The 68648-nt window shown below is 36.1% G+C and overlaps 4 protein-coding genes and 1 non-coding gene across 5 annotated transcripts; all 5 read left to right on the top strand.

Moving 5' to 3' along the window:
- Window positions 1-25022: 25022 nt before the first annotated feature.
- Window positions 25023-28367, top strand: LOC107638104 (mogroside I-E synthase-like). Its single transcript, XM_016341277.3, has 2 exons — window positions 25023-25748; window positions 27624-28367. The coding sequence occupies exons 1-2, from the start codon at window positions 25098-25100 to the stop codon at window positions 28365-28367; spliced, it is 1395 nt and encodes a 464-aa protein (XP_016196763.1). The 5' UTR covers window positions 25023-25097.
- An 8974-nt stretch (window positions 28368-37341) lies between these two features.
- On the top strand, window positions 37342-41952 carry LOC107635205 (mogroside I-E synthase). Its single transcript, XM_016338600.3, has 2 exons — window positions 37342-38057; window positions 41065-41952. The coding sequence occupies exons 1-2, from the start codon at window positions 37419-37421 to the stop codon at window positions 41809-41811; spliced, it is 1386 nt and encodes a 461-aa protein (XP_016194086.1). The 5' UTR covers window positions 37342-37418; the 3' UTR covers window positions 41812-41952.
- A 9611-nt stretch (window positions 41953-51563) lies between these two features.
- LOC148569441 (small nucleolar RNA R71) lies at window positions 51564-51667 on the top strand. The gene has a single exon (XR_015881544.1). It is a non-coding gene; the product is annotated as a small nucleolar RNA R71 (small nucleolar RNA).
- Window positions 51668-57992: 6325 nt separating this feature from the next.
- On the top strand, window positions 57993-59341 carry LOC148569440 (uncharacterized). Its single transcript, XM_088485044.1, has 4 exons — window positions 57993-58051; window positions 58373-58592; window positions 58754-59053; window positions 59147-59341. Exons 1-4 carry the CDS (start codon window positions 57993-57995, stop codon window positions 59339-59341), a joined length of 774 nt encoding a protein of 257 aa, XP_088341170.1.
- Window positions 59342-59374: 33 nt separating this feature from the next.
- On the top strand, window positions 59375-59875 carry LOC148569439 (uncharacterized). Its single transcript, XM_088485043.1, has one exon. It carries the CDS (start codon window positions 59375-59377, stop codon window positions 59873-59875), a length of 501 nt encoding a protein of 166 aa, XP_088341169.1.
- Window positions 59876-68648: the final 8773 nt, after the last annotated feature.

Genomic DNA, 68648 nt, shown 5'->3' with positions numbered 1-68648 from the left:
CCTAAATCTTAATATTAGGATAATCATCCACGCACACCTAGTGAATTAAACATCTGATATATCCATTGTTCATATTGATTAGTATTTTCATTGTTTACTTATACTTTTTTTTATGTAACGAAAATGTGGATAGAGGTATTTGTTTTATCGAAATTGTAACTTTTTGAGTTTTTGAAAATTAAATAATGAATTATTTATAATTTATTATATTTATTTTAATTTTATTTTTTAAAAATTATTTTTTTATTAAAAAGTAATTAAATTAAAGTTATGATACTTTGGGTTAAAAAATAATAAAAATTTATTAATTTAATTTAAATATTAAGACTTTAAATCTAATTATATGACCTAAAAAAATTATTTTATTATCTCTAATTTTAAATTAGAATATTTATTTAAAACAAATTAATAAATTGATAAATAAATAATATTTTAAAATAATTTTATTAGGTTAAATTTAGTTTTAAATTACTACTCTATCCCCTAATTTTATTAAAAATTATCAAACTACCCTTATTTCTTTTAACCCTAACCCTAATTTTTACAACACATTTTCTCACCTCACTCCCTCTAACCTAACCGCCACCTACCCCTCACTCACCTTCACCTCACTCACGCAGCACACACACGCAGAAAATGAAAAACAGAAGAGGGAGGAAGAAGAAGAATAAAGAAGGAGAGGAAAAGAAGGAGACAGCGTCAGTGGGTGTCACTGCCACCATCGTCGCCGTCGAGTCACAGAAGGAAGGAGAGAGCTCGCGAGAGAGAGGTGTCACCGTCAGGAATCAAAACTAGAGCGTGAGAGACACGAGAGAGAAGAGAAGAAGAACGAGATTGTCCCACCGTCACTATCACCGTTGGTCGAAGCCGCCGTCGAAGAACCTGAAGGGAGAGAAAAGCGATGGAAGAGGAGCCATTTGCCATTACCACTGCCACTGTCGCTAGGTCGTCGCGTCACCATCATCGAGCTACTGCGCCGCTGCTGCTGTCGTCGTCAGACTCGCCGTGAAAAAGAGTTGAGAGGGAGGAGAAACCCGAACTTGAAGGAGAAAGGACGCGACGGTGTTGAGACGTCGCCACTATGGTTGCCGGAGAAGGCCATTAGATTCACTGTCGAGCCGCTGCTAGAGGCTGCGTGTAACACCCCACCACACAGAGCCATACGCTTAAGTCGTAAAGTAGAGGTGGCGAGGTATTACGACCTCTAAAAGAAAAGACATATATAAATATAGTTGAAAGAATTTTATAACTAGGAGTCTTGAAGAAGAAGTTAAGCAAAAGCGAAAACAGAAAATTGTATCACACTCGCATGGATAATCGTAAAACGGATAGGTAAGATTAAAGAAGGCTAAAAATATAATATACAGATTGGAGTTCCAAAATATAGATATCAAGCTCCAGACTCGACCTGCGAAGTTAAGGCTAGCCAGAGTATGTAATTATATGTATTTATACAACCCAAAATATAACTCAAACTACAGAATAAACAACTGTTTCTCCAAGTCAACATCTAGGAGGGACAAACATAAAATATATACAGAGGAGAATCTTTATACATATATACATAGCGTAAATACAAAATACAACATCCCAAAAAAATCAAGCTTCGCTTACACAGGAAACTCCAGACGCTTAGCGAGGTGCATCTCGACTTGCATCTGAAAAACAACAGAAATATGTATGGAATGAGAATCAGGAGTTCTCCGCATGGTAAAGGTGCCCGCATAGTTAATATAAATGGTCCCGAAAAAGCTAGAGGCATTCCTAGAACTTCGACATTCAGATTTTAACTTAATGATCCAACTAAACCAGAAATTAAGTAAGTTATCTAAGGTATTCAAGTTCTAAATCTAACTTTAACCTAACACTTCACTTTCTGTCTTCCCCAATCCTCCGAATCATCAGTGGAACAACCCCTCTCACACCTCCGCCAAGAGGGGTCTCTCAGAAAACATACACATACAATTCAAGCAAGAAAAACACAGATAGAGGTGCAATTACAGCAAGTAGAACAAGTAGCAAATAAGTAGAGTTAAACAATTAGGCAGACCAAAACAATACACACTCAAACAAAACATACAAATACACATGATGTATACTTGTTCTATGGCTGATGAGTCTCATCTATCAGTTATACAGCCAACCCGACATGTCCTGGTAGCTAACCATTGGACAGTCCCTCTGTGCGCGTATCTCCAAACTCAAAAATAATATCCATAGAGTCAAACTCCAAGCTTAAATATAATATTCCATGTAGTCAAACTACAAACTCAATAATATAATATTTCATAGAGTCAAACTCCAAGTTCAATAATATTCCATAGAGTCAAACTCCAAGCTCAATAATATAATTCTCTGGAAAAATCTCAAGCTTAAATTTATATATATGCATCCCTACGGGGGAATTCGGGGAGTTAAAGTACCCGATTATATATTGCGACAGAGAGTCAAGAATTAGTCTCAATGTCATCATCATTCATAAAAAATTCAAACTCAAAACTTAATTCATTATTTTATAAATAAATCAAACTAAAAAATTAATCGTTTTCTTAATAACTCAAAATCAAATCATAAAATTCCTAAACCCAAATATTTCTAAATAACCACTTCAAACGAAGCCTCCAATTTTCATAAAAATTTCGGCAGCATCTTCTCTAAAAACTCAGACTTTTGTCACCCTTCAAGGGTTCCAACCACCAAACCAAACACCTCTCAGTCATTCAGATCATTCATAATATCAAATTATTTCAAAATCAAACCAATTCCAATATTAAATCTTTTTCAAAAAACCAACCAACTTCAATAGCAAACCGCTTACAAAATCAACTCTCACATCTCTCAACCAATCCATTCAATTCAATTTCATAAACTCACCATCAATCCTCAACATATCAACAATTGTCATTATTTTATACCCATCGAAGTCATAATCCAACACATACAAATTCATTCATCCTCTATACACACATCATAAACCATATTCACAATCCATCAATAATTCATTCAATTCATTCTTATCTTAAGGTCTTCTAGCCTAATTTTTCACGTGACATTAAACATTAACTACGAGAAAGCAAAATCATACCTTAGCCGATTCCTCCCTAAACTCGGAACTCCTCAAAAACCTCTCCTTTCACAAGCTCCAAGCTTTCAAACGTCAATCCTTCAAACTTAATCACCCAGGTTTCATTCCAAATCTCCAAATTGAACTCCAAATCAACCAAAACACAATCTAATTCACACATCACTATAATCATCATAGGGTTCACTAATTCAATGATTTACAAGAGTTCAACAGTTTTTTACCTTTCCCACGAAAAAACTGAAAAAAGAACAAATAGGTCCTTGACTTTTTGGCCCATGGACATTTAAATCCTTGAGGATTTAAAAATATATTTAAGTTTTTTACCTTATCAAAACTTGGACACATCGATCCCTCTATTCACTTGGGTCTGTCAGACCTAATGAAAAAAATCAAATGTGGCTTCCATTGTCCTAATTTGGCTGATATACGGATGTACACGTAGAAAAGTTTTTAAAATGAGACAAATTAAACGCAGAGATCAATATGTTCAGATTTTGAAAAAATCAAAAACTTAAATATATTTTCAAATATTTAGGGACTTAAATGTTCGCAGACAAAAAATCAAAAATTAATTTATCTTTTTTCTCTATAAGAATCAACAACACAATAATTAAATCTTCTTCGTAACTTTTCCAAATGTAAATCGATGCTTTGTTGTTTTCTCAACATATTTTCTGTAGCCATAGATTAGGCAAAGTTAAATTTTACCTTTAACAAGTCAGATCTGTAACAAAATTTATTAATCTAAATGTGTCTTGCAACTCAATATAGGTTATATATATATATATATATATATATATACTTATCGTTTTAGTCTTTAATTTTAAAATATTTTATTTTTATTTCAAACGTTTTATTTGATTTTATTTTAGTTTTTTAGTTAAAAATATATATATATTTTTTAAAAGTTCTATTATTATCTTTTTTTATTTTTTTATTTTCACTTTCAAATTACTATAACTACCATTATAATCATTACAATTATAATTTTTTTTCAATATTTAGTAAAAAATCATAATAGAGAAAATAATATTTTTGGAAAAAAAATTTAATTTTGACTAAAGGACTAAAATATGATGAAATAAGACATTTGGGATAAAAATAAAATGTATCAAACATTAATGATGAAACTAGGATTTAACCAAAACATTAAATACTAAATCATAGTTGTCAGAATCAAACCGGTGATCAAACCGATCAAGTTATTGGATCACTAGTTCAATCGATAAGTCATTAGTTAAACCAGTTGACTCGGTTCTACGTAAATAAAAAATATAAAATAGTCAAAAACTAAAAATTAAATTTAAAATACATATCTTTATTAGTATTTTAACAACAATCAAGTCTTAATATAGAACAATAATATAAATTCACAACAACAATATCAAAATAGCAACTTTTTTATAGAACCTATCTCTTATCCAACAATATAAATTTATAGCAACAATATAGCACAGCAACAAAACCAACCCTAAACACTAATAATCAGAAAATTTTCAATCCACTATTAAACCTGCATATATTACACTGTAAAACAAAAATTTGAATAATCTGCCAAGAATTAACGAATTATAATCAACAAAATATAATCAACTCAATCATTTAATCAATATCAGCTAATCAATTACTTAGTTAATCAAATTATAATCCAATCACTAAATAACAAAAAAATGAAAAAACATACTTAATGGCAAGAAGGTAGAACATGGGCAAAGAAGAGGGCGACCAAGCATGACGAAGCAGAGACTGGCGAAGGCAGGCAGCATGGATGGCGAGCCACGCCGAACGAGGATGCGAGGATGACGATGAGACACGTACAGGAGCAAGGAGATGCGATGACGCAGTGCAAGGGAACCATAGACGGAAGGGACAATGCAGTGAAGGAGATGCACAAGAGTCAGAGAGACGAGGCAAGAGAGCTAGCGACGTGGCAGCAACCGTGAGGTAGCAGTGGCCGGTGTTTTTTTTTTTTTGTGAGTGTGAGAAACAGAGGCTCTGCCTCTCTGAGTAAGATTAAGAAAGGGTAAGGCGGGGATGGGTTGGGGAGGCTTCGAGCAAGGGTTAGTGTTTCTTTAAAAAAAAAAAAGAGCTTTGAATCTAGGGGTGTTCACGGTGCGGTTTAGTTCGATTTTAAGGGAAAAAGTCATCTGATCCGAACGCTTAATTTATGTGCGGTGCGGTTTGGATTGGATAAAAATTTTTTGAAATCCGATCCGATCCGATTACAAGCGGTTTGGATCGGTTTAGATTTGCGGTTTTTTAAATAAAAAAATTAAATATATATAACAAGTCTCAACATCAAATTTTAAAAAATCAACAATGACATAGCAAGTTTTAACAATATCTTAAAAAACTAACGATAACATAACAATAGAAATAAAATTATAGGTAGGTTAAAATAAATAAATAAATAACATTTTCAACATAAAATATTTATTAAATAATAATAATACATGAATAATAGAAAAATGTATAACAAATTGAACATGTTATAAGTATAATTGTAAATATAATAATAAAATAATAATATTATAGCACATTGTGCGGTTTAGATTGGATTGGATCGGTTATGAAAAATAGATCCGAAATCCGATCCAATCCAGTGGTTTGCAAAAAATAGAATCCAATCAAATCCGAATTAGTACGGTTTTAATCTGTTTTCGGTTTGAATCGGATTGGATGAACGGTTTAATTTGGATCGGTTTGGATTTGAACACCCCTATTTGAATCGATCTACATTTCTTAAATTCGTCAATTCACGAATTTTTACTGAAATCGACCTGGCTGAGACCAAATCTTACTAATTCTTTTCCTTATACGGTCAGATACCTTAACCATACTAACTTCGTGATCGGTTTGTCGGCTTTTCGGCCCAACCAAGTAGGACAATTCAATTCTGACAACTATGACTAAAACAATACTTTACTCTAAAAATAAATAACCTAATAAAATGTGATTGAATATTCATAAAAGATATAAGTTCAAACCTTCACTATTTTTAGTAGTTAGTTGAAGAGCAGAAAACACAATTGCCCTGCTGTTAGGGTTATTTTTTTGCTCTGCTAGGATTTGCAGAGAAATCCTAATTTTGCAAGTTTGTTCGTAGAGTGCCTAAAGAAAATGATGGAAGCTTTGGCTGCTAATTAGGATCACAACAAGTTCATACATGATAATGAGGAGGATCAGGTTTTTCACTTTGAGGATGAAGATATTAAGAAAGGAATGAAAAAATGCACAAAGAGCCTGGCGGGCAGACTCATGGCAGACAGACAATTCAGTGCTGGAACTCTTGAAGCGGCGCTATATACTATATGGAGACAACCAAAGGGCTTTAAGGTGATGGACTATGGGGGGAATCTATTCCAATTTTTCTTTGAAAAGGAAATTGACCTGGTTCGAATAGAGAAGGGGGCACCATGGCTGTTTAAAAATTACATTTTAAACCTACAGAGTTGGTCCGTAGAGATTGAGATTAATGAGAAGGAATTTACTTTCGTTCCCATATGGGTACTGATAAACCACTATTTTATGGTTTATCTTGTGTTTAATTGAATGGTTTCATCAAGTCTTCACCCACTTATTCATACTAATTGCATGATTTTATAACTCCTTCCTAATATTGTTTTATGATTGAAAACTTGCTTCCTAAAGATCTTTAATTAGTATATTTTAATTCTCCTTTATACCATTCGATGCCGTGATCCGTGTGTTAAGTGTTCCAGGCTTCATAGGGCAGGAATGACTTAGAGAATGGAGAGGAAGCTTGCAAAAATAGAAGGACCACAAGAAATTAAGGAGAAAATCGCAGCGACGCGAGTGCGTGCCTGACGCGTACGCGTGGATTGGAGTTTGCACGAATGACACGAACGTGTGGACGACGCATACGCGTGACAAGGAAAATCGCTGAATGACGCGAACGCGTGGACGACGCGTACGCGTGACCTGCGCGATCTGCAAAATTAACAGAAAATATTGGGGGCGATTTCGGGCCGCGTTTTGACCCAGTTTTCGGCCCAGAAACACAGAATAGAGCCAGGGAACAAGCAAAGGCTCAACATACACGCATAGACGGAGATACACATTCATTCATATTAGGATTACTTTTAGTTTTAGATCTGAATCTAGAGAGAGAATTACTCTTCCTCTAGTTTCTCTTTACATTCCTAGTTATTGTTTCATGCTTTTGGATATTGAAGAGTCATTACCTCCGTTGAAAATATTATTCTAGTTTGTTTACTTTGTCCCTTACTCTTCCATATCCTTATTTACTTTATTTAGAATTACAATTGGATTATTTTCATGGATTGTTGATAAAGAGGATTACTTTTATTTTTTATTAATTTTCACTCTCTATTTTATTTGAATTAATTTATTATGTCTTCTTATATTTTTCTGAGTATTATATTCATGTCAATGGAGTAGATTTTTCAAACTTGACATGGGGGTTGATTAAAAGGAGACACTTGAGTTGGAAGGCTTAAGTGTTGGTTAAATTGGAAGTTGTTGGCTAGTTCTGTATTTACTAACGTTAGACCTTCCCCAAGGGAGAGGACTAGGATTTGCGAATAAGGATTAGCTCAATCACTTGACTTTCCTTTATTTAGTAAGGGTTAACTAAGTGAAAACAACAACCTTTTGATACTACACTTAAGAGATCCCAATAAGGATAGAACTTCCAATTAATCATTCCCCCAGTCAAGGCTTTTTATTAAAATATTAATAATCATTCTTAGTTTTATTGCTTTAATTTATAATTATTTAATTGCTCATTATTCAAACTCAAACTCTCTTGAAAATTCCTAATTAATAAGTTAGCACCCTTTCCTGCAACTCGTTGGGAGACGACCTGGGACTCATACTCCCAGTATTTTTATTTCTAAATTTCGTGACAACTTTTCTAAATTGACAAGGCGGATCTTAGCTGCTTAAGAACTATATCTCAACGCATTCTCTATATTGATTTCTTAATTAGCCGACTTCTGCCTGCACGTCAGTTTTTGGCGCCGTTGCCGGGGAGTTACAATTGTGTGCTGAATTATTAATTAGTGTACATATTTTATTTTATTTTCATATTTTATTTTTATTTTTACCATGAGCTATATGTTTCTTTCATTGAATGACGCGTTCACTGCCTGATTCGAGCTTAGCCGCGTTTGATCCTGAAATCGAAAGAACTCTTTCACGTATTAGGCGAGCTCGACGCAGGATAGCCTCTGAGGGTGGTGAAGTGATTGTTATCAATTCACCAGTCTCATCTGAGGGCGAATCTGAACCGCCATCTGAGAACGAAACAAGCTCCTTTACTACTGATTCAGTTGATTCTCGTGCAGATAGAATGGCAGCACCTAGGAGGATTACTCTCCAGGAGGCTGGAGCCCCAGATTTTACACTGCAGCCGTATCAAGTGCATCATCCAACTCTGGCTGCAGATTTTGAACTGAAAACTGCACTAATCAACTTGATGCCCAAGTTTCATGGCTTACCTGCTCAAGAGCCTATCAAGCACCTAAGGGATTTCTAGACAGCCTGTTCTACTGTTAGGCGTAATGGTGCAGATAAAATTTCTATTCTGTTAACCGCCTTCCCGTTTTCTCTTGAGGAAAAGGCGAGGGAGTGGTACTACTCCCAACCTGAAGCGATTGTTACCAACTGAGATACACTGAGGAGAGAATTTTTGGAAAAATACTTTCCAGCTGAAGTCACAGATAGACTGAGAAAAGAGATCTCCTGAATTGTTCAAGGAGAATCAGAGACTCTTTATGAGTACTGGGAGCGCTTTAAGAACCTTCTAGACGCATGCCCCCATCACATGATCGACAGACTGGTGTTAATCAGCTACTTCACACAAGACATGAAGTCTCAAGATAAAACTACACTAAATGGTGCTAGTAATGGTTCTATGAAAAAGTACAAGACCGCAGATGAAGCATGGCAACTGATCAGCGACTTAGCTGAGTCCACTAGGAATCACAGGCACAGGCATCGCCACTCAAAAGCTGTTGCAGAGGTTTCCTCTAGCATTGAAACTACTGCTCTTACACAGAGTATATGTGAAATGACCAACCTACTAAAGCAAATGCAGTTGAACCAACAACAACAAGCTCAGCCTCACCCACCACAACAAAGCCAACAGTTAGTCCCACAAAGAGTATGCAAAATCTGTGCTGATTATAGTCATTATACTGATGAATGTCTGCAGCTCCAACAAGAAGACAACATTGTGGCAGCTACTCATAACTTCTATGATCGCCCGAATCAAGGATACAATCAACAAGGTGACAATTACAACCAAGGTGGAAACTATAACCAAGGATGGCAGGACAACTCCAACCAGGGTTGGAGAGATAATTCCAACCATGGTGGAGGGACAACTATAACAGAGGAGGCAGAGATAACAATGGAAACCAGAGGTGGAATAACAACAACAGACAGCAGAATCAGAACCAGCCTTACAGAGCACCTCACCTAAGACAATCTCAAGGATCCCAGCATAACCAACAACAAGTTCCTCAGATCACCTATCCTAATTCCTCATCAAATGACGAGATACTTTGTTCTCTTGCACAAGGACAACAAGACATGCAAACACAGTTGAACTCTACTTTAAATGGTCTGAATGCCACTTTACAAGCTCTCGCCTCCAGGATAGATTCATTACCTAATTCCATTAACCAACCTTTAAGCTCTAGTGGAATTCTTTCTCAACCCCTACCTAATCCTAAAGGTGGCATCAATGCCATCACCTTGAGGTCCAGAACCACACTGCCAGAGAGGAACCATGAGGAGCCAAGCCTAATAGTACACGCCCCAGCTGAGGATGTGATAGAAGTAGAAGATGCTGAAATGGAAGATGCTGAAGAAGAAGATAAGGTACAAGACATAGTTGAAGAAGAAGCAGTTCAACCAAGAAACAGAGAACTAAAAGAAGCTGAAGCTGTACAAGACTCCATCCCTATCCCTTTTCCACACCTTGCAAAGAAATCCAGGAAGCAGGTGGAACTCGATCCCAAAATGGTAGAAATATTCAAAAAGGTTGAGGTAACTGTTCCCCTTTTTTATGTCATTCAACAGGTACCTCAGTACACAAAGTTTCTAAAGGATTTATGCATTCATAAAGATAAAATTAATGAGTTAGAAACTATTCCTTTAGGTAGTTCTATATCTGCTTTAATGGGAGGTATACCTGAAAAATGTAGTGATCCAGGTCCATGCATGGTTAACTGTACCATTGGAGGTGTAATATTTTCTGATTGCATGTGTGACTTAGGAGCGTGTGTTAGTATATGCCATTGTCTATATATGATACCTTGAGGCTCCCTCCCTTAAAAAGGTCGGCAGCTCGTTTTGTGTTAGCAGATAAAAGCATTATTACAGTAGTTGGAATTACTGAAGATGTATTGGTGAGCATTAAGGGGTTCACATTTTCTATTGACTTCTATATCCTGGAAATGCCCCCTAATGACTCAGGAAGGCCATCATCAATCCTGCTTGGAAGACCATTCCTGAAGACTTCAAAGTTCAAGTTGGATGCATTCTCAGGAACTTACTCCTTTTGAGATAGATGGCAGATCAGTGAGTTTCAGTTTAAATGAAGCTATGAAGCACCCTCTAGAAGATCATTCTATCTTCCAGTGAGACATCATTGATGAAACTGTAGCTAAAGTTCACCAAGAAGAAATAGAAGAGGAGCACATGGAGCAAGGTCCAAGTGTGGGGACACCCTCTGAACACAATGCGGACACTTTGCCATTATCACTAGCCCCGAATGATCCAGAGCCTAGCCATGAGCAGAAATTGAAATTAAAGCCCCTTCCTCCACACCTCAAGTATGCTTACCTTGAGGATAATCAGAAGTTCCCAGTTATCATTGCAAGGGAACTCACTTCTCAACAAGAAGAGCAACTGCTCAGTGTGCTGAGAAAACATAAGAAAGCAATTGGATGGAGCTTAGCGGATATAGTAGGCATCAGTCCTCAAGTTTGTGAGCACATAATATTCTTAGAAGAGGGAGCAAAGCATGTCCATCAGCCTCAAAGAAGATTGAATCCAACCATCTTAGAAGTTATCAAGAAAGAAGTAACCAGACTACTTGAAGCAGATATCATTTACCCTATCTCAGACAGTGAATGGGTCAGTCCAGTACAAGTGGTGCCCAAAAAATCTGGAGTCACAACAGTAAAGAATGAGCATGGAGAGCTCCTGACAACTAGAGTACAGAATTCATGGAGAGTTTGCATTGACTATAGGCGTCTCAACCAAGCCACTCGCAAGGATCACTACCCATTGTCATTCATTGATCAAATGCTTGATCGCCTGTCAGGTAAATCCCATTATTGCTTTTTAGATGGTTATATAGGCAACTTTCAAATTCATATAGCTCCTGAGGATCAGGAGAAGACTACTTTTACATGTCTCTTTGGAATGTATGCTTACAAAATGATGCCTTTTGGCTTGTGTAATGCACCGGCTACTTTTCAAAGATGCATGATGAGCATCTTTTCAGATTTTATTGAGAATTGTATGGAAGTTTTTATGGATGATTTTAGCGTATATGGTGATTCATTTAGCCTTTGCTTAGATAGTTTATCTAGAGTATTAGACAGGTGTATTAGTACAAACCTTGTATTGAATTTTGAAAAATGTCACTTTATGGTAAAACGAGGAATTGTACTAGGACATGTTGTGTCTAATACTGGTATTTCTATAGATCCAGCAAAGGTAAATGTCATTTCTAGTTTACCTTACCCCTCCTCTGTGAGGAAAGTCCGTTCGTTCCTTGGCCACGCAAGTTTTTACAAGAGATTCATTAAGGATTCAGTAAGGTAGCATTGCCTTTATCCAGATTGCTACAGAAAGATATTGAGTTCGAATTCAGTGAAGATTGCATGAAAGCATTTGATAAGCTGAAGATCACCCTGACTCAAGCTCCAATTGTGAGAGGACCAGACTGGAGCCAGCCATTTGAAATTATGTGTGATGCCTCCAACCATGCAGTAGGAGCGGCGCTGGCTCAGCGCGAAGGTAAAGACCCTTTTGTAATTGCTTATGCGTCTAAGACTTTAGACGCTGCTCAGTCTAATTACACTACTACTGAAAAAGAGCTTCTTGCTATTGTTTTTGCTCTGGATAAATTCCGAGCCTATTTACTTGGTACTAAGGTGGTAGTGTACTCAGACCATGCAGCTCTAAAATATTTATTAGCTAAAAAAAGAGTCTAAACCAAGATTGATACGTTGGATACTATTGCTGCAAGAATTTGATTTAGAAATTAAGGATAGGAGTGGTAACCAGAATTTAGTGGCAGATCACTTGAGTCGCCTTGAGCACATTAAGCATGACTCCACCCCTATCAATGATACTTTTCCATTTGATAGTTTGCAAGCAGTATCTGAAGTAGTTCCTTGGTATGCACCTGTAGCTAATTATCTAGTTAGCCATACTTTCCCTCCCAATTTTACTAAGCATCAAAGGGACAAGCTGAAAAGAGAGTCTAAATATTTTATATGGGATTATCCATATTTGTGGAGGTGTGGTGCTGATCAGGTAATTAGAAGATGTGTACCACAATCAGAATTTCAGTCCATTTTAGAGGCATGTCACTCTTCTGAGAGTGGAGGACATTTTGGCCCTCAAAGAACAACTAGAAAAATCTTAGACTGTGGATTCTGGTGGCCTACTCTTTTTAAAGATGCTGCTGAATTTTGTAAATCTTGTTCCCCATGCCAAAGGTTTGGTAATATATCCAAGAGGGATGAAATACCTCAACAGATTATGCTTTTCTGTAAAATTTTTGATGTTTAGGGCATTGACTTCATGGGACCCTTTCCAAACTCTAATGGTTATCTTTATATATTGTTAGCTGTAGATTATGTTTCTAAATGGGTGAAAGCAATTCCTACCCGTACTGATGATGCTAACACTGTTGTTTCCTTTGTTAGAAACCATATTATTTGTCGCTTTGGGTCACCACGAGCAATCGTGAGTGATCAAGGCACTCACTTTTGTAACAGGAGACTGACAGAATTACTGAAAAAGCATGGGATTGTTCATAAAGTAGCAACAGCTTATCATCCCCAAACCAATGGACAAGCAGAAGTGTCTAACAGGGAGATTAAACGCATTTCGGAGAAGATAGTAAAGCCTCATAGGAAAGACTGTAGTGCCAGGCTACAAGATGCACTCTGGGTATATAGAACAGCGTACAAGACACCCATTGGGATGAGCCCCTTCCGCTTAGTATACGGAAAGGCTTGCCACCTTCCAGTGGAGGTGGAACACAAGGCTTTTTGGGCTATAAGGGAGTGCAACATGAATTTTGAAGAAGCTAGTGCTGAAAGGAAGCTGCAACTAGTAGAATTGGAGAATCTTCGCCTAGAAGCATATGACAACTCCAAGCGTTACATGGAGAAGATGAAGGCTGTCGATGACAAGCACATAAAAAGGAGAGAATTCAGACCAAGAGAGTTAGTTCTTCTATATAACTCCAGGCTGAGGCTTATGCCAGGTAAACTGAGATCAAGATGGGAAGGTCCCTACAGAGTAGAAAAGGCAGAGCCATACAGAGTTTTTCACCTGTGTCATCCTTCTAGCTCTAAATTTATCAAGGTCAATGGATATCGCCTAAAGCTCTACCATAGAGAAAAGATTAAGGATCACAAAGAAGTAGAGGTTTTCCTCTTGGAAGACCCACCAACAGAAGCAGAATGAGCTTAAAGAACGTCCAACTTAAGGACGTAAAAGCAAAGTGTTAGGTGGGAGACAACCCAGCATGGTATGATTGTTCCATTTTAGTCTTAGTTTTATTTTACTTTATTCTATTTTTGTTTTTGTAAATGACTCTTCTCATAATCTCTGCATATAGCTGCATATAGCCTGCATTTGCATTTGCATTATGTATAAAAAAAAAACGCACGCGACGCGTTCGCGTCATAGGTGCATTCGGAAGAAAAGAGAATTGAACAGAAAGTCACGCGAGAGCGTGGCTGGAGGCGTGCCTTAAGCACAAATATGCCCACGCGTCCGCGTCATGTTGAAAAATAGCCTTCCCACGCATCCGCGTCACCCACGCGACCGCGTGGCCCTGCAAAATCGACGTAAAGAGGTGTATGGCAGAGAGTTATGATGGAGCTAGACTGAACTCGTGCTGGAAGCACAAGCCCTATCACGCGAACGCATGCCCCACGCGTCCGCGTCGTTTTCAAAATATGGCCATTCACGCGATCGCGTCACTCACGCGAACGCGTCACCCAGATTTTTGGCAAAATACATTTAAAACAGAGAGTTGCGCGTACGCGAGGCTGCATTTGCGCCAGTAGCATGAATCAGGCTCCCACGCGTCCGCATCACCTGACAAATATCACACACTACGCGATCGCGTGACCCACGCGTCCGCGTTACATGCGGCGCACAGCTTATCCAGATCAGCCAAATATCTTATCTTCTCTCCCCCAAATCCAAATCTTTTCTTTTCCTTCTTATTTCTTTCTTCTCACTTCTTATTTCTTTATTCTTTCTCACTTTTTACTTTCTCATTCCTTATTTTTCACATCCATTATCAAGGTTCTTTTCTTTCTTTCTTTCTTTACTTTTTACTTTTCCTTTATTATTTTTCTTTATGTTTTCTTTTTCATTATCTATATTTACCTTTTCTTTCTTTTCTCTTCTTTTTATTCCTTTAATTGGTGTTAGAAATTTATTTGGGTGATTGTTTTCTTTTATATGTTGCTTGTGAATTATTGTGGAATTGTTTGACAATTAATATTACTTCTTAAAGGGTTGCTTGCATGTTCAACTTAATACTTTCAATAACATATTCACCATGCATGCTATGTGTTTGTGAAAAAGCCCGTATGGCATTGTGCATTATTTTTATGTTACTACTACTCTAATGATTGTTTTTCACAAAACCCCTTTTATATTTTATTGATCAAATATAATTGTCAATACAAACAGGTTGTTAGTTTGAAAGGGTTGATAATCTAACTTGGATATTTAATGCTTGATCTATGCTACTCATGCATTTTCCAGCATACCAATAAATATCTTGCATTTACTTGTCATCACCTGCACTTGCTATAATTCCATTGATGAACTTCTCACATGTAGTCATGACCATGTGTTAACGACATCCTTCTTCACCGTGCATTGATTATCACCTATACTATCCACTCCCTTGCTCGAACCCTTAGCTTTACATATTACTTTCTTTTTCCTTTTCAGGATGGCCACCAAGAAAGGTAAAGAGAAAGCTACTCCCAAACCACCATCAAGGAAAGGAACAAAAAGGACACTAACGACAGAGCCATCTTCAACAGCGGTAAAGCCCTCAACAACACGAATCAAGAGGATCATCAAGGTCGATGAAAAAGAGAAAGCCTTCTCAGCAAAGGACACTACGCGGTTCACTAACCGCTACTGTGAGCAGATATTCCCATCCTGGCTGAGAGGAATTATAACAATGAGTACCTTCTTATCCTCCCGACCAATATTGCTGAATTTGTTGAGCCCCGCATTAAGCAAAGACGATGGGGATTCCTACGGAGACAGCCACAGCAAGTTAACCTTTCATGGGTAGTTGAATTCTACTCCAATTTTCACATGCCAACAATGCAATCTGTCTATGTCCGTCAGAAGCAAGTCCCTATAACAGAAGAGGCCATTCAACGAGCTTTAGATCTTTCCCCTACTCCAGAAGGATTGGACGCATTCCAAGAAGCCTCACTCAAGCGCCAGACATACCAATTTGACTGGGATGCCGTTCTCAGAGTTATAGCACAACATGGCAGCATATGGATCTACGAATACCATCGGTCCCGACCTAAGGGCATATTGGCTTCAGCACTCACCTTGGAGTCTCGAGTATGGGCACAGATTATGTCCCATTACGTCTTTCCGAGCACTCATGAATCCTCCTTCACTGCAGACATGGCTGTTTTACTCTGGTGTATCCTTACAGACCAGCACCTCAATTTACCAAGACACATTCGGCATGCTATGGGACACGTACAAATTGCGGACAACTTACCTTTTCCCGCCTTGGTTTCAGATCTAGTCTCAGCAGCCGGAGTCTCCTACAGAGCTGGAGACACCAATGCCATGATTCCATGAGATGATCAATACGTCCCTAACGGGAAGTATATCAAACCTCCTGCAGCCACTATCAACCGGAGCACAGAACCAGCAGAAGATATCCCTTCTTCTTCCACATCACAAGCACCTTCAACAAACCAACTGCTCCATCAGATACTTGAGAGGCTAGACCGGCTTGACCGGAAAGGAAAGAAAAGAGAGCGCCGTAACAAGCGCAGATTTACATACCTCAAGGAGCTACTTGTTGGTAACCACCCACCTAAAGAAGATCCAGACATCCCGGACTCCACTTCATTTACCAGCACAGGGAGCCATGATGGTCCCCATTGTGGAGATGCTGCTACCAGCCCCCCTTTGTTCCTGACAGATGGCACCGAGGACGGTGCAAAGCTTTAAGTGTGGGGAGGTCAGTTAGTATCTGACTTCCGGAGGTAATTTCTCTTCCTTAGCACCAATAAAATAGGATATTTATTTTATTTTTTTCTTCTTTTGTTAGGATAGGATAAATTGCATAGTAATAGGTTAATTGCATGCATGTTCTATTTGGTTGAAAAATTAATAAGTTTCTTTTTAAGACCCTATTTTTGAAAAATTTCACTAATTTAAATCAAAATTTTTGTGTTAAAATTGTTAGAAGTTGTATTTGGAACATAGTCTAAAAAGCTAAGAACACACAACCTGAGAGACTTGAGCTTAATGACATGGTTACATTATTTAACCATAAATATTATTCTTGTGTGTTTACTTCTCTATGATTGTAATCTTTATTTTGTTCCATCCTATATGTCCAATGTTTAATGTGTTATATGCATGCATATGATTGAGGTCATTAATTATTTTATCTCACTTATCCCAAAATAGCCTACCCTTCCTTTTACCTTTGTTAGCCACTTGAGTCTTTTAAATCCTATTTGTTCTATATTTTACCATATTACTAGCCTTAAGTGGAAAAACAATTAAATATCCCAATTGAATCTTTGGTTAGCTTAAGATAGAAATTGTGTGTCAATTGAGTATGGGAAGATTGTGGAAACATGGGTTAATAAGGGAATATGTCATGATAAAATAATGGAAATTTGAGTACCTACTCATGTGAAACTAGAAAAATTGAAAATCCATGTGCATTGATAATGTTATGTTTATTTTTATGCTTAAAAAAAAATCCAAAAATATTCAAGTAATTAAGTAATTAAATAAGGGGACAAAATTATCACAATGCTAAGTTAAGTTAATGAAAAGATCAATGCATATGTGATACAAGTTAAGAAAAAAGTTGATGCATGAGTATGTGATACAAAAGTGAAAAAACTTTGGGTAAGTTAAGGATGCTTTAAGAAGAAAATAAGAGTGTATATGTTAGGTAAGAGCTTAGGTTAATCAAGGATTCAATTTATAGCTCACTTAGCCATATACATACCCTCACCTTTACCTTGGCCCCATTACAACATTGAAAAGACCTCATGATGTTTACATTGGTATATTAAATACTTGTTGATTGGTTAGGTGAAGAACAAGGTTTAGAAAGCATTATTAGAGAAGAGTAGAGTGATTACCCTATACACTAGAGAGACTAGAGTGCATATACACCACCAGTGAGGGTTCAATGCTTAAATTCTATGTTCCCTGCTTTCATGAGTTGTCTTCTTACAAGTTTACTTGTCTTTACTGTATAGTTTGAATTAGTGAAGTTTGAGTTATTTTCATCTTGAAGAACTTATTTATTTTAACCAAGTAGACAGAATCATATAGTTGCATTCATATACATATATTGTATTGCATTGCATGAGTCTTACTTTTCCCTACTCATTTATTTTATCTCCTTAAGCTAAGCATGAGGACATGCTAATGTTTAAGTGTGGGGAGGTTGATAAACCACTATTTTATGGTTTATCTTGTGTTTAATTGAATGGTTTCATCAAGTCTTCACCCACTTATTCATACTAATTGCATGATTTTATAACTCCTTCCTAATATTGTTTTATGATTGAAAACTTGCTTTCTAAAGATCTTTAATTAGTATATTTTAATTCTCCTTTATACCATTCGATGCTGTGATCCGTGTGTTAAGTATTCCAGGTTTCATAGGGCAGAAATAGCTTAGAGAATGGAGAGGAAGCTTGCAAAAATGGAAGGAACACAAGAAACTAAGGAGAAAATTACAGTGACGCAAGCGCGTGCCTAACGCGTACGCGTGGATTGGAGTCTGCACGAATGACGCGAATGCGTGGACGACGCGTACGCGTGACAAGGAAAATAGCTGAATGACGCAAACGCGTGGACGACGCGTACGCGTGACCTGCGCGATCTGCAAAATTAACAGAAAATGCTGGGGGCGATTTTGGGCCGCATTTTGACCCAGTTTTTTGCCCAGAAACACAGAATAGAGCCAGGGAACAAGCAAAGGCTCAACACACATGCATAGACGGAGATACACATTCATTCATATTATGATTACTTTTAGTTTTAGATCTGAATCTAGAGAGAGAATTACTCTTCCTCTAGTTTCTCTTTACATTCCTAGTTATTGTTTCATACTTTTTGATATTGAAGAGTCATTACCTCCGTTGAAGATATTATTCTAGTTTGTTTACTTTGTCCCTTACTCTTCCATATCCTTATTTACTTTATTTAGAATTATAATTTGATTATTTTCATGCATTGTTGATAAAGAGGATTACTTTTATTTTTTATTAATTTTTAGTCTCTATTTTATTTGAATTAATTTATTATGTCTTCTTATATTTTTCTGAGTATTATATTCATGTCAATGGAGTAGATTTCCCAAACTTGACATGGGGTTGATTAAAAGGAGACACTTGAGTTGGAAGGCTTAAGTGTTGGTTAAATTAGAAGTTGTTGGCTAGTTCTGTATTTACTAACGCTAGACCTTTCCAAGGGAGAGGACTAGGATTTGCGAATTAGGATTAGCTCAATCACTTGACTTTCCTTTATTTAGTAAGGGTTAACTAAGTGAAAATAACAACCTTTTGATACTACACTTAAGAGATCCCAATAAAGATAGAACTTCCAATTAATCATTCCCCCAGTCAAGGCTTTTTATTAAAATATTAATAATCATTCTTAGTTTTATTGCTTTAATTTATAATTATTTAATTGCTCATTATTCAAACTCAAACTCTCTTGAAAATTCCTGATTAATAAGTTAGCACCCTTTCCTGCAACTCGTTGGGAGACAACCTGGGACTCATACTCCCAGTATTTTTATTTCTAAATTTTGTGACAACTTTTCTAAATTGACAAGGCGGATCTTAACTGGTTAAGAACTATACTCTCAACGCATTCTCTATATTGATTTCTTAATTTGCCGACTTCTGCCTGCACGTCAAGTACAGATGTGGGGACTACCTGAGCAATGCAAGACGGCACATTTAGGGAGAAAGGTGGGAGAGGCGATGGAAAAGGTCATAGATGCTAATGTGTTCACAACAAGGGGGAAAGAAGAAACAGTTCTCAAAATTCAAATACTACTGGACATAACTAAGCGTTTGAGAAGGGTTTTAAAAATTCCATGCAAAAATAACAAAGTCATAAAGACTCAGATCAAGTATGAGAGAATCAGAAACTTCTGCCACTATTGCGGCTATGTAGGGCATGAAATCAGAGCTTGCAGCCAATATGTGGAGGACTCGGTGAAGGGAAGTCAACAAGAAGAACAATGGGGACCTTGGCTGCAAGCTAAACAACTTGGGAGGAGAACAGGGAACCAAAAGGAATATCTGCACCTGAATTAGAGGAACAAGGCTGGAGAAGGGAGAGAGAGATTGAACAAATCAACACTAGTGTGTTTAATCAAAGGTTTTGCCAACCTATCTATCCAGGATAATAATTCATAGGTGCGGGAGGAGGAAGATGAAGTATAGAGCAAAAAGAATAGATAATAGTACAGTGGAGGAAAATCGAGGTGCATTGGAGGATCAACATATTTTAGGAGACAAGGAGAAGGTGGATGAAAATGGAGCTGAACAAATACATAAAAACTGTTCGGATGATGTATTTTCTATTGGAGTAGGGGAGAAATCTAGAGGTAATAATAGGGTAGGAAGAAGAATATGAAATATCTAGCAAGGAGAAAATATTCTTTCAAATCAATCTCGGGGTTTAAGCAACAATCTGAAGACACTGGTAAAAGATCAAAAAATAAAAAACCATGCTCGGAAGAACAACATTTAGCTGAAAAGGAGGAGGGTGCCGCCCATAATTTGGTACCCCAAATGATATGAAGATGGGAATATGGAACTGTCGGAGTTTGGGGAAACCCCTGACAGTTTACAGTATCAAAGGGATTTTTAAATCTCATTCTCCTGAGGTTTTGTTCTTATGCGATACAAAGAACAATTCATCAACTGTGGAGCGTGTGTTGCAGAGAGTCAGATATAATTCTATGTTCTTAGTGGACCCAATTGGGTTGGCAGGTGGTCTGGTGGTAGTGTGAAAAGACAATATTCATGTTTAGATTCTCAGACATGATAACTTTTTATTCATTTCATAGCTGATGATCAACAAGCAGGGAAAAAATGGGAGGTTATAGGAGTGCACTTGAGTACGAAAGAGGTGAGAAGGATTGAGCAATATAATCGAGTGTTACAACTTATGGAGATTAGTGGAGATAAGTTAGTTGTCATAGGAGATTTCAATGCAATCAAGGCAAATCACGAAAAAAAGGGCGGCAGAGCAAAATTAAGTACTTCCATACAAAATTTCAATGAATGATGGAGGTTTAATTAATTGATTTGGGTTACCTTGTTAAGGAGAGGCTGGATAGAGCCTTAGCAACTAGTGCTTGGAGAGATGATTGGCCGAATATTGTGGTCATGCACTTGGAGGACACATGATCTAATCATAGACCGATTTTATTTAGTACAGAGAAAGAAGGGAGGAGGTTTAAGAAAAGATTCAGATTTTAAGAAAGATGGTGTGAAATGGGATATGTTACTGCCATTGTGAAGGAGACTTGGAAAGAAAGAGTGGAGGGTTCACTAATGTTTTAGCTTGCAACAAAACTGAAAAAATGCAAACATAAACTTGTGGATTGGCAAAAGTCTTCCTGCTCTAACTCTAAGGTCAGAATTCTTAATGTCAAAGAGAATTTGGCTAAAAATATTGGAAAAGGAGAGCATGCCAATGGCATCGTAATCTAAAATCTAGAGGCTGAATTGGAGGAAGTTCTGGACCAAGAGGAGAGATATTGGCGAGAAAAATCTAGAGTTAATTGGCTGAATTGGGGTGACCGAAACACAAAGTTCGTTTACTACAAGTTCCAAGCGAAGAATAGAAGAAACAAAATATAGTATTTAGAGGACGAAGAAGGAAATACAGCAACAGAGATAGAAAAAATAGCAGAAACAGCCCAGAAGTATTTTGAGACTCTTTTTACCTCAAGCAACCCGAAGGACCCAGCCAAAGAGATTCAGGATATTCCAAAGAAAATAGATGCAGTAACTAACCGGAGGCTAGTCCGACGAGTGACAGAAAAAGAGATCAAAGCGGCAATTTTTTCTATCAACCTCTTCTCTGCACTTGGGGATGATGGATTCACTATTAAGTTCTATCAGGCTTATTGGAATACGATTAAAGAGGACGTCATCAAAACAGTTAGAAGTTTTTTCTCTGGAGATAAATTACTTAAGGCTTTTAATTATACAAATATTTTCTTAATTCCTAAAATTTCAAATGCTAGGAATATGAAGCAGATTAGACCTATAAGCCTTAATAGTGTGTTTTATAAAATTATATCCAAGATCTTGGTGCATAGGTTGCAGTTTGTTACGAATAGATTGATCAGTGATACACAAAGTGCTTTTGTTAAAGGAAGACTAATTAGTGACAACGTATTAATTGCAGTGAATTCATGCATTTCTAAAGAACAAGAAATATGGAGTCATGATTTCGCTTTGAAGATCGATATGAGTAAAGCATATGATAGGGTGGAATGGTCTTTCATATGGTCTATAATGAGAAAGTTGGGATTTTGTAATAAATGGGTAGACTTGATTAAGGAGTGTGTGATGATAGTTTCTTATTCTGTTTTTGTGGATAGTCAACCTCATGGTTTCTTTAAACTATGTAGAGGGGTGCGGCAAGGCGACTTTTTTGTGCAGAGGAACTTTTCCATCCGCTCCACAGAGGAGAACAGAGATAGAAAATTTTTAGATTGAGATTTAATCACCGATACCCCAAAATCAATCATTTATTTTTTGCAGATGACTCAATACTGTTTAGTAAGGCTACGAAAGAGGATTGTCGGGGACTAATTCAGATTTTATAGAGTTATAAGGAGATTAGTGGTCAGAAGGTCAACTTGGATAAATCATCAGTGTTCTTTAGCAGAAATACACCAGTGCATACGCGAGATTCCCTAGCTAACATACTCAAAGTTCCTCATATTGGCAATCAAGACAAATATTTAGGACTCCCGTCAGTCATCCAAAGGTCTAAGAGGACAACATTTAATTACATAAAGGATAAGGTTACGCAAAAGCTTCAACACTGGAAAAGGGATTTACTTTCATCAAGTGGCAGGGAGGTGTTAATAAAAGTCGTCACAACTGCTATACAACTTTATACCTTAAACTGTTTCAAGCTGCCAAAAATGCTACTCGAAGAAATTCAGAGGACAATTCTGCAATTCTGGTGGGGACAAAAGGGAAGCAAAAGGAGGATGCAGTGGATAAGTTAGAGAATTACTTGTAGGCCGAAAGAACAAGGGAGATTGAACTTCAAGGATCTAAAAGCCTTCAACCTTGCTATGTTAGCTAAGCAAGGGTGGAGACTACTGATTAGACCTAATTCCCTGATTTCTAAAGTTTATAAAAGTAAATACTACATATTTTCTAGTTTTCTACAGGCTGAGATAGGTACTAACCCCTCATGGGGTTGGAAGAGCGTGTTGGAGGGTTGAAAAATTCTGGAAAAAAGACTTTCTCCAGAGAATAGGACGAGGCAGCATGATAAGTATTGCACTGAATTCATGGGTCAAAGAGTTTACTACCATAACACCTATACAATAGGTTGCAAAACTAATGTTATCAAATAGACAATAGAATCAAACAAAAATAAAAGAACATTTCAATCCAGCAATAGAAGAGGAAATTATTAACACAGAAATTGTAGAAGGAGAAGACTACATTATCTGGTTGAAGGAGAAGAAGGAAAGCTATTCAATCTCATCTGGTTATAAACTTGCATTTCAGGTTTAGCATCCTCTAGAGGAATTTCTTTCTGTACAGTGCCAAAAAAAATTCATATGATCAGGAATATGGAGTCTTAAAAGCCAACCCAAGGTAAAGAATTTTCTTATGGAAGCTAATGCATAATGAATTACCAATCAAGTTAAAGCTCCACACTCGAATCTCCCAAGTTAACCCTATCTGTCCACGGTGTAATTCACCAGAGGAATCAACATCACATTGTTTGTGGGTTTGTCTAGATTCAGCAGAAGCTTGGAGGTTATTGGGTATTCATCACCCAGCAATTATCAATGAGCCTTGGTGGTGGTGGAAAGAATTGCAAAATCAGAATAAAGGACGAAGACAATTGAAGGAGATAAAGAAACTTGTAGCTAACCTGGCATGGCAGATTTGGAAATCCAGAAATGAACAAGTTTTTTAAAGTAAGAGGAAGCTGCCTGTGAAAGTTGTTCACACTACCCGAAAGCTCATGGAGGAGTGCACGGCCGTTGCCTTTCCACTTCTTCTTAAAGATGACCTTACCAATTTCTTTTATTACTTCAATTGCATAATTGTTTAATTGGTTGGTGAAATTTTTTCATGTGGGTCGTTATTATGTGTGATGTCCGATTTTAGACCAATTTTATTCAAAGAATAAAAGTAATTATCTTAGAAAAAAAAATCAAATCCTCACTATTTTCGACTCTTACTTTTCACTTTTCCAATGAAAATCTAGTAACAAAAATAGTCTTGATGGCGAGGGGAGGCAGCATGGATGGCGAGCCACGCCGTACGAGAAAGTGACGACGATGATGAGACACGTACAAGAGCAAGGAGATGCGACGACGCAGTGCAAGCGAACCATGGATGAAGGCGACAATGCAGTGAAGGAGATGCACAAGAGCCAGAGAGACGGGAAAAGGAGCCGGCGACATGGCAACAACCGTGTGGTGGCGGTTGCCAGTGGTTTTTTTTTTTTTTTTTGTGAGTGTGAGAGAGTTAGAGGCTCTGCCTCTCTAAGTGAGATATTGAAAGGGAAAAGTGAGGATGGGTTGGCGAGGCTTCGAGCAAAGGTTAAGGTTTCTTTTTTAAAAAAATGCTTCGAATCGGTCTGGATTTCTTAAATCCTTCAGTTTACGAATTTTTACTAAAATCGACCAGGCCGAATCGAATCTTACTGATTCTTTTCCTTATACAGTCAGATTTCTTAACCAGACCAACCTCTTGACCGATTTGTCAGTTTTTCGGCCTGATCAAGTAGGTTAATTCAATTCTAACAACTATGACTAAAACAATATTTTACTCTAAAAAAAATAACCTAATAAAAAGTGATTAAATATTCATAAAAGATATAAGTTCAAATCCTTACAATTTTCGATCCCTACTTCTCACTTTTTCAATGGAAATCTAGTGATGAATGCATTTATATATAACAAAATAATAATTTATATAATATACATTTACATATTTTTAATATTGACAAATAATAATTTTGATTTTTTTTTTCAAAAATAGCCTTGATGATGATAACTAAACATGAGGGAAAATATTTAAAACAACAGAATTGATTATTACTTCTAATGAAAAAATATTTTTTCTTATTGCCAAATCTTTTTTCCTCTTGTATATATATAACTCCTTTAGCTGAGTGTTAACCTAACAAACACACTAGTCTCCCAACACCCACATACATTGCAAGAAAATAACCCTTCACCTTCACAATATTGTACATACATATGGAGACCAAAGCCATAGCTACAAGACCACATTGTTTGGTGTTATCATTCCCAGGTCAAGGCCACATAAACCCCATGATTCAGTTCTCAAAGCTCTTGGTACATGAAGGGGTGAAAATAACACTAGCCACCACATGTTTTTACTCCAAGACCTTACAAAATGTGCCACCTTACATATCACTTGAATCAATCTCTGATGGGTTTCACAATGGTGGGTTCGGTGAAGCTGGAACCTTTAAGGCCTATTTGGGCCGGTTTTGGCAAGTGGGCCCACCAACCCTTGTTGATCTTATAGAAAAGCTTGCTAAATTAGGAAACCCAATAGATTGCATTATCTATGATTCAGTGGCACCATGGGCATTAGATGTTGCCAAAAGATTTGGCATAGTAGGTGCTTCTTACTTCACTCAAAATATGGCTGTGAATAGCATATATTATCATGTTCAATTGGGAAAGATTAAGGTTCCTCTGATTGAGAGTGAAATTTCACTTCCTTCTATGCCTAAACTTCAACTTTGTGATATGCCTTCTTTCTTCCACAATTGTGATGATGAAGATTTGGCTTTGCTTGGCTTGGTAGTGGGTCAATTCTCCAACGTTGACAAAGCTGATTGGGTCCTATGCAATTCATTTTATGAGCTGGACAAAGAGGTAAGCAATTATAATTATAAAGACTAATGTATTAATGATCAGAAATCTAATTATTTATGTTATTTTTTTTATTAATTTAAATTTTGAGAGAAATAGTATTATGATATGGTATTAGAATTTTATGTTTGAAAAAATTAGAATTTGATCCTTAATGAACTCTATAAATAAAAAAAATAGCATACGACAAAAAGAGAAAAAAATTACGCAAAAATTAAACAAAGTAAAAAAGAAACTCTTGTTTGAGGAATAATATTAAAGATATAACTATTCATATTGCTTCTTTCTATCAATTTAAGTTTTTGGAAAAAATAATATCATAATATTAACAAAGAATATTTTAAAATATGAGATTAATTAAAATGATATAATTTTTTACTTTAAGTTATATTTTTGAATTCATGTTTTAGGAATAGCAAATGAATATTTTTTTTCTTATGAATTATATATAATGACAAATAAAAAAAATTATGCATCAAATTTCTCTCATATTTCATTTATATATAGTAGATATATACATACAAAGTGTTTATATGTAGTGAGAATAAAAAAAATGTGGCGCACATTTTTTTCTTAATTTATTTTAGTCCTCAATTTTTCTAATTTATTTTTGTTATTACTAAAAGTTGAACCAAGATTTCTTATTAGAAGAATAATATATCTATCATCTTAATTAATTGACGTCGCGCGCAATTTGTTTCCATATTACACACATTGAATATAATAGAAAGGTCACTAACTCACTATTGTAATTTAAGAAATGAAGAGAAATCATTCTTGATGTGAAGTAGCTAATCAGTTTTGAGTTTATTTAATATTAACTAACTATCATATATTGAAAAGGAAGAGAACATAGATACACTTTACAGGGGAAAATATATTGTCATTAAATTCTCCAACTAATCAATATATAGTAATACTACAGAAATACCAATACAAAATTACTTTATTTAACTTAATATTTATATTTGTGCGTATAATATTTATAATAGATTTAGTTAATATATATGATGCACAACACTGACCCAAATACGGACACAATATGATATAGAACTCGCTGATACATGAATTTCAAATTCTTATAGGATATAGGGATCGGACATATATATATATAAAATATCTGAAGTATTTTTTAGAAAAATAATAATGATTAATATTAAAATATAAATTAATTTTTTAATTATTTTAATTATATAAAATACTTAAAATATTTTTTATTTTAATAAATAATAATTTTTAAATTTATTTCAACAATACATATTAAAAAATAAGACTGAACATGCTGACATGTGATGGTAATTAGGTGTGTTCAAGCGTGTCTAGTGAAGATTTTTTTATTTTTTGTTAAAACACGGTTGAACACGACAGACATGTGTGTTGCACGAGTATTGATGAGTGTCGTATTTGAAATGTGTCCAAACATGTAAACACGACAATTCAGTGAAACGCTCATATTTCATAGGTGTCAATACTTTATAGGTTATTATGTGTCTTATTTATATCGGCACAAATTAAAATTATTATTAATAAAAAATTTTAAATATTTTGTTTGAATAAATGCACCATAATTATATTAAAAATTAAACTTTGCATAATTTTCTATAATAAAATATATATAATTATATATTATTATATTTAATATTATTCAATTATATCAACAAATAATTAAAGAATATAAAATAAAATGAATAATAATTAAAAAATATAAAATAAAATTATTTTAAATTAATTTTTTATTTTCTTTCAAACATTATTATAAAAATATATTCATTTTACTCTTGCTTTTTGGATAAAGTTTCTCATTCAACATGCATAATGTTATCATGGTTCATAAATCATATTTCTCAAAGGCCTGCTATTACTTATATATGACTTTAGGTGACAGATTGGACTACCAAGATTTGGCCAAAATTTAGAACCATCGGACCAAATATTCCCTCTGTATTTTTGGACAAACGAATTAAGGATGATGAAGATTATGGAGCTGCAGCATTCAAGAGTGAAGAAGAATGCATGGAATGGCTAGACAATAAACCAAATGGATCGGTTGTTTATGTCTCATTTGGGAGCTTGGTTCCTCTTGATGAGGAACAAATGAGAGAAATAGCATATGGTCTAAGAGATAGTAATCATTATTTTTTGTGGGTGGTTAGAACCTCTGAAGAGATTAAACTTCCAAAAGATTTTGCAAAGAAATCAGAGAAGGGTTTGGTAGTAACATGGTGCTCCCAATTGAAAGTATTAGCTCATGAATCTGTGGCATGTTTTGTAACACATTGTGGTTGGAACTCTACATTGGAAACTTTGAGTTTAGGAGTTCCAACTATTGTAGTGCCTCAATGGTCTGATCAAATCACAAATGCAAAGTATATGGTTGATGTTTGGAAAGTGGGAATTAGAGTTCCAATTAATGAGAAAAAGATTGTGAAGAGTGAAGCATTGAGGGATTGCATAAAAGAAATGATGGAGTGTGAGAAAGGAAAAGACATGAAGAATAATGCCATGCAATGGAAATCTTTGGTTCTGAAAGCTGTTAGCGATGGAGGTGGAAGTTCTTATGAAAACATCATGGAATTTGTGAATAGCTTGTTTACATGCTCTCAATTACAAGTTATTTCTTAGTCATATCAACAATAATTCGTTCCTACAATAATTTGTAATACTATTATATATACAGTTTATGATGGGAGTTTTTTTTCTGATTATTAATAATATTTGAGCATTATTAATATATATTTAAATTTTCATCTCAGCAATGTCCTATTATGCCCATGTTATTTCACCAATTGACGGAAAAAAAAACAGTTAAGGTTTAATTTACTTAGTAATTATCTTTTGTATAGATTTTTTTAATATTAATTTTATGCTATTTTTTTTATCAACAAAAATCAAAGTTTATATTTATAGGTCATAAAAATTTTAATATTATATTATAAAATTATCAAAAACTTAATTAAAACGATAAAAGAAGACACGTAATAAATTATATATTTTATATTTGGTAATTTATATATTTATAAAAATATTATTCATATACTAAAATTAACGAATTTGGTTCGTATATAGCTAGAACGACCTTCACAAATTGCAAATACTAATTTGTTAAGAATTAACCGAATTGAAGCTATAGCATCATCATTAGCTGAAATCGAAATATCCGCGAGATCGGGGTCACAATTTGTATCGATTAAACAAATCGTTGGAATTCCCAAAGTGATACATTCTCTAAGAGCGGTATACTCTTCTTGCTGATCAACGATTATGACAATATCGGGTAAGCCTGTCATATATTTAATGCCACCCAAATAGGTTTTCAAGTGCGATAACTGTCTCTTCAAAATAGCAGTATCTTTTTTTGGCAAACTATGGATTCTGCCCGTTTTTTGTTCTGTTCTCAAGGACCTGAACTTATGAAGTCTCGTTTTTGTTCTAAATTTTGAATTTTTACTTCAGAGAAAAAAGTATAATCTCTCTCACCGTTGAATGGTTTCTCTCTCATATTTTCTCTTGAGTCCACCTATAAAATAAATGGTGAGAGATTACACTTTATCCTCTAAAGTGAAATTCAAATTTTAGAGAATTCAAATCCAAAATTAACTATTAAAATTAGTTATTAATATATGTTTATGTATAATATAGTTTAATTTATTTTTAATTTATATTTATATATTTTTTTAAAACAAAATAGCTCAACACACAAAGTGGAGAGAACAAGTAAAGAAAAAACTAGACAACAAGAATCATAAACACATAGTCCTTATTAAGCAAAGACATATCCCTTGTTATCTTCGACATTGCCATCAACAATAAAAGGGGTTATCACATCTCCGCTCCTGGTAGCTACAAGTTGACAAATTAATGATCTCCTCTACCCCTGTTCTTTTATTCTGAAATATCCTCCTATTTCTTTTGATCTAGACGTTCCAAACTACCGCAAAGAAACATATGAACCATTTTTTGCGGTCCTTCTTGCTACATGTTGCTCTTGTCCAGCTTTGAAAATGTTCCTTCAAAGTACCGGGAATGGGCCACTGCTTGTCTAGATAAGTTAGCCATGTGCACCACACCTGCCAAGTAAATTCACATCTAAGAAATAAGTGATGAATATATTTCACATCCTTATTACATAGTACACACAAATTATCCTCATGGTTAATTATTCCAAGCCGACATAATCTTTCTTTTGTATTCACCCGGCCTAACAAGACGAACCACACAAACAGCTCCACTCTCGGCGGGACAAAGCCTTTCCAGTTATCCTTGGTGAAACTATAACTTGTTACGTCTTCCGAAAGTGTTTCCTCCTGCAACACCTGCACAAATGAGTTAGTAAAAAATACTCCTTGTCTGTCAAACTTCCACACAACCCTATCCTCTTTGTCAGCTGCTAGATTGACCAGCCTCAAAGTGTCATGTAATTCAGTCACAAGTTCCAACTCCCATTGGAATAACTCACGCCTCCATTGGAGGTTCCAAACCCAGTCCAACCCATCCCAAAACCCACAATCCCCTATGACAGATCCTTTCTGCATTGAAACCGAGAAGAGCCTTGGAAACCTATCCTTCAAAGGACCACAATATAGCCAGACATCCTCTCATAACCGAGTTATTCTACCATCACCAACTTCCATAGTCAATCCAGTTATCATCTTATCTCTTACATGTTGCTCCTTAATCTATAGTTGACAAATATCCTTCCATGGACCCCCTCTAGTAGGCAATGTCTGAGTAGAAAGCAGCTCATTAGGATTGAGATTGTTGCAGGAGCATACCACCTTCTTCCACAATGGACAATCTTCCTTAGAAAACCTCCACCACCACTTAAACAACAGTGCTGTATTCCGGACCATCGCATCTCCTACTCCTAAGGCACCTAGACTTTTTGGAGCCTGAACCACTTCCCATCTAACCAACGATACACCATTCCTACCATCCTCCTTACTCCACAAGAATTTTCTCTGTAATGAGATCAATTTTTCCGCAACAGCCTTCGGCATCTTATATAAACTTAAGTAGTATATCGGCAGGCTATTTAAAACAGCTTTAATAAGTACCAACTTACCCGCTTTGTTGAGCACCTTTGATTTCCATAAGCTGAGCTTCTCCTCCACTTTGTCTATTATTGGTTTCCAAGTCTTGACCAACCTTGGGTTAGCTCCTAGAGGGATTCCAAGATATCTGACTAGAAGGGTAGCTGCCTTACACCCCAGCAAGCTGCAGATAGTTTGCACCCATTGTTGACCGCAGTTGATTGGGATCAAACTGGATTTGTCAAAATTGATACTTAGCCTCGACATCAACTCAAAGCAACGCAAGAGCCTTTTGTAGTTCTTAATAGTCTCCTCCTCTGGCGGACAAAACAAGATAGTGTCATCTGCAAATTGAAGGTGCGACAATTCTATATTGTCTCTCCCAACCAATAAAGGGAATATACGGCCGTTCCTAACTGCCTCCCCGACCATTCTATGTAGAACGTCCACTACAAGTACAAACAAAAAGGGTGATAGTAGGTCACCTTGTCTCAATCCTCTTTCCATCTTAAACGGCTTTGTTGGTGAACCATTTATCAGGACTGACATAGAGGCTGTGCCAACACACTCCATAACCCACTCCCTCCATCTTCGCCCAAATCCCATCTTTTGTAAGACGATGTCCACAAAACTCCACTTGACTCTATCATATGCCTTTTGAAAATCTAGCTTGATTATTGCCGCCTCCTTTTTCCTTGTTTTAAACCAATGCACAGTTTCACATGCAATAAGTGCCCCATCATGTATTTTACGACCCTTGATAAATGCACTCTGAGTCTCTCCAACCAGTCCCGGCATCACTAGTCGCACCCTCCTAACTAACACCTTCGAGATCACCTTATATACACATCCGACCATACTGATTGGGCGAAGGTCTTTGATTTCCTTGGCCCCAACGAACTTGGGAGCTAACGCTACCCATGTAATGTTAGAGTCTTTAGGTAACCTGCCTGTCTGAAAGAAACTCGTCACAGCTGCTGTAAACTCAATCCCAATCTCATCCCATCACTTCTTGATAAAGTTCATGTTGTATCCATCACTTCCCGGTGCTTTAGATGATTCACAATCCCACACAGCCTCTCTAATCTCTTCAGTTGACGGTAATACTTCTAGAGCCACAGATTCCTCTTCTAATATCATATTCACCAGTCCATCTTTGAAACCCACCACAGGAGATTCCTCTTGATGGTACAATCGCTTATAAAAATCTATAATAGCAATTTTTATCCTAGCTAGGTTTCTAACCAATCTTCCATTAATCACCAGAGCATCAATTCTGTTATTCCTCCTCCTTGAAGAAGCTATGTGATGAAAGTATCTGGTGTTTTTGTCCATATCCTTTGCATGTTGAGATCGTGACATCTGTTTCCAGTGCAACTCTTTTCTAACGTACCATCTCTCACAGCAAGTCACCAAAGCCTTCCTTCTTGCCTCCACTGTTTCATCATATGCTCCACTACTTACCATGTCGTCTATCTTCTTAATCTCTTCCTCAAACTTCATGATTTTCTTATCCATGTCACCAAAGTTGTCTTTGTGCCATCTTCACAGGGGAACTGTTAATGCCTTTAATTTTTCTGTGAATTCTATCTTCCCTAATCCCCTACATTCCTCCTTAACCATTCTTAGAAACCCTTCGTGTGTAAACCATGAGTCTAGGCTTCTAAACGGTCTTGGGCCGCTTCTCATCTTTGTATCCTCGACTATCATCGGACAATGATTTGACAAGCCCCTTGGTCCTCCTCTTAGTCGAATCTCTGGGAATTCTTCAATCCATTCTAAACTCACCATCACTTTATCAATCTAACTACATGAACATCCTCTAAACCATGTAAACTTACGGTCATTAAGCGGTAAGTCCACCAAATGCATATCTTGTATCCAACTCTTGAAGTCTTCCGCAGATCCTATTAAACTTCCATAACCTTTTCTTTCATCAACATGTACAATTTCATTAAAATCTCCCATGAAGCAACACGGAACCTGACACAACCCAGCAATATAACTCAGCTCCTCCCACACAACAAGTTTTTCATCTCTGGTATGAGCACCGTAAACCAATAGGAATGCACAATTAAAATTATTCTTTAATAAAACTCCCTCAACACACAACCATCTATCTCCTTTGTAGCAATTATTTATTTTAAAAATAAGTTCATCCCATAGTAGCAATAATCCACCCGAAGCACCATCAGACCCAACATGTTCCCATCCAACACTACTGCATCCCCATAGCTGTGCCACATCGAACCTTGTCACTACTTGCCTTTTAGTCTCAATCAATCATAACATATTCAATCTATATTTTATCTTTAAGTCCTTTATCATTCTCAACTTTCCATCCCCCCTCAACCCCCTAACATTCCAAGAACAAAATATCATTTTAATACATTATTACACACCTTTTTTTTATTCTTAGGCCTACATCGTCTTGCTTTCGTTTTCTGTTTTGCCAATCTTCTCTTCTGTGCATTTTCTTCATTCTGAGCTTGTAGGATTGCCATAATATCATCTTCCTCGTTGTATAACATAGCACCGGATTCAATTGCTAGTTCCCAGGTCCTCTTGTTCTCTATCATTTGCTCCTTCACCTTCAAACTCTGATTGTCGCTTGTACTACTATCAATTCCATCACCTTCTCCTTCCGTTAGAGTCTCCCCTGTATCGTTTCCACCGTGCACCAAACTCCCTCTGCGTACTGTCAAATCCCTATGTTTATTTACAACATGACGTTCATGATCCACACGCTCCTTAGAATAAGTCCTATTTTCAGCTTCACTGTCAGATTTCGTTTCACCCTCATTACCTTTGTACCCACCGTCATCTCCTTCGTCACTTGCCTTCCCATTACCTTCGAAAGAACAGACAGCACCATCATTCTCCCCAAAGCCCCCTGTTGCCGAGCACGCTGCATTTGCAGTCCCTGCTTCTGCTGCGCTCATCTCCATCCCTCCTGTCATACCTTCTACTCTTCTCCACTCAGCTGCTACACCGGTTCCCTCCTCACCATTCACGTCGGCCTCCTCTGCGTGAATCACCGTTCTTGAGTTTGGTGGACAGGTTTCAACATCGGTTGCCATGTCCACAGTCCCAAGGTGCGCAGCTCGTCTCACTCCATCTCGGCATGGCCTTGTGCGACAGCGCAACACAAAGCTGTCATTTCCATAGCCTCCATCTTCGTCTCGTCGTGAGTGTGCTGCGCCAGGTCTCGCTGTTGCTGCGCTGGGGTTAGCTAGGTCGCGCAACCGAATTGTTGTACCAGGATGGAGGAGCTTCCCTTCGACCCGACCCGGATGAGGTTGGATCAGCCCACACGCTGATTTGGTCCCAGCGTCTCTAATGGTGTGGCCCGTTGAATGTGTTAGGCCCAATTGCAATACCAAGGCTTTGTTTGAATAATCTGTATAGTTAGCCGAATTTTCTAATAAATCAGACTTGGTCTTTTTTTTTCCTTGTAGCTTCCCCGTCCAGCCCACAGAATTTGCTTCCAAAAATCTCCAATATGGTCCGCTCAGAATCTTCTTTATCACTCATAAAACCTTTGCCCACCGAATCAGCCTTTTCTATAATAGCTTGTTGATGTGAATCATACATTACCATTTTCATGTGATTAAATTTTAAATTGTCATTACTCCATTCATTCAAAATTTTTTCTGAAATTACCAACCTGCCCTTGTCTTCTTTCCCCTCCCTCGTCACTGTCATTACCGTCTCTGATGTCCGGTCCCTACATTCCGGCACATCAATTATTTCTACACGGTCCTTTATTGCACCTCTCGTTCGTTGTTTGTCGCTTGTGTCGCCGGCAACCGTGTATTCCAATTTACAATCCAAGTCATACGTCTCACTTTCCACCTCTTTTACCAACACATCAAAACCGCTGAGGCCTATTGTAATATGTATCCATTCTTTGATCTCGTCCATAACACATGTATCGATTTGCACACGTCCTACGCTGAAAGAATTACATGATTCTGTCAATTTATCGCATCCAACTACTTCACCCCATTAACTTCCAATCATCTTAAAAGTGTCTGTTGACCAGACATGCAATGGGACTCCAAAGCATTCTAGCCACACTCTTCTAGTTTCACTTCGCTCTGCCTCCTCCCATCTCCATACTCTATGAAAGAGTTGTAGAAGACTATTCATTTTAAAGGTGTAGGTTTCTTCAGCGCTCAACACACAATCAAAGGTCAGAAGAGCTTTATACGCACCCAGCTCTCGTACTTGAACGACTTGAGGGAAGTTCTCCGCAATCTTATCCTTCAAGTAGTTAAAATCAATAGCCTTCGTAGTCCCTCCCACTATGCTTCTCTGCAACCTGTCTAAATTCTCTTTTGCTACGGCTACCTCTATTGTTTTTTGTCCACCCGTTTCCATGTGGATCCTGTTCCTTCTTCTCCTTACTGGACTTTGTTGTATTCAGAGGTTCGGCAATATGAGCCTCTTCATTTTGCGGCCGCTGAGTTGTGTTAATTTGAATATTGTTTTCTCTCTGTGGTCTCTTCATCTCAGGCACGCCCGACATCCTATCCTGTACTTCGCTTCCCCCACAAACACAACCTTACCTTGCAACTTTATTCGATTCATTTTCTTTATTGCCTTCAAAGCCCCTTCCTTTGTAGTATATCGTATGAACGCAAAAATGTATATATTATCACCTTTTTGTTTACGTGATAAATATATGTCATTTATGCGCCCCGTCCAATTGAACAGCTGAAATAGTTCTCTCTTCGAGATATCTCCTGGAAGGTTGTCTACAAAAATGGAGAAAGACTCATACTCTAGGCGTCGATACTCTTCTGGATTCCAAATTCTCATATCTTTGTCATATTTCCTATCTCTACCCCTCTCTGTGTTTTTCACCCACATCTCTCTCACTTTTTCATCTCTTTCTCTCTATCTTATCTATTATATTTATATTTTAACATATATTTTATACTTATAATCAATTTTAGTAGCTGATTTTAATGTACACATGACATAATTGATATACCTATAGAAAGTAAACAAAAAATTCTATGCGGACATGAGTGTGTACTCACACACACACCTTAAAATCTCTTGGATGAGTTGAAAAGTCTTGTGAAAAAAAACAAAATTAAATAACAGTAATCAATAGTATACTGAAAAAGATGATGGCTACCGGGCATGTCACAAAATATTGATTGAAGAAAAAGAAGAAAACTTTAACTTCGCCTCTGCGTCTGTCAATAATTGAAAGACAATAATTTACTTGGGTGGCAAAAGCCATTCACAATCATATGCTGTTTATAACTTTATATATATTTCATTGATATATAGGCTTCTGTTTTTTTTTTCGGTGACTATATAGGCTTCTGTTTTAATTTCTCCTGTGCCTGTCTAATTTTGTGGGTAGTTTCTTTGATTTTATATACTCTTTTTAATTGTGTAAACAATAAAAAATACACTTAAAATTAGAAAAATAGCATATAGGACATATTATATATTCACTTCTCTTGAAATTGAAATTAGTGGGTGATACTGAATTCATATTATAATTTGATAGTCATGTTTATAACGTTGATCTCGGTAGAAAAACGTAAATGTTATATTTATGAAAAAAGTCATTAGCATATTGTATCAACATAGATAATATTAGAAAGAAAATCATTTAAAAATATATTATTTCTTTTAATATTTATAATTTAATTTATGAAATATTTAGAATTATATATTTATTATATTTAATATTATCTAATTATTTCAGCAAAAAAATAAATAATATAAAATAAAATAATTTTTGACTGATTTTTTATTATTATCTTTAAAATATTTTTGTTATAACGACGACGAGGAGGACGGCGACCTAAAAGTAAATATATTCCTTAATTTTACAATTATAAACAAAGAGTCGTCGTCGTCTTGACGACGACGACGACGACCAAAAAGTAAATATATTCCTTAATCTTACAATTATAAATAAAGTATCGCGAATAGTGTAGTCAATAAAGTTTTTTGAAAGAAAAAATATAGGTAGACAATGAAAATACTAAATAATGTGAACAATAAATATGTCAGATATTTAATTCAATAGGTATGTAGGTGATTATATTTATTATTTTTAATTAGATGGTTATTTCTTTTAATTTGATTTACTCATGCACAATTAACAATAGTTGGATGTTCAATTCATTAGATGTGCAGATATCCTAATGTTAAGATTTAGAATGTAATTTGGAAGTGGAGTGTTTTTTTACTTTATTGGATCAATTCTAAAATCTATTGTTTACAAAAGTCCTTGTCTACCTAGCAAAACGCAGTTAGAAATTAATTAACCTAGTATATATATATATATATATATATATATATATATATATATATATATATATATATATATATATATATGGAAAAGTCTCGGAGCAGCAATTTTTTAAGAAATTGGCCAGCATTTAACCATTAAAAGAAAATTAAATGATTCCACACCATTATATTTAATCTCACACCATTAAAAATACTATTAATGACCAATTAATAGTTATAAAACACAAAAGTTACTGCCCTAACACTCTTCTATATATAAAATAACTCCTTCAAGTCTCAACTCAACACAAAATCACCTCTAAACCGATATTGCAAGAGAAAAGGTTTCATTTCAAATACACATTACTGAAAAAGCATGGGTATCAAACCGCATTGTTTGGTGTTATCATTCCCAGGTCAAGGCCACATAAACCCCATGATTCAGTTCTCAAAGCTCTTGGTACATGAAGGAGTGAAAGTAACACTAGCCACCACATGTTTTTACTCCAAGACCTTACAAAATGTGCCACCTTACATATCACTTGAATCAATCTCTGATGGGTTTCACAATGGTGGGTTCGGTGAAGCTGGAACCTTTAAGGCCTATTTGGGCCGGTTTTGGCAAGTGGGCCCACCCTCCCTTGTTGATCTTATAGAAAAGCTTGCTAAGTTAGGAAACCCAATAGATTGCATTATCTATGATTCAGCGTTGCCGTGGGCATTAGATGTTGCCAAAAGATTTGGCATAGTAGGTGCTTCTTACTTGACTCAAAATACCGCTGTGAATAGCATATATTATCATGTTCAATTGGGAAAGATTAAGGTTCCTCTGATTGAGAGTGAAATTTCACTTCCTTCTATGCCTAAACTTCAACTTTGTGACATGCCTTCTTTCTTCAACAATTGTGATGATGATGAAGATTTGGCTGTGCTTGACTTGGCAACGGGTCAATTCTCCAACGTTGACAAAGCTGATTGGGTCCTATGCAATTCATTTTATGAGCTGGACAAGGAGGTAAGCAATTATAATTACCAAGACTAATGTATTAATGCTCAGACATATAACTATTTATGATATCTATTTCTATTAATTTAGATTTTTGAAAAAAGTGATATCATGATATGATATGAAAATTTTATGTTCAAAAGGTCAAAGTTTGATTCTTGATAAACTCCACAAGTAAAAAAAAAAAGTATAAGATAAAAGGAAAAAAAAAGATTTATATAAAAATTAAAACTCAAAAAGAGACTCTTGTTTGAAAGAGAATGTTAAAGATATAACTATTCATATTGTTTCTTTTTATCGATTTAAACTTCTGAAAAAAATGTTATCATGACATTAATAAAAAGTATTTTAAAAATGTGAGATTAGTTAAAATGATATATTTTTTATTTTAAGTTAAATTTTTTACTTCATGTTTTAGAAATACAAATGATTTTTTTTTCCTTATGAATTATATATAATGACAAATAAAAAAAAGTTATGCATCAAATTTCTCTCATATTTTATTTATATATGGTAGATACATACATAAAGTGTTTTTTGTATATATACTATATTTAACGAGAATAAAAAAAATTATGGTGCACATTTTTTTCTTAATTTATTTTTGTCCTCAATTTTTTTAATTTCTTTTTGTTATTACTAAAAGTTGAACCAAAATTTCTTATTAGAAGAATGATATATTTATCATCTTATATTATTAATGTCGCAATTTGTTTCCACATTACACACATTGAATATAATAGAAATTAAAGGTCACTATTGCAATTTAATAAATGGAAAAACTACCATTTGTATCATGAATTTTGCGAACGCTGACAAAAGTACCCATCAAACAAGAAATCTAACGTTGTACCCATGAAAGATGGGTTCCGTGTGACAATAGTATCCAAACCGTGATTTTTCGTTGACTTTTTAATAAAATTCCTAAATTATCCCTTCTATCTTCTTCTCCAAATTTCAAATTTCACAACCCTCATCTTTCGTCTTTTTCTGCTGCTGCCAGCCACAAAAAATTAAAAAGATTAAAAATTGTTAAATTAAAAAGATTAAGAACTGTGGATTATTAATTATCTGAGGTTATTGTTCAAATATTATGAATTTGTAGATTTGGTGTAGAAAAATAAAAAGAAGTTTGAAATTAACAAAAAAAACATACATTTTGGTTTCTTGGTGTCACTATGGGAACAAGAGGCGCAGAACCAAGAGCCTTTGGGAACAGAAGGAAGGATAGGTCGGAGATAGAAGATGTGATAGCCTTGGTCGCATTTGTTGCAAAGGAGAAGCTTCTCTGGGAACTCACTGGAGGAGCAGCACTTGCTGATGATGTTGTCGTCGAAGGTTGGCTTGGGAGTGTGGGTCCTTTTTCACCCTGCATTCCCCTGGCCATGTCTTCGATCATACTCGGCATGTTCAGAAGCTCATCCTCATCAATGTACCCCGCCACCATCATCCCTCCTTGTTCTCGAGTACTCAAAGTGAAACAAGATCCTTCAACAATAACATTACTACCACCACAGCCTTCTAGAGGGTTCTACGGTGGCCTCGAAAGCCTAGCCTAAGCAGCGGCGGTGGCTGCAATGTGAATATCAGTCTACCAAATGGCATGAAGATACTCTAACAGCATCCCCTTTTTCTACAGATCGACGGCGCTGAGCAGTGTTTGGAGTCACCATTGGAAAGAGAACGTGGCCATCGACCTCTTGTTGGCTCTGGTTGCTGAATTCTACTACTTATTGATTTGGAATAAGAAGAACAACAATATTCAGGTTAAAGAAGTTGAAGAGTTTGACAAGGGTGTACTTTCTTAGTGTTGTCGTTGCATCCGAAGAAGAAAGAAATAATAAGGGTAATGATGTTAAAGTTGATTTGGATTTAGATTTGGAGAATAAATTAAAATTGGAATAAAGAGAGATGGAGGTTGAGGATAAAGGTTGGAGGAAGACATCAGGTGCTTGGGTCTTGAGGAAATGGTGACTGGCGGTGGCAGAGGAAGACGAAGGATGAGAGTTGTGAAATTTGGAATTTGGGGAAGAAGATAAAAGGGATAATTTGGAAATTTTATTAAAAAGTCAACGAAAAATCACGGTTTGGGTACTATTGACACACGGAACCTATTTTTCATGGGTACAATGTTAGTTTTCTTGTTTGATGGGTACTTTTGTCAGCGTTCGCAAAATTTATGGGTACAAATGGTAGTTTTTCCTTTATTAAATGAAGAGAAATCATTCTTGTTGTAAAGTAGCTAATCAGTTTTGAGTTTATTTAATTTAACTATTAATTAACTATCATATATTGAAAAGGAAGAGAACATAGATACACTTTACAGGGGTATCTTGTCATTAAATTTCCCAACTAATTAATATATGGTAATGCTACGGAAATAACAATCCAAAGTTACCTTTTTAACTTATTAATATTTATATTCATACATTAATATTATTTATAATGAGTTTAGTTAATAATGTGTCCTGTACATAAAGACATAAGTTAAAATTATTATTAATAGAAAATTTTAAATATTTTATTTTAATAGATGCACAACAATTACATTAGAAATCAAACTTTGTACAATTTTTTATAATAAATTTATATATGATTATATATTTATTACATTTAATATTATTTAATTATTTTAACGAGTAATTAAAAATATAAAATAAATTAATGATAATTAAAAAATATAAAATAAAATAATTTTAAACTGCTTTAAATTAATTTTCTATTGTATTTCAAACATTATTGTTAATATATATTCATTTTACTCTTGCTTTTTTGATAAAGTTTCTCATTCAACATGCATAATGTTATCATGGTTCATAAATCATTTCATTTTATTAATATTAAGGTTATTAAAAGCCTTCTATTTTACTCTCTAAGGAATCATTATATAAATTTTAGTTTTTTTACATTAATAATAGCATAAATTATATTTTTTCAGTATTTTATTTTTCTTCTTTTATTTTCTTCAAATCCCAAATTCAATATGTAATAGTTGCTTCCAAAAATTTGTTTCTAGGTGGCTGATTGGACAATGAAAATTTGGCCAAAATTTAGAACCATTGGACCAAATATCCCCTCTGTATTTTTGGACAAACGAATTAAGGATGATGAAGATTATGGAGGTGCAGCATTCAAGAGTGAAGAAGAATGCATGGAATGGCTAGACAATAAACCAAATGGATCGGTTATTTATGTATCATTTGGGAGCTTGGTTCCTCTTGATGAAGAACAAATGAGAGAAATAGCATATGGTCTAAGAGATAGTAATCATTATTTTTTGTGGGTGGTTAGAACCTCTGAAGAGATTAAACTTCCAAAAGATTTTGCAAAGAAATCAGAGAAGGGTTTGGTAGTAACATGGTGCTCCCAATTGAAAGTACTAGCTCATCAATCTGTGGCATGTTTTGTAACACATTGTGGTTGGAACTCTACATTGGAAACTTTGAGTTTAGGAGTTCCAACTATTGTAGTGCCACAATGGTCTGATCAAATCACAAATGCAAAGTATATGGTTGATGTTTGGAAAGTGGGAATTAGAGTTCCAAATGATGAGAAAAAGAAGATTGTGAAGAGTGAAGCATTGAGGGATTGCATAAAGGAAATGATGGAGTGTGAGAAAGGAAAAGAGATGAAGAATAATGCCATGCAATGGAAATCTTTGGCTCTGAAAGCAGTTAGTGATGAAGGTGGAAGTTCTTACAAAAACATGATAGAATTTGTGAATAGCTTGTTTACATGCTCTCAATCACAAGTTATTACTTAGTCATATCAACAATAATTTGTTCCTAACGTTCAGATTATTTGTGTGTTAATCTACTTTATCTATTGTAATAATACTACTACATATAGTTTATGTTGGGACCTTATTTTTGTTGATGCTTAATAATATTGTGAGCTTTATTAAGATTAGCTTTCTCATATTTTCACCAATTGACAATTGTAGTGGCCGCCTATGTAGAGAGGTTCAAAACTGCCACTAAATTTCCGTCATTATTATATCGGTTCATTTTGCTGTAGTGGTAACAAGAGTGCATGATTTAATTAAAGATGAATGTTAGAGGACAGCAGTTTATTGTATTTGGTCAACAATTAATATTTAAAAGTATGAGTTAAAAATATATTATTAGATTATTAGATTAAAGAACTTAGATTAATGACTAAAAATGATGATTAAAAAAATAAATTTTATTAATTTTTAAAATTTTTTTAATTAAATTAATAAATAAAGATTTATTATTAAAATTAAATCTAGGGAAAAAATTAATTAGTTAAAATTAACAACTTATTTCTTTCGCAATCAATACGTACTAAAAGTAATAAAAAATTTCTACTATGAAGACATGAGTAGTGGGTTGTTACAGTCACACACACCTTAATAGCTCTTGGATGAGTTGAAAAATCTTGTGAAAAAAAAAAACAACAGTAAATTAATTAATAGCAATCAATAATATATTGAAAAAGATGTTTGTTTGTTTAAAGAAAAAGATGGTTATACCGGCCATTCACATAACAGAGCTAAAGAATTATTGATTAAAGAAAAAGAACAAAACAAAACTTTACCTTCGCCTCTACATATATTAATAATTGAAAGACAATTTACTTGCGTGGCAAAAGCCATTCAGAATCATATGCTGTTTATAACTTTATATTTAACTTCTCCTGTGCCTATTAAGGCTGCACACAAATCGGATCAGATTTGATATATTCTAAAATTTTATTCGATTCGTATTATATTTATTGGATTAGATCGGATACAATATTCGTACTTTTTCAGGCCAGATTCGATCTAATCCGCAAATATGCGGATTGAATATCGGGTATATTCGCATAATTAAAAAAATTATTTTAAGATTTTATTTGACTATTTTTACAAAAAAATATTCCTAAAATTTATTTCTCATTTGTTTGAGCCTATTTACTCCCAAAATATTATCAATAAAAGTTCTCTTGAATAACCAAAAAAAAAAAATAATAACACAAGATTTGAGTTTAATTATTCTAAGTTGAAGTACAACATAAAAAATTAAAAATAAGATATCATAAAATTCATAAAACAACACAGTAAAATTCATATCACATTAGGGTTTACTTTCTTAAACTATGCTATTTATATTAGACGTGCGGATATGCAGATTTGCAGATCGAATCCGCGGATATCACTGCCAAATCCGCAATCCGATCCTACCATAGTGCGGATCGGATAATATCCGCAAAATTCGGATCAGATGCGGATAATTACCACGGATATACGGATATTATCCAATCCATGTGCAGCCCTAGTGCCTATCTAATTTTGTGGGTAGTTTGTTGGAATTTATATACTTTTTTAATAGTGAATTCTACCTAACTCCCTCTAATATAACATGTAATAAGTTACCCTTCATGATATGTCACATTTTAATTAGTCATTATCTTAACCATAGTTGGATTATTTTGTAATTTATTATTTGAGATGGGTAATGGTATAATTTCTTAAAATATTAAAACTTTACTCCCGTTAATTAAAGCACATTTTCACTCCTCTATTCTTTCTTCATCATGTAACTTCGGTTCTTCCAAGTATCGCCGTCGCGGTGGTGACAAGAAGCAGAGCCGACGTCGTCGTTGCGATCTACTGCCCTCTCACAATCTCTTTCTTTAGTGCATCATCCCTTAACGACGTCGTTGAATTCCCATGGCCCGTAATTTCTCCGTTCTTCCCCGTATAGCCAGCGCCGACGTCATCGCTATCTCCTGTACTCTCACTCGATCCCTCTTTCTGCCGTGGATCACTCCTTGCCAACATAATTAATAGTTAGTTTATTTATTAATTTTTTTATTAAAAAATATACCTTTATTTAATTCCATGGTGGAATATATATTGATACGTAAAATATAATATAATAAAATAAATCTATTCAGAATACTTAGAAGTATAATTAAAATCATGAACATATAAATATAATAATAAATTTGTACTCTAAACAAGTAAACATATTTTTTATCATACATAAATTATTTAAAAAATAAATATATTATTAAAATTAATAATACAAATTTAAAATGATAAAATCTAACTTTCTTACCGTATTTTTTTTATAGTTTTTTATTCTTTTAATTTTCAATTTATTAGTAATTTATTATTTTATTAATGATTAAACAAATTATTTTTATGAGAAATTATTTTTTGTATTATCTTAAAGAAGAGACTAATATAACAGTTTAAAAAATAATATAAAAATAAAATTTTAAATAAAAAATATTTAATATTAAAAATTTTAAATACAAAAATAAATTGTATAAATATTTAAGAGATAAATATGTAATACATGCCTAAAATAAATAAAACAAATAAAATGAGAGTGCTGATGAGAAATAAAGAATTATTTTTGTCTGTTTTATTTATTTTAGACATGTATTTCATATTTATATCTTAAATATCTATCCAATTTACTTTTATATTTAAAAATTTTAATATTAACTATTTTTTATTTAAATTTTTATTTTTACATTATTTTTTAAACTGTTATATTGGTCTCTTCTTTAAAATAATACAAAAAATATTTTATTATAAAAATAATTTGTTTAATCATTAATTAAATAATAAAGTACTAATAAATTAAAAATTAAAAGAATAAAAATACTATAAAAAAATACTTGTAAGAAAGTTGTATTTTATCATTTTAAACTTGTGTTATTAATTTTAATAATTTATTTATTTTTTTAAATAATTTATGTATGATAAAAAAGATATGTTTACTTGTTTAGAGTACAAATTTTATTATTATATTTGTATATTCCTGAGTTTAATTATACTTTTTTTTTACCAAAGATAGAAGACTCGAACCCGTGGTGCACGAAATTGTGATCTCAGGCAACGGCGCCAAAAACTCTGTACGCACGTCTTAATGAATTGTTTTTCATTCACAACTTCGATACAACTAACCAACAAGTGCACTGGGACGTCCAAGTAATAAACCTTACGTGAGTAAGGGTCGATCCCACGGAGATTGTTGGTATGAAGCAAGCTATGGTCACCTTGTAAATCTCAGTCAGGTGGATATAAAACAGTTATGGAGTTTTCGAACATAAATAATAAATAGATAGAAAATAAGGATAGAAACACTCATGTAATTCATTGGTGAGAATTTCAGATAAGCGTATAGAGATGCTTTCGTTCCTCTGAATCTCTGCTTTCCCGCTGTCTTCATCCAATCAGTCTTACTCCTTTCCATGGCTGGCTTTATTTAAGGACATCACCGTTGTCAATGGCTACTTTTAATCCTCTCTGGAAAATGGTCCGATGCGCTGTCACTGCATGGCTAATCGTCTGGAGGCATCACCCTTGTCAATGGCTGCATCCTATCCTCTTGTGAAAATGGTCCAAATGCTCTATCACAGCACGGCTAATTATCTGAGGTTCTCGATCGTACTGGAATAGGATTCACCCTCCTTTTGCGTCTGTCACTACGCCCAGCACTCGCGAGTTTGAAGTCCGTCATAGTCATTCAATCCCAGAGTCCTACTCGGAATACCACAGACAAGGTTTAGACTTTCCAGACTCTCATGAATGCCGCCATCAATCTAGCATATACCACGAAGATTCTGATTAAGAGATCCAAGAGATACTCATTCAATCTAAAGTAGAACGGAAGTGGTTGTCAGGCACGCATTCATAGGGAATGATGATGATTGTCACGTTCATCACATTCAGGTTGAAGTGCGAATGAATATCTTAGAAGCGGAATAAGTTGAATTGAATAGAAAAATAGTAGTACTTTGCATTAATCTTTGAGGAACAGCAGAGTTCCACACCTTAATCTATGGAGTGTTGAAACTCTACCGTTGAAATTACATAAGTGAAAGGTCCAGGCATGGCCGAATGGCCAGCCCCCATACGTGATCAATATGATCCTAAGATGAACAAAAAATCATAAGATGTCTAATACAATAGTAAAAAGTCTTATTTATACTAAACTAGTTACTAGGGTTTACAGAAGTAAGTAATTGATGCATAAATCCACTTCCGGGGCCCACTTGGTGTGTGCTTGGGCTGAGCTTGAATGTTACACGTGTAGAGGTCATTCTTGGAGTTGAACGCCAGTTTGTAACGTATTTCTGGCGTTCAACTCTGGCTTGTGATGTGTTTCTGGCGTTTAACTCCAGACAGCAGCATAGAACTGGCGTTCAACGCCCTTTTATGTCATCTAAACTCGGCTAAAGTATGGACGATTATACATTTCTGGAAAGCCTTGGATGTCTACTTTCCAACGCAATTGGAAGCTCACCATTTTGAGTTCTGTAGCTCCGGAAAATCCACTTTTAGTGCAGGGAGGTCAGAATCCAACAGCATCAGCAGTCCTTCTTCAACCTCTGAATCTGATTTTTGCTCAAGTCCCTCAATTTCAGCCAGAAAATACCTGAAATCACAGAAAAACACACAAACTCATAGTAAAGTCCAGAAATGTGAATTTAACATAAAAACTAATGAAAACATCCCTAAAAGTAACTAGATTATACTAAAAACATACTAAAAACAATGCCAAAAAAGCGTATAAATTATCCGCTCATCACAACACCAAACTTAAATTGTTGCTTGTCCCCAAGCAACTGAAAATCAAATAGGATAAAAATAAGAGAATATACTATAAATTCCAAACTATCAATGAAATATAGCTCCAATCAGATGAGCGGGACTTGTAGCTTTTTGCCTCTTGAATAGTTTTGGCATCTCACTTTATCCATTGAGGTTCAGAATGATTGGCATCTATAGGAACTCAGAGTTCAGATAGTGTTATTGATTCTCCTAGTTTAGTATGATGATTCTTGAACACAGCTATTTTATGAGTCTTGGCCGTGGCCCTAAGCACTTTGTTTTCCAGTATTACCACCGGATACATAAATGCCACAGACACATAATTGGGTGAACCTTTTCAGATTGTGACTTAGCTTTGCTAAAGTCCCCAATTAGAGGTGTCCAGGGTTCTTAAGCACACTCTTCTTTTGCTTTGGACCTTGACTTTAACCGCTCAGTCTCAAGTTTTCACTTGACACCTTCACGCCACAAGCACATGGTTAGGGACAACTTGGTTTAGCCGCTTAGGCCAGGATTTTATTCCTTTAGCCCCTCCTATCCACTGATGCTCAAAGCCTTAGGATCCTTTTTATTACCCTTGCCTTTTGGTTTTAAGGGTTACTGGCTTTTTGCTCTTGCCTCTTGGTTTTAAGAGCTTTTAGCTTTTTCTGCTTGCTTTTGCTCTCTCTTTTTTTTTTTTTTGCAAGCTTTGTTCTTTGCTGCTTTTTCTTGCTTCAAGAATCATTTTTATGATTTTTCAGATTATCAAATAACATGTCTCCTTGTCATCATTCTTTCAAGAGCCAACATATTTAACATTCTTAAACAACAACTTCAAAAGACATATGCACTGTTCAAGCATTCATTCAGAAAACAAGAAGCATTGTCACCACATCAATATAATTAAACTAAGTTCAAGGATAAATTTGAAACTCATGTACTTCTTGTTCTTTTGAATTAAAACAGTTTTCATTTAAGAGAGGTGTGGATTCATAGGACATTCATAACTTTAAGACATAGTTACTAACTACTAATGATCATGTAATGAAGACACAAACATGGATAAGCACTTAACATAGAGAAAACGAAAAACAGAGAATGTAAGAACAAGGAATGAGTCCACCTTAGTGATGGTGGCGTTTTCTTTTTGAGGAACCAATGATGTCCTTGAGCTCTTCTATGTCTCTTCCTTGTCTTTGTTGCTCCTCCCTCATTGCTTTTTGATCTTCTCTAATTTTGTGAAGGATGATGGAGTGCTCTTGATGTTCCACCCTTAATTGTCCCATGTTGGAACTTAATTCTCCTAGGGAGGTGTTGATTTGCTCCCAATAGTTTTGTGGAGGAAAATGCATTTGAGGCATCTCCAGAATCTCATGGTGATGAGCTTCATGCGTCTCTTGAGATCCATGAATGGGCTCTCTTGCTTGCTCCATCCTTTTCTTAGTGATGGGCTTCTCTTCCTCAATGGGAATGTCTCCTTCTATGGAAGCTCCAGCTGAGTAACATAGATGGCAAATAAGATGAGGAAAAGCTAGCCTTGCCCCAGGAGAGGGCTTTTCGGCTATTTTGTAGAGTTCAAGGGAGATGACTTCATGAACTTCTACTTCTTCTCCAATCATGATGCTATGGATCATGATGGCCCGATCCACAGTAACTTCAGATCGGTTGCTAGTGGGGATGATGGAGCGTTGGATGAACTCCAACCATCCTCTAGCCACAGGCTTGAGGTCCAGTCTTCTTAATTGAACCGGCTTGCCTTTGGAGTTAATCTTCTATTGAGCTCCTTCCACACATATGTCCATGAGGACTTGGTCCAACCTTTGATTAAAGTTGACCCTTCTAGTGTAGGGGCATGCATCTCCTTGCATCATAGGCAAGTTGAACGCCAACCTCACATTTTCCGGACTAAAATCTAAGTATTTCTCTCGAACCATAGTGATATAATTCTTTGGGTTCGGGTTCTTACTTTGATCATGGTTCCTTGTGATCCATGCATTGGCATAGAACTCTTGAACCATTAGGATGCCGACTTGTTGGATGGGGTTTGTTAGAACTTCCCAACCTCTTCTTTGGATTTCATGTTGGATCTCCGGATACTCATTTCTCTTGAGTTTGAAAGGGACCTCAGGGATCACCTTTTTCTTGGCCACAACATCATAGAAGTGGTCTTGATGAGCTTTGGAGATGAATCTTTCCATCTCCCATGACTCGGAGGTGGAAGCTTTTATCTTCTCTTTCCATTTTCTAGAGGATTATCCGGTCTTGGGTGCCATCAATGGTAATGGAAAAACAAAAAGCTTATGCTTTTACCACACCAAACTTAGAATATTGCTCGCCCTCGAGCAAGAGAAAAAAGAATAGATGATGAAGAAGAAGAAATGGAGGAGAGGGAGAGAGAGATGTGTTTCGGCCAAGAAGGGGAAGAGAGGGGTGTGTTATGTGAAAATGAGGAAGAATGGAGGGCTATATATAGGGAAGGGAGGGGGGGTAAGGTTCGGCCATAAGGGTGGGTTTTGGGTGGGAAAGTGATTTTGAATTTTGAAGGTAGGTGGAGTTTATGAGGTAGGTTTATGGGGAAGAGTGGATGGATGTAAGTGGTGAAGTGGTGATAGGGAAGAGAGATTGAGGTGATTAGTGAAGAGTTTTGGGGAAGAGTGTTTATGGGATTGTGTGAAAGAGGGGTGAGAAGAAGTGAGTGGAGGTAGGTGGGGATCCTGTGGGGTCCACAGATCCTGAGGTGATCCTGTGGGGTCTGCAGATCCTGAGGTGTTCAAGGATTTACAACCTTGCACCAAATTAGGCATGCAAAATGCCCTTGCACACAACTCTGGGCGTTCAGCACCAGATTGGTGCTTGTTCTGGGCGTTGAACGCCCATTTGTTGCTCATTTCTGGCGTTGAACGCCAGAACCATGCTTGTTCTGGGTGTTCAGCGCCAGCTCTTCTCCAGGGTGCAATTTTGGCGTTCAAACGCCCAGATGCTGCCTATTTTGGGCGTTCAGCGCCAGAACCATGCTCTGTTCTGGCATTGAACGCCAGCCAGATGCTTCTTACTGGCGTTTAAACGCCAGTAAGGTCTTCCTCCAGGGTGTGATTTTTCTTCTGCTGTTTTTGATTCCGTTTTCAATTTTTATATTTATTTTGTGACTCCACATGATCATGAACCTAATAAAACATGAAAGAACAATTAGATAAATAAAAATTGAGTTGCCTCCCAACAAGCGCTTCTTTAATGTCAATAGCTTGACAGTGGGCTCTCATGGAGCCTCACAGATGTTCAGAGCATTTTTGAGACTTCCCAACACCAAACTTAGAGTTTGGATATGGGAGGTCAACACCAAACTTAGAGTTTGGTTGTGGCCTCCCAACACCAAACTTAGAGTTTGACTGTGGGGGCTCTGGTTGACTCTGTTTTGAGAGAAGCTTACTGTGCCTCTTTTCCATGTTTACAGAAGGGTAACCTTGAGTTGTAAACACAAGGGAGTCCTCATTCAATTGAAGGACTAATTCACCTCTGTCAACATCAATCACAGCTCTTGCTGTGGCTAGGAAAAGTCTTCCAAGGATGATGGATTCATCCTCATCCTTCCCAGTATCAAGGATTATTAAATCAGCAGGGATGTAAAGATCTTCAACCTTTACTAACACGTCCTCTACTTATCCATAAGCCTGTTTTCTTGAATTGTCTGCCATCTCTAATGAGATTTTAGCAGCTTGCACCCCAAAGATTCCCAGTTTCTCTATTACAGAGAGGGGTATGAGGTTTATCCCTGAACCAAGGTCACACAGAGCCTTTTCAAAGATCATGTTGCCTATGGTACAAGGTATTACGAACTTTCCAGGATCCTGTTTCTTCTGAGGCAATGTCAGTTGATCCAGATCACTTAGTTCATTGGTGAACAAGGGAGGTTCATCTTCCCAAATCTCAATACCAAATAATTTGGCATTCAGCTTCATGATTGCACCAAGGTACTTGGTGACTTGCTCTTCAGTAACATCCTCATTCTCTTCAGAAGATGAATTCTCGTCAGAGCTCATGAAGGGCATAAGGAGGTTCAATAGAATCTCTATGGTCTCTAGATGAGTCTCAGATTCCTTTGGTTCCTCAAAGGGAAACTCCTTATTGATCACTGGACGTCCCAGGAGGTCTTCCTCACTGGGATTTACGTCCTCAACCTCCCTCATAGGTTCGGCCATGGTAATTAATGCAATGGCCTTGCACTCTCCTTTTGGATTCTCTTCTGTATTGCTTGAGAGAGTACTAGGAGGGATTTCAGTGATCCTTTTACTCAGCTGGACCACTTGTGCCTCCAAATTTCTAATGGAGGACCTTGTTTCATTCATGAAACTTACAGTGGCCTTAGATAGATCAGAGACTAAGTTTGCTAAATTAGAGGTATTTTGTTCAGAGTTCTCTGTCTGTTGCTGAGTGGATGATGGAAAAGGTTTACTATTGTCAAACCTATTTCTTCCACCATTATTAAAGCCTTGTTGAGGCTTTTGTTGATCTTTCCATGAGAGATTTGGGTGATTTCTCCATGAGGGGTTATAGGTGTTTCCATAAGGTTCACCCATGTAATTCACCTCTGTATTGCAGGGTTTTCAAGATCATAAGCTTCTTCTCCAGAAGATGCCTCTTGAGTACTGTTGGATGCAGCTTGCATTCCATTCAGACTCTAAGAAATTATATTGACTTGCTGAGTCAATATTTTATTTTGAGCCAGTATGGCATTCAAAGTATCAATTTCAAGAACTCCTTTCTTCATAGGCGTCCCATTATTCACAGAATTTCTTTCAGAAGTGTACATGAACTGGTTATTAGCAACCATGTCAATGAGTTCTTGAGCTTCTGCAGGCATTTTCTTTAGGTGAATGGATCCACCTGCAGAAGTATCCAATGACATCTTAGCTAATTCAGATAGACCATCATAGAATATATCCAGGATGGTCCATTCTGAAAGCATGTCAGAATGACACTTTTTGGTCAGTTCTTTGTATCTCTCCCAAGCTTCATAGAGGGATTCACCTTCTTTCTGTCTGAAGGTTTGAACATCCACTCTAAGCTTACTCAGCTTTTGAGGAGGAAAGAACTTGGCTAAGAAAGCCTTGACCAGCTTATCCCAAGAGTTCAGGCTATCCTTAGGTTGAGAGTCCAACCATATTCTAGCTCTGTCTCTTACAGCAAAAGGGAAAAGCATGAGCCTGTAGACTTCAGGATCTACTTCATTAGTCTTAACAGTATCACAGATCTGCAAGAATTCAGTTAAGAACTGAAAAGAATCTTCAGATGGAAGTCCATGAAACTTGCAGTTCTGCTGCATCAGAGAAACTAATTGAGGTTTCAGCTCAAAATTGTTTGCTCCAATGGCAGGAATGGAGATGCTTCTTCCATGTAAATTAGAATTAGGTGCAATAAAGTCACCAAGCATCCTCCTTGCATTATTATTATTTTCGGCTGCCATCTCCTCTTCCTGTTCGAAAATTTCTGAAAGGTGCTTGCTGGATTGTTGTAATTTAGCTTCTTTTAGTTTCTTCTTCAGAGTCCTTTCAGGTTCTGGATCTGCTTCAACAAGAATGTTCTTGTCCTTGCTCTTGCTCATATGAAAAAGGAGGGAACAGAAAAATAATAATAGGGATCCTTTTTACCACAGTATAGAGGTCCTTGTGTGAGTAGATGAATAAATAAATAGAAGGAGATGAGAGAGAAAGGGATTTTCGAAAATAGTTTTTGAAAAAAGTTGGTAATTTTCGAAAATTAAAATCAGAAATTAAAATAATTAGTTAATTAAAAAGAAATTTTGAAAAAGAGGGAGATATTTTCGAAAATTAGAGAGAGAGAGTTAGTTAGGGAGTTTTGAAAAATATAAGAAACAAACAAAAAGTTAGTTAGTTAGTTGAAACAAATTTGAAAATCAATTTTGAAAAGATAAGAAGATAAGAAGTTAGAAAAGATATTTGAAAATCAAATTTTTGAAAAAATATAAGATAAGAAGATATTTTTGAAAAGATATGATTGAAATTAGTTTTGAAAAAGATTTGATTTTTAAAATCACAATTAATGACTTAATTCACAAGAAATCATAAGATATGATTCTAGAACTTAAAGTTTGAATCTTTTCTTAACAAGCAAGTAACAAACTTGAAATTTTTGAATTAAAACATTAATTGATGATGTTATTTTCGAAAATTAGGAGATAAAGATAAGAAAAAGATTTTTGAAAAATATTTTTAAAATTTTTTAAAATAACTAAGAAAAATGAAAAAGATTTGATTTTTGAAAAAGATAAGATTTTTAAATTGAAAATTTGATTTGACTCATAAAAACAACTAGATTTTATAAAATTTTGAAAAAGTCAACTCAAATTTTCGAATTTATGAGAAGAAAAAAGAGAAGATATTTTTTTGATTTTTGAAATTTTAATGATGAGAGAGAAAAACATGAAAAAGACTCAATGCATGAAAATTTTGGATCAAAACAATGAATGCATGCAAAAATGCTATGAATGTCAAGATGAACACCAAGAACACTTTGAATGTCAAGATGAACATCAAGAACTTATTTTTGAAAAATTTTTAATGCAAAGAAAACATGTAAGACATCAAACTTAAAAAATTTTCATGTATAGACACTATGAATGCAAGAATGCATATGAAAAACAAGAAAAGACACAAAACATGAAAACATCAAGATCAAACAAGAAGACTTACCAAGAACAACTTGAAGATCATGAAGAACACTATGAATGCATGAATTTTTCGAAAAATGCAAGATGAATATGCAATTGACACGAAACTTTCAACTTGACTCAAGACTCAAACAAGAAACATGAAATATTTTTTATTTTTATGATTTTTTATTTTTTTTGGATTTTTGTATATTTTTTTTCGAAAAAACATATAGGAAAAAGAAAATAAGGATTTCAAAATTTTTAATATGAATTCCAGGAATCTTGTACTCTTAGTCTAAAGCTCCAATCTGAGGGTTAGGCATCGCTTAATAGCCAGCCAAGCTTTAGTATGTTGTTACATGCATTGAAGTGATTAGTTGAAGACCAATTCCAAAGCAGTTTGGATATGGCTTTACAGCTAGATAGGATTCAACATGTTACCATGAAACTCTAGAATTCATTCTTAAAAAATTCTGAAATAATTTTCGAAAACAAAGGGAAAATTTTTGAAAGATTTTTGAAAAAATTTTTTGAAATTTTTTTTTGAAAATTTTTTGAAAATAAAACAAAAAGAAAATTACCTAATATTAGCAACAAGATGAACCGTCAGTTGTCCAAACTCGAACAATCCCTGGCAACGGCGCCAAAAACTTGGTGCACGAAATTGTGATCTCAGGCAACGGTGCCAAAAACTCTGTACGCACGTCTTAATGAATTATTTTTCATTCACAACTTCGATACAACTAACCAGCAAGTGCATTGGGTCGTCCAAGTAATAAACCTTACGTGAGTAAGGGTCGATCCCACGGAGATTGTTGGTATGAAGCAAGCTATGGTCACCTTGTAAATCTCAGTCAGGTGGATATAAAACAGTTATGGAGTTTTCGAACATAAATAATAAATAGATAGAAAATAAGGATAGAAACACTCATGTAATTCATTGGTGAGAATTTCAGATAAGCGTATAAAGATGCTTTCGTTCCTTTGAATCTCTGCTTTCCCGCTGTCTTCATCCAATCAGTCTTACTCCTTTCCATGGCTGGCTTTATGTAAGGACATCACCGTTGTCAATGGCTACTTTTAATCCTCTCTGGAAAATGGTCCGATGCACTGTCACTGCATGGCTAATCGTCTGGAGGCATCACCCTTGTCAATGGCTGCATCCTATCCTCTTGTGAAAATGGTCCAAATGCTCTGTCATAGCACAGCTAATCATCTGAGGTTCTCGATCGTACTGGAATAGGATTCACCCTCCTTTTGCGTCTGTCACTACGCCCAGCACTCGCGAGTTTGAAGTCCGTCACAGTCATTCAATCCCAGAGTCCTACTCGGAATACCACAGACAAGGTTTAGACTTTCCGGACTCTCATGAATGCCGCCATCAATCTAGCATATACCACGAAGATTCTGATTAAGAGATCCAAGAGATACTCATTCAATCTAAAGTAGAACGGAAGTGGTTGTTAGGCACGCGTTCATAGGGAATGATGATGATTGTCACGTTCATCACATTCAGGTTGAAGTGCGAATGAATATCTTAGAAGCGGAATAAGTTGAATTGAATAGAAAAACAGTAGTACTTTGCATTAATCTTTGAGGAACAGCAGAGTTCCACACCTTAAACTATGGAGTGTAGAAACTCTACCGTTGAAATTACATAAGTGAAAGGTCCAGGCATGGCCGAATGGCCAGCCCCCATACGTGATCAATATGATCCTAAGATGAACAAAAAATCATAAGATGTCTAATACAATAGTAAAAAGTCTTATTTATACTAAACTAGTTACTAGGGTTTACAGAAGTAAGTAATTGATGCATAAATTCACTTCCGGGGCCCACTTGGTGTGTGCTTGGGCTGAGCTTGAATGTTACACGTGTAGAGGTCATTCTTGGAGTTGAATGCCAGTTTGTAACGTATTTCTGGCGTTCAACTCTGGCTTGTGACGTGTTTCTGGCGTTTAACTCCAGACAACAGCGTAGAACTGGCGTTCAACACCCTTTTACATCGTCTAAACTCGGCCAAAGTATGGACTATTATATATTGCTAGAAAGCGCTGGATGTCTACTTTCCAAAGCAATTGGAAGCGCGCCATTTTGAGTTCTGTAGCTCCAGAAAATCCACTTTGAGTGCAGGGAGGTCAGAATCCAACAGCATCAGCAATCCTTCTTCAACCTCTGAATCTGATTTTTGCTCAAGTCCCTCAATTTCAGCCAGAAAATACCTGAAATCACAGAAAAACACACAAACTCATAGTAAAGTCCAGAAATGTGAATTTAACATAAAAACTAATGAAAACATCCCTAAAAGTAACTAGATTCTACTAAAAACATACTAAAAACGCCAAAAAGCGTATAAATTATCCGCTCATCAACCCGCAACCTCTTAATTGAGTATGGGGAGACTATGCCATTTGAGCTATTACTCATTGGCTACAAAAAGAGGGATCGAGTGAGAGGACAGGAGATAACGATAACGTCGTTGCTGGCTATACTGAGAAGGACGGCAAAATTACGGACGACGTAAATTCAACCACGTCGTTAAGGGATGATGTACTGAAGAAAGAGAAATTGTGTGAGAGGACAGTAGATGACGACCTGCACTTCTTGTCACCACGTCGACGGCGATACTTGAAAGGACCGAAGCTATGTGATGAAGAAAGAATGATGGAGTGGAATTAAAATATGACACATCATAAAAGTAACTTACATATTATTTTAGAAAAAGTTTGGTAGAATTCACCTTTTTTTAATTATTGTAAACATTAAAAAATACCCTTAAACTTAGAAAACTAGCATATAGCACATATTATGTTCACTTCTTTTTTTTTTAACCAAAGATAGAAGACTCGAACCTGCAATCTCTTAATTGAGTATGGAGAGAGACTATGCCATTTGAGTTATAACTCATTGGCTTATGTTCACTTCTCTTGAAGCTGAAACTACGTGATACTAAATTCATAATATTATTATTTAATAATCATGTTTATAATGATTATCTACACCAGGAGGTTATATTTATGAGAAAAGTCATTAGCATGTTATATCACTAACAATACTAAGAGTACTTGATTTTAATTTTATTTTATTTTGAATTCTATACAATACTATATAAATATTTGTGAAATTATATATATATATATATATATATATATATATATATATATATATATTATAAAATTAATTTAAAATTTAATGTGAAATTTGTCACTCTAATGTTTATTAATTTTATTTTAATTTAACGATGTTACATAATAAAATTATAATGTTTATTTAATACATTTAATAGATATATACATGATAATATTTTATTAGTCTTTTTTTTTAAATGATATAATATCTTTTTTTTTAATATCAGTATCATTACAAAAATTACATCCAATACAAATTTTAATTTTAAATCAGTTCAGTTACTATATCAAAATTGATATCCAAAAAGTATTTCATTAGAGTTGCTCTAAAAAGATAATAATTTAAAATTATTTTATTTAATTTAATATTTATAATTTTTTTGATAATTAACATTCATAATTTTATTTATGTACATTTATAATTATACATTTATGATATTTAATATTAGGGCAAAAAACATAAATAAGCCAAGGGAAGCCATAATTTACGTGAATCAGCCAAGTTGAAAATTGTTTCATCAATCAACCAAAGGACATCTCTATGTAATTCGAACCAACCTAGTTCGAATTACAGTTCTACATAATTCGAACCTACTCAACTCGAATTGTACAAGAACGAAATTCACACTAATTCGAACTAGGTGAGTTCGAATTACATAGGTACAAGCTTCCCCAAGTAATTTGAACCAAGCAGACTCAAATTACCTTCATGCACGCAATGCAATGTAATTCGAACTGAGTTAACTCGAATTAGACAAATTGTATTTTGAACTAGGCTAGTTCGAATTAGTGAGGACCAGACCTGTATATATATGGTGTAAACGTGAGTTGCTCTCATTAGAGGGGGTAAGATGGCTAGTGAGGAGAGTTTTGTAGTGTTGGTTCATCACAGAGGATTGATTAAGAGGAAAACTCGTTCCGGTGTGAAGTTCACTGATAAGGATCCTCTCTGTATTATCGTGAGGCCTACGACGAGCTATGATGACCTTGTTAGCTCTGTACTGTTGAAACTTGGTCTGGAAGGTGTGAAACGGGTTAAGAAGTTTTTCTATCGCATTCCAATCACGGTGCTCCAGGAAACCGTGAAGTATGATTATTTCACGATTGGGAGTGATGAGGACTTGCAGGTCATGTTTCATTGTCGCCGGCAGTTTCCAGAAGTGAGGACACCAGAACTATTGGCAAAGTTGGTTGATGTGGTATCCAGCTCGGGGGGTTCGAACCGGAATACCACCACGTTAGCCACGGTAGCCGGTTCTAGCTCCAGACCTGCCGTTGCTTCTTCCTCCGTCCCTGCGTACCAGCCACCCGTCCAGCCTGTCGCCTCCCCTTCGTTCGCTGTTGATCTCAACGGCAGTGTGGGCGACGAAGTCGGAACAGGGAAATTTCTGCCGACCTCTTTACAGTGTATTGCACTGCCTGGGGTTGGCGATGGAGTGTTGGATGATCCAGAGGACGATGATGTCGAGCCGGATATGATTGATGATGACAGTGGCGATGATATAGGAGCAAGCGAGCCTGCTCGGGCGGGAGGTAGTTCTAGCTCTGGCACATAGCAGTACCCTCCACATTTTTCCTCTTTGGACTTGGATGCCATGAGGCAGGAGGCGGTTCCTGGGCAGCCTGCTGGATTTGGCGCTAGAGATGCGGAAGGGTCTGCAGGTCTGACAGAGTTCCAGGTTGGTCAGCAATTTCAGGATAAAGATGAGGCCCTGTTAAGTGTGAAGACTTACAGCATCCGCCGATGGGTACAGTACAAGGTAGTGGAGTCTGACTATCGCCGGTATGTGGGCAAGTGTTCTGAGTTCGGGAATGGGTGCACATGGTTGATTCGGCTGAGTCTCCGACAGTGCAAGGACCTATGGGAGGTCAAACGGTACAATGGTCCGCATACGTGTCTCGCCACCTCCATCTCCAGCGACCACAGGAGTTTGGATTATCATGTGATATCGGCATTCATTATGCCAATGGTTAGGACTGATGCATCTGTCAGCATCAAGGTGCTCCTAAATGCCACGGCCGCACACTTTGGGTTTAGGCCGACATACAGGAGGGTTTGGTTAGCGAAGCAGAAGGCTGTTGCCGTCATCTATAGTGACTGGGATGAGTCGTACAACGAGCTCCCTAGATGGGTGTTAGGAGTCCAGTTGATGATGCCTGGTACTATTGCAGTCCTTAGGACGAGCCCTGTTCGAGTTGGTGGACAGCTGGACGAGTCTCAAGCTTATTTTCACAGACTATTCTAGACGTTTTCACCGTGTATCGAGGCATTCCGTCATTGCAAGCCACTGGTTAGTATTGACGGCACCCATCTGTATGGCAAGTATGGGAAACGTTGCTTATCGCGATTGCACAGGACGGGAACTCCAACATACTCCCTGTTGCATTTGCATTAGTCGAAGGTGAGAATGATGAGTCCTGGTCCTTCTTTCTCTCCCATCTGCGTCAGCATGTGACACCGCAGCTGGGTCTGCTGGTTATATCGGACAGGCATAACGGCATCAAGGCCGCGCTTGAGGCTCCCGACGGAGGCTGGTTACCTCCATCTGCATACCGGAAATTCTGCATTCGACATGTAGCGGCAAATTTCACCCTAACCTTCAAGGGCAAAGACACAAGGAGGCTACTTGTCAACGCGGCTTACGCTAAGACCGAGGTAGAGTTCGATTACTGGTTTGATATTATGTGGTCTGAAGACCCGGCGATGTGTGACTAGGCGAACCGGATTGAGTATTCCTTGTGGACATAGCATTGTGATGAGGGGCGGAGATTCAGGCACATGACGACGAATATCTCTGAGTGTGTGAATTCAATCCTCAAGGGAGTCAGAAACCTCCCTGTGTGCTCGCTAGTGAAGGCAACGTACGGAAGGTTGGCCGAACTATTTGTTCGCAAGGGGAGAGAGGCTGAGGCCCAGCTGGGAACCGGACAACAATTCAGTTAGCACTTGGTGAAGTGTATCGAGGCCAACCTGAAGATGTCGAGGTGCTTCACGGTGACTTTGTACGATAGGGATAACTCGGAGTTCACCGTCGTAGAGACGACTCCGACTGGTTCATTCTCACTGGGTAGCTACAGAGTCTCGCTTGCATCTCAGACATGTGACTGCGGATACTTCCAGGCACTTTATTTCCGATGTCCGCACGCACTGGCATGCTGTGCCTACTCACGGCTCACATGGCAGCCTTACGTCCACCAGGTGTATCGTCTTAGTTCAGTGTTCAGTGTGTATCGGATGGGATTCACACCTCCCATTCCGAAGGATTTCTGGCCACCATATGACGGGCCTATTGTGATCCCATACCCTAACAAGAGGCGTGCGAGAGAGGGTCGTCCGAGGTCCACTCAAATACGGACCAATATGGACGAGGCAGATCCGAACCGGCCAAAGAGATGTGGCCTCTGTCGGCAACCCAGACACACACGTCGGAGTTGCCCACAGGTCGGAGGAGCAAAGCACACAGGGGGACATGAGTAGGTGTATTGTTACCTTTGGTACTTTGTTTATTTCACTTTGGCGTTTAGATTCCACTGTTATCGGTTTTCTTACTTGTAGTTGATAAGCGATAGAATTTGTTAATGTTAATGCGATGTACTGTGCATGGGATCTTAATTAATGAATATGTTTTGTTTTCGGAGTTTTGAAAAAAATGTCTGTTGAATGCACACGGCAATAAATAAATCTACAAATTAAATTAAGACATGATGCAGAAACTATGCTAGTAACGGAAATAAACACTAAACAGCCATTTCCAAAGTACACTATCATGATTTGGAACAACATATTGAAACATAAAAAACCAAACTACATGTTGGATCGTCAAAGTACATCAACGACAATAATAAACTTGGCTAAGATACAACAATGAACATGAACAAACAACAATGAATCATCTAAACAGATGCGAGCCAGTGAAGCAACGACGGGGTACCCGTGTCCTGTGGCCTCTCCGGATAAGCGGCTCCTCGTCCTTGATCTCATCCTCCTCCTCATCCAGTGACAAAAATAACTAACACCAGAAATCACTTATGGAAACCACTAACAGAATCTACATGCAAAACCAATATAACAAACCAGTAGCAAAATCACATGCTTAAACCGCTAACATAAACCACATGCAAATCCACTTATGAGAAACACATGCAAAATCACTATCATAAACCGCTTACAAAACCACATAGTAAACCACTTCCAATACCACTAAAATAAACTGCCAAAATAAATCATCAATAAAACCGCATACAAAAGTACTAACAAAAACCACTACTAAAAACTCCAAACCTAAACCACCAACAAAACCACATGCTTAAACCGCTAACATAAACCGCATACAAATCCACTTACGAAAATCACATGCAAAACCACTATCATAAACCGCACACAAAATCACATAATAAACCACTTCCAATACCACCAAAATAAACCGCCAACATAAACCATCAACAAAACCGCATACAAAACCACTAACAAAAACCACTACTAAAAACCACTAACATAAACCACCAACTAAACCGCATGCAAAACCTCTAAAATAAACCACTTGCAATACCACTAGGATAAACTGCTAACATAAACCGCCACTAAAACTGCATGCAAAACCACTAACTCAGATAAACCGCTAGCACAAAGTTTTCTATCTACTAACCTCGTCGTTGATGACCCCGGCTATATGAGCAACTCCATCCAATCGATATAGCCTTTCCGGATCGTCCCCCATCGGCTAAGTATTCTGTTCGAGTCTTTGTCGGCTCGAATTTGGGTCGTTTTCTCTGGGATTTGGTGGGGTATGAGAATGGAAAAGTGATTCGAATGAGGCTGATTCGAACTCCTTATATAGCTGAAATCTATGTAATTCGAACCAACCCCGTTCGAATTACTATTTGAGGGAAATTTTGAGTAATTCGAACCAACTAGGTTCGAATTACTTGGGAAAGCATTCAATGTGTAATTCGAACCAAGCTAGTTCGAATTATGCTCCTTGGTAATTCGAACCATGTAGATTCGAATTAGGAAAATCACGTGTTTCTTCATAATTCGAGTTAGGATGGTTCGAATTATGTGTTAATGTAGTTCGAATCCAGCTAGTTCGAATTAAGAATAACAGGTGAACATAATCATATATGGCTTTAAGAATAACAGGTGAACATAATCATATTATTCACTCAAACACATGCGTGTGCGCGCACACACACACACATATCATTGTTCCTCTTGAGAGTAGGATAAATCTGAGTTGATATCTAATTCCCTCTTTACAGTTTTGAGCAGTTTTGTATTAATTTCACAAATGAAAAGCTGCAGCAACATTTCAACCAGGTATGAGGTTAGTTTTTAGATATTAGACAACTTCAACTATCACTTTTTCTCATAACATGCATTCCAACATGGATAATGTCCTACAGCATGTGTTTAAGATGGAACAAGAGAGATATACAAAAGAAAGGATTGACTGGAGCTACTTAGAATTTGTGGATAATCAAGATGTACTTGATCTAATTGAAAAGGTTTATACATACTTTATGGCTATGCTTCATTTTGCAATATTTATAGCTAGATTTCAATCAGATAGAGCAACATCTAATGTTATATATATATATATATATATATATATATATATATATATATATATATATATATATATATATATATATATATATATATATATATATATATATATATATATATATGGATTCTCTGATGAAGACAAGCAAAGAATAGGTGCTGCTCAACAAGGTGATAAAGTTCGTGGAGTTCTTGGTCTGCCTGGTTGCCTGGTTGGAGGCATCTTGAGAGGAAGTTCAACTGACACAGCTGCAAGTGCGGGATCCAATGATCAGGTAAGTTGTTCTAGTTAACCACTTATGTAACAGCCCAGATCACCCGCTAGCACGATATTGTCCGCTTTGGCACACAAGGCCTCACGGTTTTGCCTTTGACGATAGGGATGATAGCTGAAGCCCCCCACACTCACTCGTCAAAATGCGGCATGCTAGGGAAAGGTATCCACACCTTTATAAGGCATGCTTCGTTCCCCTCCCCAACCGATGTGGGCCTTACAATCCACCCCCCTAAGGGAGTCCAGCGTCCTCGTTGGCACATCGATCCGGGTTCTGGCTCTGATACCATCTGTAACAGCCCAGACCACCCGCTAGCACGATATTGTCCGCTTTGGTACACAAAGCCTCACGGTTTTGTCTTTGACGATAGGGATGATAGCCAAAGCCCCTCACACTCACTTGGAATTTTAGTTTTAAACTTTTTAAGAGAGATTTTCGATTTTCTTAGAAAAAATTTCAACTCAATCCTTTCTTACCTGATTGTATCTATAATCATTATTTAAATTTCGATAAAGGTATTTTGAATTTGGCATGTCTTTATTCATATGTATCTTTGAAACCATACCTCAAATTTTCTTTTTCAAACAGAATTTGAAATTCCTTTCAGTTTTACCGTAATTTTCTATATATTCCTAATTGACTAAATGCTTGAGTACCTTTTGAAATTTCTAAAGAATTACTTTTGGTTCTTAGTCCAATTAGATTTCATCTTTCAAATTTCACATATTTTGTCTTTACCTTAGAAATAGTTTTGGCAAAACAAAAAAAAAAACAAAAAAAACACAATTTGATTTCCTACCAACCTTGCTTTGTTTTTATGCAAATCCTTAATTGATTATGTAAGGTATCTTTCAAGGTTTTCAAGAAAACATTTTATCCTTATCCTAGCTAATTTTCATTTTCACAAATTTTGCATAATTTAGTTCGACTTGAATTTGTTTTAACATAACACAATATTTACGTTTTTTTATGATTCCCTTGAGTTTTGTAAAACAATTACCCTATTCTTTTCTATAGTTTCTATTGAAGTTCTTTGAAATAAAAATTATTTTCTATTTGCATTTTGATTCTCCCTTCCGACATACTTTATGACTTTTAACCATTCTTATTTGTTGGTCACGTCAACTATTCCTTCATATTTTTGTGAACCTTGTACTCTTCTGATTTGGTTTTAGTTTATTTTGATCTAATTTACTACTACCTTCCTCTTGTACCTCTTAGAGTTCCTAAATTAAATATTTCTTGTTATGATATAAAATGACTCTTTTCAAAATGTTTTTTCGTACCTGTACATCGTTGCTTAGTTGCAATCTTACACCTCCTTCCGAATTCATGAGAAACGTAATTTTATTGCTTATTTTTCCCTTCTTGCGAGTTGTATCTCTTTAAATGTACTTGTACTCATCTCAGTGTTACACGTGGTCCTTAGAGGTAAAAAGACGGATGTGCTAGCTCTTTAGGGAACGACTGGTAGAAGAGAAAGTTTAATTTTTCAGTAGCTCGATTGAAAGTTTGTTCGATGCCTTATGTCTAGTTGATCTTGTTTGAACTCCCTTGATTTAATATCCTTTTTCATATGGCCTAATTTATTTTTAAGTACATCTTAATATTCCTGAATGTTCTTATGAGATGACAATTTCATTTTGATATGAACTTTTAAAACAAGTTTTGGATTTTCTTCTTAAAGGGTTAAATCAATTTTTCTTGCTTGAATTGCATTCATAGCTTTTTTTTTTTTTAAATTGACAAAGTTATTTTGAAGTTGGCATGCACTATTTTAAATAAGGTTTTGAAACCGACTTATAAGCAAATTTTCATTTCGGAATTCTTTTCTAAATAAAGTTTAACTTCTTCTTCCATATTTGCTATAATTTTTATACACACTTGATTGAATATAAACCTTGAGAATTTTTAAACAAACGTTTGATTTTCTTACAACCTTGCCACGATTTCACTGTATAACTTTATTTGATTGAATACCTAAATGTCTTTTAAGATTTCAAAAAAATTGTTTTGGCCTTAACCTAATTAACTTTTCCTTTTTAAACCTCACTTATTTTATCTTTAACTTGTAAATTATTTTGACAAGAGGCAATTTGATTTCCTTCTGAGTTTTATGCCTACTTTTGGTTAAGTGATGCCCCTAACTATTTTTCTCAAATATTTGAGCGAATATTTTTGTTCATAGCCACATTGGTATTCATTTTCTTTTAAAACTCTACATAATTTATTTCAACATGGAATTGTATTAACATAATGCCAAAAATATACTTTTGTTATTTCTTTTACAAAGTGTTTGATGCGCACTTTCCCTTTGAAAATGTGAAATAATTTTAGAAATATTTTTCATTCTCTATGAGCAATTCATTCGAAAATATTCTTAATTCTACTCGAGACTTATAACCTTTGTCTTTGGTCTTAGACATTCTTTTCTTTAAACCTCATATTCCTTGACTTGACTTAATTTTGCTTCAAACTACTGCACTACTTTTTCTTTTGTTATTCCTATTGGGTTTTGTTGATTTGGTAATCATTCTTGAGATTGCCAAACTAATTTTTTGTCTGACACTCTTCATTTTTTATGCATTCCTGATTACTTGTGATTTCAACAATCCTTTCAAATCCTGTCAGATTTTGTCGCTTGTCTTTTTTCAAGATCTTGTATTCTTTTGAATAAACTTGAGGATTACCTTAGAATCACATATGACTTTTAGGGATAGCAAACGAAATTTTAAAAATGCTGTTCGTAAACGTGAAAGATGGATTGGTAAGTATGCAACGTTATGAGGAGTATATCAGTTTGTTCCTCGTAAAGGTTTGTAGATGTTAGAATTGTGACGAGTTATGGAGTTATGAAGTGATTGATAGAGTTAGAGAGTTGAAGTTCTGAAATGGGTAAGAGATCTGTGAGCGAGCGTAATATCTGTTGTGTCATACCAACCTGTTTTATAGCCCTTTTTGCCGCACATGCTACCGTTTTGTTTTGTGAACGCCTATCTTAATTTCCACCCTATTTTGTTTCTCCAAGCTTTTGTAAAGTTTTAAAAATTTATATATGCATACTAAGATTTCATACTTTTATATAAAGTGTTTAAAAAGTAGAGTGCAAAGACTACGTGTTATCTTATATATTACTTTAATTTTCGAGAACGAAAATTTTTATAAGGTGGGTAGGAGGTAAGACCCATAATTTTCGAAAAATATCATTATGAGTTAATTTCAATTTATTTATTTATTAAAGACTTTATTTTTAAAAATTATTTTATTAAAAGTAATTAAATCAAGTTTTGAAAATTAAATTAGAAATTCTGCTTAATTTTATAGTTATTGAATAATTTTCTATATATAAATTATACAGCTTAACAGTTGCAAAAGAATAAGAATTTTATACAATTTAGTTAAATAATAGAAATTATAGAATTTAATATTTTAATTTTTATAAACAAAAAATAAATTATATTATTTCTAATTTTTAAATTAGAATATTTGATTAAAAGCTGATTAGTAAATTGATAATTAAGTAGTATTTTTAAGTAATTTTAAGAGATCAGATTAGATTACAAATTTATATAATATACTTTAATTTTATTAAAATTGAGATTCGAGAAAAGGAGAGGAAGAGAGGTATGAGGGAGAAGTGAGTTGCGTCGCAGGGGAGAAGAGGGAGACCGAGTCGTCGCGCCTACCGCCGTCCATCTCGCGTCGTCGCCGTTTTGCCGAGCTGCTTTGCAGCGCCGTCCTGCCCCGACCGCCGCCATCGTGCCACCGACCGAGGAGGCCGAGGGTCACTGTCTTCGAAGCTTCCATCGTCACTGTGCAAAGCCGCCACCTCTGAGTCCGTCACCGTTGAGCAGAGTCGCCGCCTCTGGGTCCGTCACCGCTGCTGTTTTCTCCGCCATCGCTGAGCCCGACCCTGCGCCTCGCCGTCATGTTGCTATTAAGAGAGAAGGGAGCGCAAATGACAACCACGGACGGAGAAGAGAGCGCGCATGCAGAGGAGGTAAAGTCGTCGCTGTCACCATCGCGTGTGGAGTCGCCGCCGTTCCTCCACCGTCGTCGAAGGTCCATCACCACAACTGAAGCCTCTGCCTTCTCAAGACGTGCACCGCTGCTGTGAGCTTCTCCTGCCGTTTGGTTCTGATTCGGTGGAAATCCATTGCGCCAGATCTATCCTAAGTGGTTCACGACGATTCTGTTCTTACCGGTGAGGACCGCCGGAGCTGCAACTGTGCTGCTCTTGGTTCCTTGCTATGCGGTAAGTTGCTTTTGCCTCGAAAACTCCTTTGTTACTGGTCTGTTATAGATTATTGAATTTTAAGCGACGTTAATGTTTTAGGGTTGAACTATGCTCTTGTGTGCTGTGCTTAGAGACTGTGATTGCTGGAGGATGGTCGGATTTGATGCCGCCATTGTGAAATCAGAGTTTTAAGGGTTTTGTCGCGTAATTAAGTCGCGAACGAGGTAGGGTTTTTCTTAAAATCTAATTTACATTACAAAGTTGTGATAAATAGATATTGATGCAAAAAGATATATTTCTGTGATTATATTTGTCTTGTGGATGTGATGGTTTGTTGGACTGGATTATTGGGTGCTTAATTGCTTGAGTGAAGTACGGTTGTTGATAAGAAATGGATTCAGAAAGTTATTTACTTGATTATTATGAAAAGTGGTTTTCTTGGTTTGACTTTAAAAAGAGTTTCATTATTATAATTGGTTTGATCTGAAAATACTTTGATACTGGAATTGGTTGAATTTTGGAAAGTGATTGGGATTTGAAAATGGTTGAGAAAGGATTTGAGAAATGTTTGGTTGGGACCCGAAAAGGGTGGCAGTGTCCGAATTTTAAAGGAGATGTTGCCAAAATTTTAAGTTTTATTTGAAGTAATTATTTAAAAAGATTTGTTTTTAAACATTATACGTTTTAAGATTGATTTATTTATCAAAGAAAGAATTATGTTTTGAATTAGGATTGTTAATGAACGGGATGGAAAGAAGGATGATGAGGATTGATGAGGATTGACCTTGAAATATGGTTTTTGAATGAATTTGGTAATGAGATTTGGATTGATGAATGATCATGATGTTGAGAATGTTGAGATATGATCTTTGAATTATTTATATGGCTTATGAATTTGAAATATCTGAGATACGAGGTTCCCTGAATTAAGTGCCGTGGCTTGCCACCACGTGTACCAGGTTGAAAACTCGATACTATGTTGACCCTACGACGTAAGTGTGACCGGGCACTATATAAATTCCCAGGATTGTTACCCCCATTGAGCAATATTGATTATTTGAGAAAAAGCTATGCATAGACTCTTGGGGATGCACGTCGGGGGACAGTCTAAGGACAATTCAGACTTGTCGGGTTGGCTGGATAACCGACAGATGAGCCTCATCAGCCATAGGACAGGCATGCATCATATGCATTTGTATGCTTTGCTTGGGTTTGAACTTGTTTTGGTTTGCCTAATTACTAAACTGTTCTTAACTGCTATTTGAACTATTTGCTGTAACTGCTTCCTACTTGTCTGTCTTGCCTGTGTTTGTCCTAGCGTATTACATTTGAGAATGGACTTTGGTGCTGAATTAATGATTGTGTTGTTTGATCGCATGGTTAGTTTCTGATTGAGATTTGCTTATGAGAAAAGAAAGATTTTGGATTTCTGAAAATAGTAAACATTATTTCTTGAAAAGATTTAGAACGATTAGCTATTGGATTTTAAAAGAATTCATAAGGCAATGATAATCACTGAATTTGAAAACAGTTTTCTTATTGAATATCTTCTTATGACAACTTTGAAACTCCGTAGTGAGACCGTGTGGTTAGGTTCTCACCCCCTACAGCTTTACCTTTTCAGGAACCAGATGAAGAGGCATTAAGAAGAGTTAAACTGCGTTTGGTTTATATGTTGTTGTAATAATTAGATTATTTTCTTCCCTCGCCTTTGTTATTACAAGTTTGTAAGAGGGATAGGAGTTGTATATTTTATATGTATATTGTATTATGAGATATTATGTAAGGAGTATTATATATGAATCTATGCCTGCTTGTATTTTCTTAAGATAAAGTATTTATTTCCGGTTTTCAAAGAAATCAGCGATACGGTGTCGAGTCACAGGCTCCTATTTTAATATTTAATATGTAAAGCAGTCGTAATACTTCTTGCTATCAGAGTGGCGCAGCCGGAAGCGTAACATTCTGATAGTGAGGGTGTTACATTATGGTATCAGAGCCAGAACCCGGATCGATGTGCCAGCGAGAGCGTTGGACTCCCTTAGGGGGGTGGATTGTAAGGTCCCACATCGGTTGGAGAGGGGAACAAAGCATGCCTTATAAGGGTGTGGATACCTCTCCCTAGCATGACGCGTTTTGACGATTGAGTGTGGGGGGCTTCGGCTATCATCCCTAT

The sequence above is a fragment of the Arachis ipaensis genome, chromosome B4 (assembly GCF_059453495.1).
Source record: "Arachis ipaensis isolate K30076 ecotype BB chromosome B4, ASM5945349v1, whole genome shotgun sequence".
NCBI lineage: Eukaryota > Viridiplantae > Streptophyta > Magnoliopsida > Fabales > Fabaceae > Arachis > Arachis ipaensis.
Note: the sequence above shows the minus strand (reverse complement) of the source record. Positions and strands in the feature narration are given on the sequence as shown.

What these genes read in the sequence shown, in the direction of transcription:
- LOC148569439 (XM_088485043.1), top strand. Translation starts at nt 59,375, where the DNA reads ATGTCGAGGTGCTTCACGGTGACTTTGTACGATAGGGATAACTCGGAG.
- LOC107635205 (XM_016338600.3), top strand. Translation starts at nt 37,419, where the DNA reads ATGGGTATCAAACCGCATTGTTTGGTGTTATCATTCCCAGGTCAAGGC. An exon ending in TTTATGAGCTGGACAAGGAG is followed by an intron (nt 38,058 to 41,064) that starts GTAAGCAATTAT and finishes ATTTGTTTCTAG; the next exon opens with GTGGCTGATTGGACAATGAA.
- LOC107638104 (XM_016341277.3), top strand. Translation starts at nt 25,098, where the DNA reads ATGGAGACCAAAGCCATAGCTACAAGACCACATTGTTTGGTGTTATCA. An exon ending in TTTATGAGCTGGACAAAGAG is followed by an intron (nt 25,749 to 27,623) that starts GTAAGCAATTAT and finishes ATATGACTTTAG; the next exon opens with GTGACAGATTGGACTACCAA.
- LOC148569440 (XM_088485044.1), top strand. Translation starts at nt 57,993, where the DNA reads ATGAGGCAGGAGGCGGTTCCTGGGCAGCCTGCTGGATTTGGCGCTAGA. An exon ending in GGCGCTAGAGATGCGGAAGG is followed by an intron (nt 58,052 to 58,372) that starts GTCTGCAGGTCT and finishes GCCAATGGTTAG; the next exon opens with GACTGATGCATCTGTCAGCA. An exon ending in TTAGGACGAGCCCTGTTCGA is followed by an intron (nt 58,593 to 58,753) that starts GTTGGTGGACAG and finishes GCGATTGCACAG; the next exon opens with GACGGGAACTCCAACATACT.